The sequence below is a fragment of the Phyllobates terribilis genome, unplaced genomic scaffold (assembly GCF_046119375.1).
Source record: "Phyllobates terribilis strain yellow unplaced genomic scaffold, ASM4611937v1 Scaffold_11__3_contigs__length_659146591, whole genome shotgun sequence".
NCBI classification, from domain to species: Eukaryota; Metazoa; Chordata; class Amphibia; order Anura; family Dendrobatidae; genus Phyllobates; species Phyllobates terribilis.
Genome location: NW_027362771.1, coordinates 494,730,556 through 494,802,644, shown reverse-complemented (window position 1 = coordinate 494,802,644; position 72,089 = coordinate 494,730,556). Strand labels below are relative to the sequence as shown.

General features: G+C 46.2%; 1 long non-coding RNA gene across 1 annotated transcript; it reads left to right on the top strand.

The window, feature by feature from the left end:
• Nucleotides 1-30,640: 30,640 nt before the first annotated feature.
• On the top strand, nucleotides 30,641-58,931 carry LOC141165255 (uncharacterized). The gene is made up of 4 exons (XR_012251118.1): nucleotides 30,641-30,764; nucleotides 58,457-58,545; nucleotides 58,651-58,723; nucleotides 58,799-58,931. It is a non-coding gene; the product is annotated as an uncharacterized lncRNA (long non-coding RNA).
• Nucleotides 58,932-72,089: the final 13,158 nt, after the last annotated feature.

Here is a 72,089-nt window from a genome sequence, read left to right as displayed (position 1 = left end):
CGACACCATGATGGAACAAAAAAAAAAAAAATCTTTCCTTAGAGAATTTGCAGGCTGGACTTACTGTTATGTTCTGCTACCAAAGCTAAGGAAAGAGAGGAGATCTGTCCCTACTATAAGACTCAGCTGAATCCCTACGATGTAACAGGGAACCTGATCCTGCGATCAGACCTGCTAAAGTCCTAATCTAGTCTGTACGGAGACCTATAGATGTGAGGAGGGAATCCCTACAAGTACTAAGGACTGGGAGGAATATGGGACACCTCCTAACAGAAATAGTAGCAGACAGACGAACAAACAAAATAGATAGAACATAGAGGTCCGTAGACCAAGCAAACTAACAGAGTTAGATAGAGAGCACAGGCTAGCTAGAAAGTAGATATACAATGAAGTCCAGCAAAGCCAGAAGGGCGGAGCAGGATTAAATAGGCCAACAAGGTCATGTGACCAGCAAAGGAAAAAAAACCTAACAGCAAGGTTCTAACACCCTCATCCCCAATCCTGGCATGCATGGCACCCCTGATCCCCATCCTGATATGCATGGCACCCCTCATCCCTATCCCGGTATGCATGGTACCCCTCATCCCTATCCTTGTATGCATGGTACACCATCAGTCATTCCTTCTATGCATGGCACCCCTCATCCCTATACTGGTATGCATGGTACCCCCTCATCCCTATCCTGGTATGCATGGTACCCCTCATCCCTATTATGTTATGGATGGTACCCCTCATACCTATCCTAGTATGCATGGTACACCCTCATCCCTATCCTGGTATGTATGGCTGCCTCACTCCTATCCTGGTATGCATGGTACCCCTCATCCCTCTTCCCTGGTATGCATGGCACCCCTCACCCCAATCCTGGTATGCATGGCACCCCTGATCCCCATCCTGGTATGCATGGCACCCCTGATCCCCATCCTGGTATGCATGGCACACTTGATCAACATCCTGATATGCATGGCACCCCTCATCACTATCATCGTATGCATGGCACTCCTCATCTCAATCCTGGTATGCATGCCACCCCTCATCCCAATCCTGGTATGCATTGCACCATTCATCCCAATCCTGGTATGCATGGCACCCTTCATCCCATTCCTGGTATGCATGGCACCCATCATCCTGATATGCAAGACACCCCTCACCCCCAAACTTGGTATGTATGGAACCCTCATCCCTATCCTGGCATGCATGGCAACCCTCATTCCCCAATCCTGGTATGCATGGCACACCATCCCTCATCCTGGTTTGTATGGCACCCCTCATCCCTATCCTGGTATGCATGGCACCCCCGCATCCCTATCCTGGTATGCATGGTACCCTTCAACCCTATCCTGGAATGTATGGCCCCCACATTCCTATCCTGGTATGAATGGTACCCCTCATCCCTATCTTGGTATGCATGGCACCCCTCATCCCTATCCTGGTATGGATGGTACCGCCTCATCCCTATCCTGGTATGCATGATACCCCCTCATCCCTATCCTGGTATGCATGGTACCCTTCATCCCTATCCTGGTATGTATGGCCACCTTATCCCCAATCCTGGTATGCATGGCTCCCTCATCCCCAATCCTGATATGCATGGCACTCCTGTTCCCTAATGTTGGTATGCATGACACCCCTGATCCCCATCCTGGTACGCATGGTGCACCTAATCCACATCCTGGTACGCATGGCGCCCTTGATCCCCATCCTGGTATGCATGGTGCCCCTAATCCCCTTCCTGGTATGCATGGTGCCCCTAATCCCCATCCTGGAATGCATGACGCCCCTGATCCCCATCCTGGCATGCATGGCACCCCTTATCCCCATCCTGGTATGCATGGCACCACTGATCCCCAATCCTGGTATGCATAGCACCCCTCATCCCCAATCCTGGCATGCATGGCACCCCTGATCCCCATCCTGGTATGCATGGCACCCCTCATCCCTATCCCGGTATGCATGGTACCCCTCATCCCTATCCTTGTATGCATGGTACACCATCAGTCATTCCTTGTATGCATGGCACCCCTCATCCCTATACTGGTATGCATGGTACCCCCTCATCCCTATCCTGGTATGCATGGTACCCCTCATCCCTATTATGTTATGGATGGTACCCCTCATACCTATCCTAGTATGCATGGTACACCCTCATCCCTATCCTGGTATGCATGGTACCCTTCATCCCTATCCTGGTATGTATGGCTGCCTCACTCCTATCCTGGTATGCATGGTACCCCTCATCCCTCTTCCCTGGTATGCATGGCACCCCTAACCCCAATCCTGGTATGCATGGCACCCCTGATCCCCATCCTGGTATGCATGGCACCCCTGATCCCCATCCTGGTATGCATGGCACACTTGATCAACATCCTGATATGCATGGCACCCCTCATCACTATCATCGTATGCATGGCACTCCTCATCTCAATCCTGGTATGCATGCCACCCCTCATCCCAATCCTGGTATGCATTGCACCATTCATCCCAATCCTGGTATGCATGGCACCCTTCATCCCATTCCTGGTATGCATGGCACCCATCATCCTGATATGCAAGACACCCCTCACCCCCAAACTTGGTATGTATGGAACCCTCATCCCTATCCTGGCATGCATGGCAACCCTCATTCCCCAATCCTGGTATGCATGGCACCCCATCCCTCATCCTGGTTTGTATGGCACCCCTCATCCCTATCCTGGTATGCATGGCACCCCCGCATCCCTATCCTGGTATGCATGGTACCCTTCATCCCTATCCTGGTATGTATGGCCCCCACATTCCTATCCTGGTATGAATGGTACCCCTCATCCCTATCTTGGTATGCATGGCACCCCTCATCCCTATCCTGGTATGGATGGTACAGCCTCATCCCTATCCTGGTATGCATGATACCCCCTCATCCCTATCCTGGTATGCATGGTACCCTTCATCCCTATCCTGGTATGTATGGCCACCTCTTTCCTATCCTGGTATGCATGGTACCCCTCATCCCTCATCCTTGGTATGCATGGCACCCCTCATCTCTATCCTTGTATGCATGGTGCCCAATCCCTCATCCCTTGTATACAAGGCACCACTTATCCCTATCCTGGTATGCATGGTACCCCTCATCCTATCCTGGTTTGCGTGGTACCACTCATCCCTGTCCTGGTATGGATGGTACCCCCTCATCCCTATCCTGGTAAGCATAGAACCCCCTCATCCCCATCCTGGTATGCATGGCACCCCTGATCCCCATCCTAGTATGCATAGCACCACTGATCCCCAATTCTGTTATGCATGGCACCCCTGATCCACATCCTGGTATACATGACACCCCTGATCCCCATCCTGGTACGAATGATACCCCTGATCCGCATCCTGGTAGGCATGGTGCCCCTGATCACCATCCTGGTATGCATGACGCCCCATCCCTCATCCTAGTATGTATGGCACCCCTTCATCCCTATCCTGGTTTGCATGGTACCCCTTCATCCCTATCCTGGTATGCATGGTATCCTTCATCCCTATCCTTGTATGCATGGCCCCCTCATTCCTATCCTGGTATGTATGGTAGCCCTCATCCCTATCCTGGTATGCATGGCACCCCTCATTCTTATCCCGGTATGCATGGTACCCCTCATCCCAATCCTTGTATGCATGGTACACCAACCGTCATCCCTTGTATGCATGGCACCCCTCATCCCTATCCTGGTATGCATGGTACCCCCTCATCCCTATACTGGTATGCATGGTACCCCTCATCCCTATCCTGTTATGGATGGTACCCCTCATACCTATCCTAGTATGCATGGTACACCCTCATCCCTATCCTGGTATGCATGGTACCCTTCATCCCTATCCTGGTATGTATGGCCGCCTCAATCCTATCCTCGTATGCATGGTACCCTTCATCCCTCATCCCTTGTAAGCATGGCACCCCTCATCCCTATCTTGGTATGGATGGTACCCCTCATCCCTATCCTGGTATGCATGGTACCCCTCATCTCTATCCTGGTTTGCATGGTACCTCTCATCCCTATCCTGGTATGGATGGTACCCTCTCATCCCTATCCTGATATGCATTGTACCCCATCCCTCATCCCTTGTATGCATGGCACCCCTCATTCCTATTCTGGTATGCATGGCACACCCTCCTCCCTATCCTGGTATGCTTGGTACCCCTTGTCCCTATCCTGGTATCCCTCATCCCTATCCTGGTATGGATGGTATGCATGGTACCCCTTTTCCCTAATGCTGGTATGCATGACACCCCTGATCCCCATCCTGGTACGCATGGTGCCCCTGATCCACATCCTGGTACACATGGCGCCCCTGATCCCCATCCTGGTATGCATGGCACCCCTGATCCCCAATCCTGGTATGCATGGCACCCCTGATCCCCATCGTGGTATGCATGGCGCCCCTGATCCCCATCCTGGTATGCATGGCACGCTTGATTCCCATCCTGATATGCATGGCACCCCTCATCCCTATCATCATATGCATGGCACCCCTCATCCCAATCCTGGTATGAATGCCACCCCTCATCCCAATCCTGGTATGCATGGTACTCCTCATCCCATTTCTAGTATGCATGGCACCCCTCAACCTGGTATGCAAGTCACCCCTCACCCCCAATCCTGGTATGTATGGCACCCCTCATCCCTATCTTGGTATGCATAGCACCCCTCATCCCTAACCCGGTATGCATGGTACCCCATCCTTCTTCCCTTTTATGCTTGGCACCCCTCATCCCTATTCTGGTGTGCATGGTACCCCCTCATCCCTAACCCGGTATGCATGGTACCCCTCATCCCCTATCCTGATATGCATGGTACCCCCTCAACCCTATACTGGTATGCATGGTATCCCTCATTCCTATCCTGGTATGTATGGTACCACCTCATTCCTATCCTGGTATGCATGGCACCCCTTATCCCTATCCTGGTATGCATGGTACGCTCTCATCCTTATCCTGTTACGCATGGTACCTCTCATCCCTATCCTGGTATGCATGGTACACCTCATCCCTATCCTGGTATGTATGGTACCCCATCCCTCATCCCTGGTATGCATGGTACCACTCATCCCTATTATGGTATGCATGGTACCCCCCTCATCCCTCTTCTGGTATGCATTGCACACTTCATCCCTATCATCGTATGCATGGCACTCCTCATCCCAATTCTGGTATACATTGAACCATTCATCCCAATCCTGGTATGCATGCCACCACTCACCCCAATTCTGGTATACATTGAACCATTCATCCCAATCCTGGTATGCATGGCACCCCTCATCCCCAATCCTGGTATGCATGACTCCCTCATCCCCAAATCTTGGAATACATGGCTCCCTTATCCCCAATCCTGATATGCATGGCACCCCTGTTCCCTAACGCTGGTATGCATGACACCTCTGATACCCATCCTGGTACGCATGGTGCCCCTTATCCACATCCTGGTATGCATGGCGCCCCTGATCCCCATCCTAGTACGCATGGCGCCCCCGATCCCCATCCTGGAATGCATGGCGCCCCTGATCCCCATCCTGGAATGCATGGCGCCCCTGATCCTCAACCTGGTATGCATGGCACCCCTGATCCCCATCCTGGTATGCATGGCACCACTGATCCCCAATCCTGGTATGCATGGCACCACTCATCCCCAATTCTGGTATGCATGGCACCCCTGATCCCCATCCTGGTATGCATGACGCCCCTGATCCCCATCCTGATATGCATGGCACCCTTGATCCCCTTCCTTATTTGCATGGCACCCCTCATCCCTATCATCGTATGCATGGCACCCCTCATCCCAATCCTGGTATGTATGCCACCCCTCAATCCCAATCCTGGTATGCATTGCACCATTCATCCCAATCCTGGTATGCATGGCACCCCTCATCCCATTCCTGGTATGCATGGCACCCATCATCCTGATATGCAAGACACCCCTCAGCCCCAATCCTGGTATGTATGGCCCCCTCATCCCTATCTTGGCATGCATGGCACCCCTCAATCCCCAATCCTGGTATGTATGGCACCACATCCCTCATTCTGGTATGTATAGCACTCGCTCATCCCTATCCTGGTATGCATGGTACCATTCATCCCTATACTGGTATGTATGGCCCCCTCATTCCTATCCTGGTACATATGCTACCCCTCATCCCTATCCTGGTATGCATGGTACCCCTCATCCCTATCCTTGTATGCATGGTACCCCATCCCTTATGCCTTGTATACATGGCACCCCTCATCCCTATCCTGGTATGCATGGTACTCCTCATCCCTATCCTGGTATGCATGGTACCCCTCATCCCTATTATGGTATGGGTATTACCCCCTCATCCCTATCCTGGTATGCTATGGTACCCCCTCATTCCTATCCTGGTATGCATGGTACCATTCATCCCTATCCTGGTATGTATGGCCACCTCATTCCTATCCTGGTATGCATGGTACCCCTCATCCCTCATCACTGGTATGCATGGCACCCCTCATCTCAATTCTTGTATGCATGTTACCCCATCCCTCATCCCTTGTATGCATGGCACCAATTATCCCTATCCTGGTATGCATGGTACCTCTCATCCCTATCCTGGTTTGCATGGTACCCCTCATCCCTATCCTGGTATGCATGGTACCCCATCCCTCATCCCTTGAATGCATGGCACCCCTTATCCCTATTCTGGTATGCATGGTACCCCCTCATCCCTATCCTGGTATGCATGGTACCCCTTGTCCCTTTTGTGCTATCCCTCATCCCTATCCAGGTATGCGTGGTATGCATGGTACCCCTTTTCCCTAATGCTGGTATGCATGACACCCCTGATCCCCATCCTGGTACGCTTGGTGCCCCTGATCCATATCCTGGTACGCATGGCGCACCTGATCACCATCCTCGTATGCATGGCGCTTCTGATCCCATCCTGGTATGCATGGCACGCCTGATCCCCATCCTGGTATGCATGGCACCACTGATTCCCAATCCTGTTATGCATGGCACCCCTGATCCACATCCTGGTATGCATCGCACCACTAATCCCCAATCCTGGTATGCATGGCACCCCTTATCCCCAATCCTGGTATGCTTGGCACCCCTGATCCCCAACCTGGTATGCATGGCACCCTTGATCCACATCCTGATATGCATGGCACCCCTCATCCCTATCATCATATTCATGGCACCCCTCATCCCAATCCTGGTATGCATGCTACCCCTCATCCAAATCCTGGTATGCATTGCACCATTCATCCCCATCCTGGTATGCATGGCACCCCTCATCCCATTCCTGGCATGCATGGCACCCATCATTCTGATATGCAAGACACCCCTCATTCCCCAATCCTGGTATGCATGGCACCCCATCCCTCATGCTAGTATGTATGGCACCCCTCATCCCTATCCTGGTATGCATGGTACCCCTCATCCCTATCCTGGTATGCATGGTACCCTTCATCCCTATCCTGGTATGCATGGTACCCCTCATCCCTATCCTGGTATGTATGGTACCCCTCATCTCTATCATATTATGCATGGCATCCCTCATCACTATCCTGGTATGCATGGTATCCCTCATTCCTATCCTGATATGCATGATACCCCTCATCCCTATCCTGGTATGCATGGCCGCCTCATTCATATCCTGGTATGCATGGTACCACTCATCCCTCATACCTGTTATGCATGGCACCCCTCACCTCTATCCTTATATGCATGGTACGCCATCCCTCATCCCTTGTATGCATGGCACCACTTATCCCTATCCTGGTATGCATGGTACCCCCTCCTCCCTATCCTGGTATGCATGGTACCCCTTGGCCCTATCCTGGTATCCCTCATCCCTATCCTGGTATGCATGGTAGGCATGGTACCCCTTATCCCTAATGCTGGTATGCATGACACCCCTTATCCCCATCCTGGTACGCATGTTGCCCCTGATCCACATCCTGGTATGCCTGGCGCCCCTGATCCCCATCCTGGTATGCATGGCACCACTGATCCCCAATCCGGGTATGCATGGCAACCCTGATTCCCAATCCTGGTATGCATGGCACCCCTGATCCCCATCCTGGTATGCATGGCGCCCCTGATCCCCATCCTGGTATGCATGGCACCCTTGATCCCCATCCTGATATGCATGGCACCCTTGATCCCATCCTGATATGCATAGCACCCCTCATCCCTATCATCATATGCATGGCACCCCTCATCCCAATCTTGGTATGCATGCCACCCCCTATTCCAATCCTGGTATGCATTGCACCATTCATCCCAATCCTGGTATACATGGCACCCCTCATCCCATTTCTGGTATGCATGGCACCCCTCAACCTGGTATGCAAGGCACCCCTCACCCCCAATCCTGGTATGTATGACACCCCTCATCCCTATTCTGGTATGCATGGTACCCCTCATCCCTATTCTGATGTGCATGGTACGCCTCATCTCTATCCTGATATGCATGGTACCCCCTCATCCCTATCCTGGTATGCATGGTATCCCTCATCCCAGTACTGGTATGCATGGTACTCCCTCATCCCTATTCTGGTATGCATGGTATCCCTCATTCCTATCCTGGTATGCATGGTACCCCTCATCCCTATCCTGGTATGTATGGTACTCCATCCCTCATCTCTGGTATGCATGGTAACGCTCATCCCTATTCTGGTATGCATGGTACCTACTCATCCCTATTCTGGTATGCATGGTACCCCTCATCCCTATCCTGGTATGTATGGTACCCCATCCCTCATCCCTTGTATGCATGGCACCCCTCTTCCCTATCCTGGTATGCATGGTACCCCTCATCCCTATCCTGGTATTTATGGTACCCCCTCATCCCTATCTTGAAATGCATGGTACCCCGTCATCCCTATCCTGGTATGCATGGTACCCTTCATCCCTATCCTGGTGTGTATGGCCGCCTCATTCCTATCCTGGTATGCATGGTACTCCTCATCCCTATCCTGGAATGCATGGTACCCCTCATCCCTATTATGGTATGGATATTACCCCCTCATCCTTATCCTGGTATGCTATGGTACCCCCTCATTCCTATCCTGGTATGCATGGTACCATTCATCCCTATACTGGGATGTATGGCCACCTCATTCCTATCCTGGTATGCATGGTACCCCTCATCCCTGGTATGCATGGCACCCCTCATCTCAATTCTTGTATGCATGTTACCCCATCCCTCATCCCTTGTATGCATGGCACCACTTATTCCTATCCTGGTATGCATGGTACCTCTCATCCCTATCCTGGTTTGCATGGTACCCCTCATCCCTATCCTGGTATGCATGGTACCCCATCCCTCATCCCTTGAATGCATGGCACCCCTTATCCCTATTCTGGTATGCATGGTACCCCCTCATCCCTATCCTGGTATGCATGGTACCCCTTGTCCCTTTTGTGCTATCCCTCATCCCTATCCAGGTATGCGTGGTATGCATGGTACCCCTTTTCCCTAATGCTAGTATGCATGACACCCCTGATCCCCATCCTGGTACGCATGGTGCCCCTGATCCATATCCTGGTACGCATGGCGCACCTGATCACCATCCTCGTATGCATGGCGCCTCTGATCCCATCCTGGTATGCATGGCACGCCTGATCCCCATCCTGGTATGCATGGCACCACTGATTCCCAATCCTGTTATGCATGGCACCCCTGGTCCACATCCTGGTATGCATGACACCACTAATCCCCAATCCTGGTATGCATGGCACCTCTTATCCCCAATCCTGGTATGCTTGGCACCCCTGATCCCCATCTTGGTATGCATGGCGCCCCTGATCCCCAACCTGGTATGCATGGCACCCTTGATCCACATCCTGATATGCATGGCACCCCTCATCCCTATCATCATATTTATGGCACCCCTCATCCCAATCCTGGTATGCATGCCATCCCTCATCCAAATCCTGGTATGCATTGCACCATTCATCCCCATCCTGGTATGCATGGCACCCCTCATCCCATTCCTGGCATGCATGGCACCCATCATTCTGATATGCAACACACCCCTCATTCCCCAATCCTGGTATGCATGGCACCCCATCCCTCATGCTAGTATGTATGGCACCCCTCATCCCTATCCTGGTATGCATGGTACCCCTCATCCCCATCCTGGTATGCATGGTATGCATGGTACCCCTTATCCCCATCCTGGTATGCATGGCGCCCCTGATCCCCATCCTGGTATGCATGACACCCTTGATCCCCATCCTGATATGCATGGCACCCTTGATCCCATCCTGATATGAATAGCACCCCTCATCCCTATCATCATATGCATGGCACCCCTCATCCCAATCCTGGTATGCATGCCACCCCCTATTCCAATCCTGGTATGCATTGCACCATTCATCCCAATCCTGGTATGCATGGCACCCCTCATCCCATTTCTGGTATACATGGCACCCCTCAACCTGGTATGCAAGGCACCCCTCACCCCCAATCCTGGTATGTATGACACCCCTCATCCCTATCTTGGTATGCATGGTAACCCTCATCCCTATCCTGGTTTGCATGGGACCCCTCATCCCTATACTGGTATGGATGGTACCCCTTCGCTCTTCCCTTGTATGTATGGCACCACTCATCCCTATTCTGGTATGCATGGTACCCCTCATCCCTAGCCCGGTAGGCATGGTACCCCTCATCCCTATCCTGGTATTTATGGTACCCCTCATCCCTATTCTGATGTGCATGGTACGCCTCATCTCTATCCTGATATGCATGGTACCCCCTCATCCCTATCCTGGTATGCATGGTATCCCTCATGCCAGTACTGGTATGCATGGTACTCCCTCATCCCTATTTTGGTATGCATGGTACCCCATCCCTCATCTCTGGTATGCATGGTACCGCTCATCCCTATTCTGGTATGCATGGTACCTACTCATCCCTATTCTGGTATGCATGGTACCCCTCATCCCTATCCTGGTATGTATGGTACCCCATCCCTCATCCCTTGTATGCATGGCACCCCTCTTCCCTATCCTGGTATGCATGGTACCCCTCATCCCTATCCTGGTATTTATGGTACCCCCTCATCCCTATCCTGGAATGCATGGTACCCCCTCATCCCTATCCTGGTATGCATGGTACCCTTCATCCCTATCCTGGTATGTATGGGCGCCTCATTCCTATCCTGGTATGCATGGTACTCCTCATCCCTATCCTGGTATGCATGGTACCCCTCATCCCTATTATGGTATGGATATTACCCCCTCATCCCTATCCTGGTATGCTATGGTACCACCTCATTCCTATCCTGGTATGCATGGTACCATTCATCCCTATACTGGTATGTATGGCCACCTCATTCCTATCCTGGTATGCATGGTACCCCTCATCCCTCACCACTGGTATGCATGGCTCCCCTCATCTCAATTCTTGTATGCATGTTGCCCCATCCCTCATCCCTTGTATGCATGCCACCACTTATCCCTATCCTGGTATGCATGGTACCTCTCATCCCTATCCTGGTTTGCATGTTACCCCTCATCCGTATCATGGTATGCATGGTACCCCATCCCTCATCCCTTGAATGCATGGCACCCCTCATCCCTATTATGGTATGCATGGTACCCCCTCATCCCTATCCTGGTATGCATGGTACCCCTTGTCCCTATTGTGCTATCCCTCATCCCTATCCTGGTATGTATGGTATGCATGGTACCCCTTTTCCCTAATGCTGGTATGCATGACACCCCTGATCCCCATCCTGCTACGCATGGTGCCCCTGATCCATATCCTGGTACGCATGGCGCACCTGATCACCATCCTCGTATGCATAGCGCCCCTGATCCCATCCTGGTATGCATGGCACGCCTGATCCCCATCCTGGTATGCATGGCACCACTAATCCCCAATCCTGGTATGCTTGGCACCCCTTATCCCCAATCCTGGTATGCTTGGCACCCCTGATCCCCATCTTGGTATGTATGGCGCCCCTGATCCCCATCCTGGTATGCATGGCACCCTTGATCCACATCCTGATATGCATGGCACCCCTCATCCCTATCATCATATTCATGGCACCCCTTATCCCAATTCTGGTATGCATGCCACCCCTCATCCAAATCCTGGTAGGCATTGCACCATTCATCCCCATCCTGGTATGCATGGCACCTCTCATCCCATTCCTGGTATGCATGGCACCCATCATTCTGATATGCAAGACACCCCTCATTCACCAAATCTTGGTATGCATGGCACCCCATCCCTCATGCTAGTATGTATGGCACCCCTCATCCCTATCCTGGTATGCATGGTACCCCTCATCCCTATCCTGGTATGCATGGTACCCTTCATCCCTATCCTGGTATGTATGGCCCCCTCATTCCTATCCTGGTATGTATGGTACCCCTCATATCTATCCTGGTATGCATGGCATCCCTCATCACTATCCTGGTATGCATGGTATCCCTCATTCTTATCCTGATATGCATGATACCCCTCATCCCTATCCTAGTATGTATGGCCGACTCATTCCTATCCTGGTATGCATGGTACCACTCATCCCTCATCCCTTGTATGCATGGCACCCCTCACCTCTATCCTTGTATGCATGGTAGGCCATCCCTTATCCCTTGTATGCATGGCACCACTTATCCCTATCCTGGTATGCATGGTACCCCTCATCTCTATCCTGGTTTGAATGGTACCCCTCATCTCTATCCTGGTATGCATGGTACCCCCTCCTCCCTATCCTGGTATGCATGGTACCCTTGGCCCTATCCTGGTATCCCTCATCCCTATCCTGGTATGCATGTTATGCATGGTACCCCTTATCCATAATGCTGGTATGCATGACACCCTTTATCCCCATCCTGGTACGCATGTTGCCCCTGATCCACATCCTGGTATGCCTGGCGCCCCTGATCCCCATCCTGGTATGCATGGCGCCCCTGATCCTCATCCTGGTATACATGGCACCACTGATCCCCAATCCTGGTATGCATGGCAACCCTGATTCCCAATCCTGGTATGCATGGCACCCCTAATCCCAATCCGGGTATGCATGGCGCCCCTGATCCCCATCCTGGTATGCATGGCACCCTTGATCCCCATCCTGATATGCATGGCACCATTGATCCTATCCTGATATGCATAGCACCCCTCATCCCTATCATCATATGTGTAGCATCGGCGTCTCTGCCCCGTTCTAGGCAGAGACGCCGTCCCTCTCACCTCCCCGCTCCTGGCGCGGCTTCCTCCAGCGCTGCTCTCCCCGCTGCTTCCGGCACGCGCTCCTTCCCCCGCAGTGTGCTTAGGGCGCGCGCGCGCGCGCTCCCCCTCTCTTAAAGGGACCGCGCGCGCCGTCCTAAGGAGTCCCCGGCCAATTGCCAGAGGACCTCCCATATAAAAGGCACCTCCTCCAAAATGGAGGTGCCCAAGCAATGTTGTAGCACTGTTCACTACTCTGCTTCAGCCCTCAGGTTCCGTTGCCAGTTACCTGCCAGATACCTGCCAGATTCCTGCCAGTCTGCTGTCTAATTCCTGCCTGATATCCTGCTACCTGCCTGCTAGCCTGAGGTCCGACGGTCTGCCTTACTACTCCTGTCAGTCTGTCTATGGACCAGCTTGCCCGCTCACCTGGGAGCGCACTCCTGCTACCTGCCTGCTAGCCTACCTGGAGGCTCTGCCGTCACGTGCTGTGACCACCTGCCTGTCCTGTGACTCCTGCCCGCTCACCTGGGAGCGCTCATCTGCTGCCTGTCTGCTAGCCTACCTGGAGTCTCTGCCGTCACGTGCTGTGACCACCCGCCTGTCCAGAGACTTCTGCCCGCTCACCTGGGAGCGCTCATCTGCCGCCTGTCTGTTGGTCTTCCTGGAGGCTCCGCCGTCACATGCTGTGACCACCCGTTTATCCAGAGACTCTCGCCTGCTCACCTGGGAGCTCACGTCTACCATCAGCCGCCACAGGTCGTACCAACCCTTTACCCAGAGACTGCCCCGGTCACTTGCCGTGACCATCTGCCCGTTCACCCAGAGACTGCCCCGGTCACTTGCCGTGACCATCTGCCCGTTCTTCTAGAGACTGTCCCGGTCACCTGCTGTGACTGCCTGCCTGGTCGCCACCCGCTCCCTTACAAGGATCGCCCCCTTGTATAGTAGCTCAGAGGTTCCGCCTCCCAGACCCGTTACAATATGCATGGCACCCCTCATCCCAATCTTGGTATGCATGCCACCCCCTATTCCAATCCTGGTATGCATTGCACCATTCATCCCAATCCTGGTATGCATGGCACCCCTCATCCCATTTCTGGTATGCATGGCACCCCTCAACCTGGTATGCAAGACACCCCTCACCCCCAATCCTGGTATGACACCCCTCATCCCTATCTTGGTATGAATGGTAACCCTCATCCCTATCCTGGTTTCCATGGTACCCCTCATCCCTATCCTGGTATGGATGGTACTCCATCCCTCATCCCTTGTATGTATGGCACCCCTCATGCCTATTCTGGTATGCATGGTACCCCTCATCCCTAGCCCGGTAGGCATGGTACCCCTCATCCCTATCCTGGTATTTATGGTACCCCTCATCCCTATTCTGATATGCATGGTACGCCTCATCTCTATCCTGATATGCATAGTACCCCCTCATCCCTATCCTGATATGCATGGTATCCCTCATCCCAGTACTGGTATGCATGGTACTCCCTCATCCCTATTCTGGTATGCATGGTATCCCTCATTCCTATCCTGCTATGCATGGTACCCCTCATCCCTATCCTGGTATGTTTGGTACCCCATCCCTCATCTCTGGTATGCATGGTACCACTCATCCCTATTCTGGTATGCATGGTACCTCCTCATCCCTATTCTGGTATGCATGGTACCCCTCATCCCTATCCTGGTATGTATGGTACCCCATCCCTCATTCCTTGAATGTATGGCACCCCTCATCCCTATTCTGGTATGCATGGTACCCCCTTATCCCTAACCTGGTATGCATGGTACTCCTTGTCCCTATCCTGGTATCCCTCATACCTATCCTGGTATGCATGGTATGCATGGTACCCCTTTTCCCTAATGCTGGTATGCATGACACCCCTGATCCACATCCTGGTACACATGGCGCCCCTGATCACCATCCTGGTATTTATGGTACCCCTCATCCCTATTCTGATAAGCATGGTACGCCTCATCTCTATCCTGATATGCATGGTACCCCTTCATCCCTATCTTGGTATGCATGGTGTCCCTCATCCCAGTACTGGTATGCATGGTACTCCCTCATCCCTATTCTGGTAAGCATGGTATCCCTCATTCCTATCCTGGTATGCATGGTACCCCTCATCCCTATCCTGGTATGTATGGTACCCCATCCCTCATCTCTGGTATGCATGGTACCACTCATCCCTATTCTGGTATGCATTGTACCTCCTCATCCCTATTCTGGTATGCATGGTACCCCTCATCCCTATCCTGGCATGCATGGTACCCCTCATCCCTATCCTGGTATTTATGGTACCCCCTCATCCCTATCCTGGTATGCATAGTACCCCCTCATCCCTATCCTGGTATGCATGGTACCCTTCATCCCTATCCTGGTATGTATGGCCGCCTCATTCCTATCCTGGTATGTATGGTACCCCTCATCTCTATCCTTGTATGCATGGTACCCCATCCCTCATCCCTTGTATGCATGGCACCACTTATCCCTATCATAGTATGCATGGTACCCCTCATCCCTATCCTGTTTTGCATTGCACCACCTATACATGTCCTGGTATGGATGGTACCCCCTCATCCTTATCCTGGTATGCATGGTACCCCATCCCTCATCCCTTGAATGTATGGCACCCCTCATCCCTATTCTGGTATGCATGGTACCCCCTTATCCCTAACCTGGTATGCATGGTACCCCTTGTCCCTATCCTGGTATCCCTCATACCTATCCTGGTATGCATGGTATGTATGGTACCCCTTTTCCCTAATGCTGGTATGCATGACACCCCTGATCCCCATCCTGGTACGCATGGTGCCCCTGATCCACATCCTGGTACACATGGCGCCCCTGATCACCATCCTGGTATGCATGGCGCCCCTGGTACCCATCCTGGTATGCATGGCATGCCTGATCCCCATCCTGGTATGCATGGCACCACTGATCCTCAATCCTGTTATGCATGGCATCCCTGATCCACATCCTGGTATGCATGGCACCACTAATCCCCTATCCTGGTATGCATGGCACCCCTGATCCCCAATCCTGGTATGCATGGCACCCCTGATCCCCATCCTGGTATGCATGGCGCCCCTGATCCCCATCCTGGTATGCATGGCACCCTTGATCCCCATCCTGATATGCATGCCACCCCTCATACCTATCATTGTATTCATGGCACCACTCATCCCAATCCTGGTATGCATGCCACCCCTCATCCAAATCCTGGTATGCATTGCACCCCTCATCCCATTCCTGGTATGCATGGCACCCATCACCATCATTCTGATATGCAAGCCACCCCTCAGCCCCAATCCTGGTATGTATGGCCCCCTCATCCCTGTCCTGGCATGCATGGCACCCCTCATTCTCCAATCCTGGTATGCATGGCACCCCATCTCTCATCCTAGTATGTATGGCACCCCTCATCCCTATCCTGGTATGCATGGTACCCCCTCATCCCTATCCTGGTATGTATGGCCCCCTCATTCCTATCCTGGTATGTATAGTACCCCTCATTACCATCCTGGTATGCATGATACCCTTCATTCCTATTATGGTATGTATGGCCGCCTCATTCCTATCCTGGTATGCATGGTACCCCTCATCCCTCATCCCTGGTATGCATGGCACCCCTCATCTCTATACTTGTATGCATGGTAACCCATCCCTCATCCCTTGTATGTATGGCACCACTTATCCCTATCCTGGTATCCATGGTACCCCTCATCTCTATCCTGGTTTGCAGTGTACCCCCTCATCCCTATTCTGTTATGCATGGTACCCCCTCCTCCCTATCCTGGTATGCATGGTACCCCTTGTTCCTATCCTGGTATCCCTCATCCCTATCCTGGTATGCATGGTATGCATGGTACCCCTTTTCCCTAATGCTGTTATGCATGTCGCCCCTGATCCCCATCCTGGTATGCATGGCACCCCGGATCCCATCCTGGTATGCATGGCACCACTGATCCCCAATCCTGGTATGCATGGCACCACTGATCCCCAATCCTGGTATGCATGGCACCCCTGATCCCCAATCCTGGTATGCATGCCACCCCTCATCCCAATCCTGGAATGCATTGCACCATTCATCCCAATCCTGGTATGCATGGCACCCCTCATCTCATTTCTGGTATGCATGGCACCCCTCAACCTGGTATACAAGGCACCCCTCACCCCCAATCCTGGTATGTATGGCACCCCTCATCCCTATCTTGGTATGCATGGTACCCCTCATCCCTATTCTGGTTTGCATGGTACCCCTCATCCCTATCCTGATATGGATGGTTCCCCATCCCTCATCCCTTGTATGCATGGCACCCCTCATCCCCCTTCTGGTATGCATGGTACCCCCTCATCCCTATCCTGTTATGCATGGTACCCCTCATCCTTATCCTGGTATGCATGGTACTCCTCATCCCTATTCTGGTATTCATGGTACCCCCCATCCCTATTCTGGTATGCATGGTACCCCTCATCCCTAACCTGATATGCATAGTACCCTCTCATCCCTATCCTGGTATGCATGGTATCCCTCATTCCTATCCTGGTATGCATGGTACCCCCTCATTCCTATCCTGGGATGCATGGTACCCCTCATCCCTATCCTGGTATGCATAGTACCCCCTCATCCTTATCTTGGTATGCATGATACCTCTCATACCTATCCTGGTATGCATGGTACCCCTCATCTCTATCCTGATATGCATGATACCCCCTCATCCCTATCCTGGTATGCATGGTATCCCTCATTCCTATCCTGGTATGCATGGTATCCCTCATTCCTATCCTGATATGCATGGTACCCCTCATCCTTATCCTGCTATGCATAGTACCCCCGCATCCTTATCCTGGTATGCATGGTACCTCTCATCCCTATCCTGGCATTTATGGTACCCCCTCATCCCTATCCTAGTATGCATGGTACCCCTCATCCCTATCCTGGTATGCATGGTATCCCTCATTCCTATCCTGATATGCATGGTACCCCTCATCCCTATCCTGCTATGCATAGTACCCTCGCATCCTTATCCTGGTATGCATGGTACCTCTCATCCCTATCCTGGCATTTATGGTACCCCCTCATCCCTATCCTAGTATGCATGGTACCCCTCATCCCTATCCTGGTATGCATGGTACCCCTCATCCCTATCCTGGTATGCATGGTACCCCCTCATCCTTATCCTGGTATGCATGGTACCCCTCATCCCTATCCTGGTATGCATGGTACCCCTCATCCCTATCCTGGTATGTATGGTACCCCATCCCTCATCTCTGGTATGCATGGTACCACTCATCCCTATTCTGGTATGCTTGGTACCTCCTCATCCCTATTCTGGTATGCATGGTACCCCCTCATCCCTAGCCTGGTATGAATGGTACCCCCTTATCCCTAGCCTGGTATGCATGGTACCCCTCATCCCTATCTTTGTATGTATGGTACCCCTCATCGCTATCACGCTGCACACACACACAAAAATAAACACTTATACTCACCTTTCTTCCCTGTGCTCCAGCGCTGAGTCCCGTTCTGCCAGAGGCCGGGGGAGGAGTGTGGCCCCGCAGTATGCACATGCCCATACCGCGCTGTCTGGCGCCATTTTGTTGAAGACACACTGCAAATGTGTCTTCAGTAAAATGGCGTCAAACAGCACGCTATACGTATGTGCTGATTCCGATGCCGCACTCCTGCCCTGGCCTCCGGCCAGAACAGGGGCGCCGCGGCAATGCTCCTCCCGGTCAGGTAAGTATGCCCTTATGGTGCCAGAGATCGCAGTATGCGTTCAGTGACTACGCATACCACCATCTCCGGCACCATACACTCCTCTTACCTGTAACGACTGGATGCAGTCTTCTGTCTGGAGCCAAACAGCGCAGGCGTGTCGCGCTTGCGCAGTCTATAGAGGCTTCGGACAGAGGGACACATCTAGCGTTATATTATAGATAACTCCCGGCATGAGTATAGATTAATCTTCAGCTGGATCTTTTAAGCCTAAAGGGTGACCTGCGCACACACTCCCCTGTGATGACCTCACGTGGGCTCGGCTCCACCCTTCATGTTTTTATTAAGATTCATGTTTTTATTAAAATCTCTAACTTCTGTGATAACTTCTCGCTCTTTGATCGCAAAAGCTCGCAAGTGATTTTAATACGAATTTATCTTTCTTTAGAGACTAGACATGACATAGCTGCCGTTGGTTATTTCTGCCCTATGGTGTTACAGCTTACCTGTAGGGCTCTCAGATAAGGAAAAATATGCGTATTGTTCCTTAGCTGATGTCCAGCATATGAAAAGAAATAGTGAGGCACCAGTCATACTATGCAGCCTTCAATTGTCAAGCACTAATCGCTGCACTCTGCATATGAAAGAGTGTTAGCCTGAAAACGAAGTAGACAGGGCACTAGCCGAGTGCATGCGAGCCAGGTGGTGCAAATTCCATATATAGTGAAACCTGAGCCGTCAAAGCTATAGAAATGGTACAGATAATGCACTCACCAACAGTGTTGCTTGATAATAGTCCTGTTTATTCGGGATTACACATGCAGAGTGGTGGTGCAGGTTCTGGGGTGCGGGGGTAAGAGCACAACAGCCGTTTCGCGCGAGTCCTGCACTTCAACTGTTCTTTAGCTGATCCTGCCTCTAAAAATGTGTGCCCCATCATTATCGGAATTATAGAACTTTCGATATTCCATATTTCGTGTCGGTGCATACGAGACTGGTGAGCAAAAGGAGTTTACAAATGAGGATGACCCTGCTATTGTACGGAGCGGGATAGAATCTCTTTGAAGCTTAAACGAGCCGTTTCATCTTTACCCAGGTGCCTATTTATCACAGGTCTATGCTTCTACAAGCTCCATTTGTATGGTAATTAGCCTGGAGACTTGAGTTTGCCACCTCTTCTATACACTGCTAATTTGCATAGAAGCAGCTGGCTAGAGTGTTAGCTCTTGCTAAGTTGACAAATAGTATAGAGAAGGGCGGAAGAGTGGCTTGGAGGGAGAGAGATTCTTAATATTTTCTATGACAAGACAAAAATTCAAAAGGCTACAAACCCTTCCTGATGGCATTGATATTGAGCTCAAGATACTCCTGCACCATCGTCTCAAATCATTCACTACGTGTAAGACTTGTACTGTGTTGTGCTGGTGCACAGGCTTGTTTGAAAATTGTGTGATATGACTCACAGAAATTGCTTCTGCCACTTGCACTGCTGCGGCTAATGTTTTTGCACTGACGAATTGACGTTTCCGGGGTAGGAAGTCTACAACTGCGATGCACACTGTGTGCCTCACTGCCGTCTTGGGGAAAACCACTCTTAAGGTTGTCTACAAGCGTGTTTCGATACTCCAGCATGCTCGCACCCCTTTTCAGGGCTGGAAGCATCTGGCAAAACACAGTAGTCAGCACTATTTCGAATTCTAACAATACAGGACTTACGTTGCAGATAGTGCAGCAAGAAGGCGCTCATGTGTTGGGCTTTCCATGAGGTAGAAGCGCATGGTGTGTTGGTGGCGGGATTACACAGAAGCTTGCTTCCTCCGTCCCCTCCCGCCAACCATGGACAACAGAGAGGGGATCATTATCCTCTTCATCTCCCGACTTTGCGCGCTCATCACCTCTTCCTCCTCGTCCTCTTCCATTTGTTACCGGCTCCTGCACCTTCACTAACAGTTTTTTGGGTACCATGAGCCCCCCTCAAGCGCTGTAATCCACCCTCCCTTGGCACCTGCAAGGTCGAAGACAGTCCAGACCTTAGAGATAATGTTATCCCTTCTGCATCCTCCTCTGCTTCCTCCTCTTCCTCTCGGACCACTACCTCCTGTTGCAGACTATTCAAAGTGTGCTACAGCATGTAAATGACTGGAATAGTGATGCTGATGACGGCATCGTTACAATTAACCATCTTAGTAGCCATTTCGAAACTGTGCAGAAGGGTGCAGAGGTCCTTCATCTGAGCCCACTCCGCAAATGTGATTTGCACTACGTTCGTACTGCGTTGGCCAGGCTATGCAAAATGAGATACCATGTCAGGGCTCATCGCTGCTTCCACAGTTACTGCAACATGTGCAGAGTGAAATTCCCACGTGTCGGCACATCGCATCGGTTAATGGGTATCACCAAAGACCTCTGTAGCGATGCAAGTCGATGACCCACAGGGTGTGAATGGTGGAAGTGAGCACACAGCGACTGTTCTTTCTGCAGCAGCTCATCCAGGCCGGGATAGTGGCGGAGAAATTGCTGTACCACCAGGTTGAGGATGTGAGCCATGCAAGGCATATATGAGAGGTTGCCCTGGCATTGGGCCACGACCAGGTTCGCACTATTATCGTACACGGCCTTTCCTGGCTCCAGGTTCAGTGGAGACAGCCATTGCTCAAACTTGGCCTGGATAGCTGTTCACAACTCTTGAGATATATGACTGCGATCTCCAAGACATATTAATTTAAACACTGCATGATTGCGGTGAGCCCTAGCTGTGCAGTACGGAGATGGGGGGATTCTCTCTGCACTATTGGAACGCGTGTCTCATTAAGGCACAGGTTGAGGGCGCAAGTGGAAGCCCTAAAGGAAGAGGAGGAGGCAGAAGCAGTGGAGGAAGTGTGAAATACAGAGGTTTGTCCTGCAAGCCTTGGGGATTGCAAAACTTGTGGAGCAGCCCCTTCTCCGCCTGCCCCCACAGCCACCTGAGTCATCAGTGCCCAGTCAGCGACATGCAATGCCCCTGGCCATGCTTGCTCGTCCAGGTGTCTGTGGTGAAATGCACCCTGGCAGACACAGATTTTTTCAAGGAACAGGTGATGTTGTCTGCTACATGCTGGTGTAGTGCAGGCACAGCTTTCTTAGAGTAATGGCTACTGGACAACTGGTACTGGGGGACGGCCATCAGCTTTCGGAAACCGTCTATATCCACCAGATGTAAAGGCTGCATTTCCGTGGCCAACAGATTGGAGATGGTGGAGTTCAACTTTTTAGATTTGGCAGGTGTAGGATGAAACAACCTTTTACGTGACCACAACTGTGGGACCGAGGGCTGGCTGCTGTGCTGAGAGAGAGTGGAGTAGGGTGAACACGACAAACTGCTGGACTGTGAGTGAGGTGCAGGTAGAGATGTTACTGTGGATTGAGAAAGATATGGTGTGCTCGGTGAAATAAAAACAGCAGGCATGTCCACTTCCGTAACAGCTGACGGGCTCTCACTCACTCCAACTGGAGCGAGTAAACAAGTGGAGGTTCTGCAGCTGGAGACCTGTGTGAGAACACTTGCCCCGGTGATGGAGGAGGAGGAAGAAGCAGCAGATGCGGTTGATAGGGCGGCCGGTGGATGGTGAAGCCGGCTAGTCCGCATTTTATCGTAGTGAGATTCCCAGACTAATGCATTTTGATTGCACATGTGTCTGTTCATGCATGTAGTAGTCAAATTATTAAAATTTTTGCCTCTACTGAGTTGTTTTTCACAAAGTTGGCAGATAACGTAAGTTGGGTCATCCTTTGCAGTCTCAAAAAAGGCCCAGGTCAGGCATCCCTTGTCACCCCTGCAAACTGCAGACCCACGACCACTTTTGGCCATAGTTGTGCCTGAGGATGCAGTGCTTATCATGGTTGCAACACTCTGTGTCTCTGCGGGAGGCCGCAATGTAACCTCCTCATCTTCCTCCTTCACCTCCTCTACTGAGCTAATCAGCTGCATGCCTCTGGGCTCACACCAAGTGGGATTTACCACCTCATTGTCATCCTCTCTTTTCACCCTCCTCCTCGTTCTGCCCTGACAGCACAGTACAGTCCACGTGCACCTCAGGTATCTGAGTCTCATCAGGATCACTTCCCCCCTGGGGGTTAACGTCTGGTGACCAGGTTCAGGTTCTACTTTGTCCTGCCCCGGATACAACAGAAAAAAAATTTTGGGCATCAGTGCAGATGCTTTCCTCCTCTTTAGTCTGTGAATCTTTGGAGCAGACCTCTGATGCCCATGGCACAGAATGTGTGGATAACTCTACAGACTCACCCATCTGTGGTCCCCTACAGTCAGTTAGGTGGTTAGAGAGTTGTGACTTGGGGTATGGAGCAGAAGATCAGCACAAAAGCAATAGAAGGTCAAATGTGGCCTAGTTTCTGTAGCATGGTAGTAGGACAAAAATGGAGATTTTACAATGTAAACTCTTGAATGGAGCATAAGGTCAGCACAAAACAATTAAAAGCTCAGATGTGGCCTGGTTTATGTAGCACAGTAGTACCAGACACAAATTTAGATTTTCTGATATGAACTCCTAGATGGAGCAGAAGATCAACACAAAGGAAATAAAAGCTCAAATGTGGCCTGGTTTCTGTAGCACTGTAGTAGCAGAAAAAAATGAGATTTTATAATGTGAACTCCTGCCTGGCCCAAAAAATTATCAGCACCAAATTTTTCTATGTACAAATGTGGCCTTGTTTCAGGACCACGGTATTAGCAGAAAGAATTTAGAGTTCCAAAGGTATACTCCTTCATGAATATCACCAAAAAGTTAATTTATTTAAGTTCTTCAACACAAAAAGTGAAACCGTATATTATATAGAGTCATTACAAGCAGAGTGATCTATTTCAAGTGTTTATTTCTGTTAATGTTGATGATTATGGCTTACTGCCAATGAAAACACAAAAGTCATTATCTTAGTAAATTAAAACAATTAACAAAAAACACCTGCAAAGGCTTCCAAAGTTTTAAAAAGGTTCCTTAGTCTGTTTCAGTAGGCTCCAAAATCATGGGGAGGACTGCTGACTTGACAGATGTCCAGAAAGTAGTCAATGACATTCTCCACAAGGTCCCAGAGTTCCAATTTTCATTTGGAAATCAAGGTACCAGAGTCTGGGGGAAAGTGGAGAGGCCACAATCCAAGCTGCTTGAGGTCTAGTGTGAAGTTTCCACAATCAGTGATGGTTTGGGGAGCCATGTCATCTGCTGGTGTAGGTCCACTGTGTTTTATCAAGACCAAAGTCAGCGCAGCCATCTACCAGGAAATTTTAGAGGACTTAATGCTTCCCTCTGCCAACAAGCTTTTTGGAGATGGCAATTTCATTCTCCAGCAGGACTTGGCACCTGTCCACACTGCCAAAAGTACTAACACCTGGTTTAAAAACAACAGTATCACTGTGCTTGATTGGCCAGCAAACTCGCCTGACCTTAACCCCATAGAGAGTCTATGGGGTATTGTCAAGAGGAAGATGAGAGACACCAGACACAACAATGCAGACGAGATGAAGGCTGCTATCAAAGCAACCTGGGCTTCCATAACACCTCAGCAGTGCCACAGGCTGATCACCTCCATGCCACGCCGCATTGATGCAGTATTGATGCAAAAGGAGCCCCGGCCAAGTATTGAGTGCATTTACTGAACATACATTTCAGTAGGCCAACATTTCGGATTTTAAAAACCTTTTTCAATCTGTTGTTATAAAGTATTCTAATTTACTGACATAATGACTTTTGTGTTTTCATTGGCTGTAAGTCATAATCATCAACATTGACAGAAATAAACACTTGAAATAGATCACTCTGTTTGTAATGACTCTATAATATATGACTAGTGTTGAGCCACCCCCGTAGTGTTCGGGATCGGTTGGTCGAACACCGTCATGTTCGCCGAACGGTTTGTCGAACGGTTTGTCGAACACCGTCAAACACCGTTAAAACCAATGGCAGGCAAACAAAAACACATAGAAACACATAGAAAACACATAGAAAACACCTTCAAAGGTGTCCAAAAGCTGATAAACTGCTCAGAAGACACAACTAACACACGGAAAAGTGACAAGTACATATAGTCATGCGAAGAAAAGAGAGGGGGAGGAGTAAAAGGAGGAGGAGACACAGATATAGGCATGTCATGCCCTTCTAAAATCAAGAAAGGCTGGAGTAAAATTCTAAAATCAGCCTACCAACACCCAGACGTCGTGACAAGAAAATTAAAAAAATATATCTTTAGGTAGAATGGCGGTTCCATTTAGAACACTTTCCTTACAAGACGTAGTGGTATCCCCGTTGGGAGTCGTGCCAAAAATGGAACCCAATACATTCGGACTAATCCACCATTTGTCATATCCAAGGGGCAGGTCAGCAAACGACAACATCGACGCGGAACCAAGTACAGTAGTATATACTGTACCTCCTTTGACAAGGCAATCAGGCGGGTCAAGAAGTTGGGAAGGGGCACCCTAAAGGTCAAAACAGACATTGAGGGGGTGTTCCGGTTACTTATTACTAGAGATGAGCGGTGTTCGACTCGAACTGTTCGCCAATCTCAAATTCGAGCTGTTTTGGGCAGTCACATATATAATAAGTACAGTGACAGTGTTGGTTACTATACTTGTGATTTAGTGTTAAAATAAAGGATTTATTAAAAAAAAATTGTCTTGGGGTTCCCCGTAATTTTAGTCTCTAGCGGAGGTTATGCAGACGGCTGGAGCAGATGTTTGAAGCCTGGGAAGGGGGTAATACCCACGGAGCTTCCCAGGCTACTAATATCAGCCCCCAGCTTAATACCTAGCCTTTACTAGCTATTAAAATGGGGGACCCCCAAATAAATGACGTGGGGTCCCCCCTATTTTAATAGCTAGCAAAGGCTAGGCAGACAGCTGGGGGCTGATATTAATAGCCCAGGAAGGGTGCCATGAATATTGGCCCCCTCCCATGCTAGAAACACAAGTCGTCAGCTGCCCCAGAAATGGCGCATCCATAGGATGTGCCAATTCTGGCACTTAGCCTCGCTCTTCCCACTGCCCTGTAGCGGTGGCAGTGGGGTAATAGGGTTGGGGTTGATGTCAGCTTATAATGCCAGCTGACATCAAGCCTAGGTTAGTAATGGAGAGGCGTCTATAAGACACCCCCATTACTAACCCCATAGTCAAAGTTAAAAAAAACACAAACACCCAGAATAAAGTCCTTTAATTGAAATAAAGACACATTCCTTTAATGTCAAATTAAACCCTACTTACCGTATCGCCCATTAGAGCTGAAGCCAACAATCTCCTGCAATAAAAGTAAAATAATAAACCAACCTCATCCTTACCTTTCCATGGTTCCCAGGACAGCTTCAGCTCTGCTACTTTGACATGACAGGCTGGAACGCAGCAGAACGCTGCTATCCAGCTTGCCATGCCGCAGACACTGAGAAGCTCCTCAGTGAAGCTCCTCAGTGTCTGGCTGTGACGGCATCCAGATGAGCCGAGTTCATGTCCAATGAACTCAGCTCACCTCATGCACGTCACTGACAGCGTGGGAGAATTCTCCTGCGCATGAGGTGCTGGCAAATGACGTCACCACTTGAGCAGGAGAATTCTCCCACGCTGGGATGACATTGAGATGACAGGCTGGATCACAGCAGAGAGCTACCATCCAGCTTGTCATCCTTCAGAGACACTGCAGAGCGCAAGCTTGGAAGGGGCAGTAATAGACGATAAATCAGCAAGTGCTCTGCAGGGTCTCTGAAGGATGACAAGCTGGATGGTAGCGCTCTGCTGCGATCCAGCGCTTCAGAAACATTGCAGGTAGCGCTTCAGAGAAACTGCAGTGTCTCTGAAGGATGACAGGCTGGATGGTAGCGCCCTGCTGCGATCCAGCCTGTCATCTCAATGCCATCCCAGCGTGGGAGAATTCTCCTGCTCAAGCAGTGACGTCATTTGCACAGGAGAATTCTCCCACGCTGTCAGTGACGTGCATGAGGTGAGCTGAGTTCATTGGACATGAACTTGGCTCATCTGGATGCCGTCACAGCCAGACACTGAGGAGCTTCACTGAGGAGCTTCTCAGTGACTGTGGCATGGCAAGATGGATGGCAGCATTCTGCTGCGCTCTAGCCTGTCATGTCAATGTAGCAGAGCTGAATCTGTCCTGGGAACCATGGAAAGGTAAGGATGAGGTTGATTTATTATTTTACTTTTATTGCAGAAGACATTGGCTTCAGCTGGAATGGGCGATACGGTAAGTAGGATTTAATTTAGAACATTAAAGGAATGTGTCTTTATTTCAATTTATTTATTTCACTTTATTCTGGGTGCTTGTGTTTTTTTTAACTTTGACTATGGGGTTAGTAATGGGGGTGTCTTATAGACGCCTCTCCATTACTAACCTGGGCTTGATGTCAGCTGGCATTATAAGCTGACATCAACCCCAACCCTATTACCCCACTGCCACCACTACAGGGCAGTAGGAAGAGTGAGGCTAAGTGCCAGAATGGGCACATTCTAAGGATGCGCCATTTCTGGGGAGCTGACAGCTCGTGTTTCTAGCCTGGGAGGGGGCCAATATTCATGGCACCCTTCCTGGGCTATTAATATCAGCCCCCAGCTGTCTGCCTAGCCTTTGCTAGCTATTAAAATAGGGGGGACCCCACATAATTTTTTTGGGGGTCCCCCATTTTAATAGCTAGTAAAGGCTAGGTATTCAGCTGGGGGCTGATATTAGTAGCCTGGGAAGCTCTGTGGGTATTACCCCCTTCCCAGGCTTCAAACATCTGCCCCAGCCGTCTGCTTAACCTCTGCTAGAGACTAAAATTACGGGGAACCACACGCAAATTTTTTTTTTAATAAATCCTTTATTTTAACACTAAATCACAAGTACAGTAACCAACACTGTCACTGTACTTATTATATATGTGACTGACATGTTTCTATCTATCTAATCTATGTGTGATGCTCTAGTCTTTCTGTTCTTAGTTGTCGGTACCGGTGTATGCCGCTGCTGAATTGCCGGCTTTTCATGTTTCACTGTGAGCACTGTTCCCATCGATTTGGGCAACCACTGTAATGCCACAACCACCATGGCTGTGGCATTACAGTGAGTGGCAGACAATCCCTCCATGATTGGTGCTCTAAATAGCGCCAGATATGCAGGACGGGGACCCGAGCATCTCGAAAGTACTCGGCGAGCTCCGAGCATCTCGAGTACTGAGATGCTCGGGCGAGTACCGAGCAGTGGCGAGCATGATCGCTCATCACTAATTAACAGTATTACTGTGAAGAAATCCAGTTACGCTTTTGGTGCACGAACAGTTATCGAACATAACCTCGAACAGCCGAATTTTATGCAAATCGATCGAGTTCGTCGAAAGACTCGAACACCGCCCAAAACAGCTCAAATTTGAGATTGGCGAACAGTTCGAGTCGAACACCACTCATCTCTATATATGAGTTTCACTTTTGGTATTGAAGAACTGAAATAAATTAACTTTTTGATGATTTTCTAATTTAGTGAAAAGCACCTGTATATGCTGAAATGTGGCATGATGTCTGTTTGGACCATACTATTAACAAAAATGATTGGTCTGCTGGAAGGTGGATTTCACAGCCACACAGGATCCTATCTATTTAAACTAGATGACTGACAAGCAAGTAGCAGCAGCAGGAGCAGCCTCTCTACGCTGTTCCACTGATAAGCGGAGCCAAAACAACATGTCCACTCTTTATATGGAGAGGGAATTGTGACTTTGGCAGCCAATGGCACAAGCCCTTGTTTCTGGACGTTGTGGATGGTTCCTGTGCCCTGATTGGCTGCTGGAATTTCCATACATTAATTTAAGAAAAACAAAATTAAGAATAACAGTCCGCCGCTCCTCTGACCTCTCCCCAGCACCTCCCCTCATCAAACACGCCCCCCCCCCGCTCATCATACAGCACAACTATCCTCGCCACAGTCCTAAAAAAGCACTAGTGGAAACATGATCATTTACCACACTTTGGCCGAATTTTGCCAATTTTAAGTAAAAACACTCGGGGGTCCGATCAAGAATCCGAATGTCCAATGTTCATGCAAAATTTGAAATTGGTGAACGTTTTCCGAACATGTTCGCTCATCTCTAGGTATCAATGCTCTATAACTCCTGCAGAGGGATTTCACTACATTACATACAATATATCCCATTTCTTATGAGAGCAATATCAACAGTAATAAGGGTACCACTATGACGATCTCCATTATATAGTAGGCGCTTGCGGGGGGGCTCCGGTTCTTCCCGCTAGGCTGCAAGTCTTTTTGACAAAGTCATTCAATGCTCTCTGTGCCTTTCGCACTCAGACGGTCCCCATCCCATCTGCTATACCACCCCTGACTGACCCCGTACCATACATCAGTGTCAGAAGTAATGGCCTGGCTCACTCACACCTCTAAATTACTGCAGTGGACATCCACTTCCAGATTGGAGTCCGCACTCAGTTTTCACTGCTTGCCCTCCGATGGTTGTCTGTTGGGCCAGATGAAGGCAGGTCTTGACAGGCGTAGTCTCGGTCATAGATCTTGACCGGCGCAGAACTAGACAGGTGTAGTCTGGCTCTCGAGTTTTAACCTTCGTCGACTGGGGCCTTTACTAGTGACTTAGCCGTGGTGTCCCTCTCTGCACACGTCCTGCTGGTCTCATTCTTTGGCGCAAAACTTCTTCCCGCTTTGTCACTCCGGTCTTTTATATCAGAGAGCTGCATCAAAGAAGTCACCTGATCGGGTGCTCTCTTTGGACCCTTCCTCCCTGCAACACTTCCTTATTCTTCTTGTTCTGCAGGGTTCTATCTGAGTAGTAGATGGCAGTCTCTAATCACAAATAGTACACACAGCTGGGGAATCTCATCTTTCATTGTACACTCTCTTACAATCATTCCCAGCTTCATACGTCATCCACACAGTGTCCCCCCATCATGCTCCGGCCGAGGGCAGAGAAAAGTACTGTAGTGCGCATGGCTCGGCTTTACCCATGGCTCATCGGCCCTCTTTAACCTTTCCCAGCGCTTGCGCACTGCAGTACTTTGCTCTCCACTCAGCAGGGTAGAGAGAAGTGCGCCTGTGCAGCAGCATGATGGGGGACACTATGTGGATGACAAGGATTGGGGACTAACAGAAAGAGGGCTTAAAGGTAGTGGCTGTATTTTATATGGGGAAAACCTGCTGCAAATCTGTTTAAATACTGATGTGTTGGCAGGAAAAACACAGCATAAAATACATGCATTTTTCACACGTTTTTGAGTGCCTTTTTATGTGTTTTTACCATTAATTAGTTGGTGGGAAAACTTCAACAAAAACTGAAAAAATTGACATGCTGCAGATTTAAATCTGCTGCAAATCTGCAAGCAAAAAATAAGCAACGTGTGCATGAGACTTCAGGAATTTTTAACTTTGCTGGCATCAGGAAAGCCTTCAAGTTTTGTGACAAATCTGCGTACAAAAAAATGTGAGAAATAGCAACATGTGCACAGACCCTAGGAGTGAACACATTTTTAACTGCAGAATAATGTAGTTGATGCCATACAGCGCCATCACCAGGATCAAGGAGGAATTTTGCCTATATCATTATTATTGTCCTTATTTCTCCTACCATCATCACGTTATCATCCATATGTTTTAGATTTAGTAACAAATGTGAAATAAAAACTGGGATATAGTCAGCTTCCACATGTCGTCACTTGCATGTGCACATCATCATTGCCGTTCTAATATCCTATTAAAATCTACAAGCAGTATGCTTGGGAAGCTGGAAAGGTCAGTGTGGGTTTTATTTGGTGCCCCCCTTTCTTCTCCAAAGCACTAAATCCCAAGACGAAGATGGGGGAGACGGAAAGCGGAGCGAGTGAGATTTACATTTTCGCTTTGGTAACATATAGTGGGGATTAAGGGAGAGGCGGAAAGCGCTGTGTAATATTTCTCTGCTGACTTGTTTTATTAGCTTGCTTTAAACATGTTACATTACTGCATTTACTTGAATTGGCAGCCTGATAAATACCTCTCCTGGTCGTGATTGCGATTGCTCAGGGCATTAATATTATTACATTCTGTCAGTGGGAAACGTCTGAGAGATGACTTACTGTAAAGATTACACGCTGAAATAAATCACGTTTCGTTCATTGTTACCGTTTATGGCCTCTTGGAATGGAGTCAATCTCCTTTTAAGTTGCATTTCTATTTTTTTTTCCCCCGCACTCTCAGCCTGTTACATTATGTATCGCTGTCAGATTGGAACAGATGAGGTGTCAAACATGAGCCTTTTTGAATAATTTCCACCCTCGGGTTGTTTTTATGAAGGACAAGTACAAAACCGCAGAAAGCATTACAGAAGAGGGGGATGGGGCTACTGAGCTGATATGGCTGGAAATGGGTCAGAGGTGGACAGGGAACTGTTTCTGTTCTCTACTTTATATTGCTGAATGCTGTAATGGCTTCTATAACATTGAGACTGGCAAGCTAGAAGGGAAACGAAGGTGTTATTTCAAAGTGCACATAGCCACAAGCATAGGAGATAGCACAGATCAGAGCAAGCATCAGTAAAAGAGGTTTTGGTAGCGATTTACACTTGGTATATGATTAACCCTAATGTTCTATGTATTCTGTTGACTGAAACCACCCCATTGCACCCAGCAAATGAAAGAACTTAAAGGTGTTGCCCTCAACATTTCATTCATCAGTTTCAAAATGGGGCCAATCGTGGTCCTAAAATGAAATAAATAAAAACCTCACCTAATGGCTCCCCTCTGCTTCTCTGAACTGCTGCCGGCAGGCTCGGACTGGCCCACAGGAGAACAGGGGAATCCTCCGTTAGGCCCCTGTGAAGGATTGCTAATGAGCAGTGCTATTGCACTTGATTCACAATTTGCAGAAAAAGGTATAATCTAACCTTTCATTAAGCAAGAATGCCAAATTAATATTACATAGAAGCAAAAATTAATTTGTGTACTAGGGTGAGGTTATTTTTGCATGTAGCTGAACAGTGGGCCCCAAGAATCAATGTTACAGATGGGCCTTTGCCAACCCAGTCTGGCACTGGCTGCCGGTATCACCCTCCGGTCTCTGAGCTTTCTTCTTCTGGGGTAGTAGGGCATAATGTGGCAGCTGATTGGCAGCAGCAGTCATTTTCCTGTTATGCATCTACCTCATCTTGACAGGGCTTCATCACCTTCTCCTATGGCCGTTTCCCCCTGCTGTGCTCCTTGCCAGGTTTTACAAGTGGTCCCATGTGATCATCTGCCTAGGCCTATATAAGGCCCACCAAATCACATATCTGTGTTTTGGTATTAAGACTTTTATTTCTGTTTGTTTGACTGTGCACCGCTACCTGCTTCCCTCTGTCCTTTCTGCCTGCAGCCTCCAGAGCTTCAGTTCCTTGCTCCATACGTGCCTTTCGACTGCTGCATAAAAGCCTGGGACTTGCGTGCCCTCCCAGACCTAGGCTTAGAGGATCCATGACAATTCTATTGCAGAGCTGGAAGAAACAGTCTCCTCCATTATTCTTCTGGCTTGGATGGAATATAACTACTTCATTGAATCAGTGGTCCCTGCAAGTGGAAGCCAGGAGACTGGTGGGGGACTCCAGCAGCAGCACTGAGGAGCAGTGGGGGTTTCGAAAATACCATATGTTCTTTTTTATTTTATGACTATTATAAGATCACTTTAAACTAATAAAATAGAGTGGACAACTAATTTCAGGCCATTTTACACAGGCTAATAATTGGCAGAATAGTTGTTCCTGCTCTTGTTCCTGGTCGTTGATCCATGTAAACAAGGCAGCTAGCAGGTCACAAACAAGCAAACGCTCATTGATCTCAGCTTTACTGCAACCTAAAAATTATTTCTCCATATACAAAATGTCATAGAATCATAGAATCATAGAATCATAGAATGGTAGAGTTGGAGGGGACCTCCTGGGTCATCTGGTCCAACCCCCTGCTCAAAGCAGGATTCACTAAATCATCTCAGACAGATGTCTGTCCAGCCTCTGTTTGAAAACGTCCATTGAAGGGGAACTCACCACCTCTCGTGGCAGCCTGTTCCACTCATTAATCACCCTAACTGTCAAAAAGTTTTTTCTAATATCTAATCTGTGTCTCCTCCCATTTAGTTTCATCCCATTGCTTCTAGTCTTTCCTTGTGCAAATGAGAATAAAGATGATCCTTCTACAATGTGACAGCCCTTGACATATTTGTAGACAGCTATTAAGTCTCCTCTCAGTCTTCTTTTTTGCAAGCTAAACATTCCCAAATCCTGTAACCGTTCCTCATAGGACATGGTTTGCAGACCAGTCACCATTCTGGTCGCTCTTCTCTGAACTTGCTCCAGTTTGTCTATGTCTTTTTTAAAATGTGGTGCCCAAAACTGTACACAGTATTCCAGATGAGGTCTGACCAAAGAGGAGTAAAGACCGATAATGACTTCACGTGATCTAGACTGTATGCTTCTGTTAATACATCCCAGAATTGTATTTGCCTTTTTTGCTGCTGCATCACACTGTTGACTCATGTTCAGTCTATGATCTATTAGTATACCTAAGTCTTTTTCACATGTACTGTTGCTTAGCTCTATTCCTCCCATTCTGTATATGCTTTTTTCATTTTTATTGCCCAGATGTAGTACTTTGCATTTTTCCCTGTTAAAAACCATTCTGTTGGTTGCTGCCCACTGCTCCAGTTTATTTAGGTCTTTTTGAATCCTCTCTCTCTCTTCTCTAGTATTAGCTATCCCTCCTAGCTTTGTGTCATCAGCAAATTTAATCAGTTTACCCTCAATTCCTTCATCTAAATCATTGATAAAGATGTTGAACAATACAGGTCCCAGGACGGAGCCCTGTGGTACCCCACTTGAAACATTCATCCAGCTGGATGTGAAGCCATTTACAACCACCCTTTGAGTCCGATCACTAAGCCAGTTATGAATCCACCTAACAGTTGCCTGGTCCATTGCATACTTGGTCATTTTTTCAATAAGGATGGTGTGAGATACTTTGTCAAATGCTTTGCTGAAGTCAAGATATACTATATCTACAGCATTTCCCTGATCCACCCAGTCAGTGATTCTGTCATAGAAGGAAATTAAGTTAGTCTGACATGACTTGTTAGTTACAAACCCATGCTGACTCTGGTTAATCACTTCATTCTTATCCATGTACTTACATACATGTTGTTTAATAATTTGTTCAAAGATCTTTCCTGGTATAGAAGTCAGACTCACCGGCCTATAGTTCCCTGGGTCCACCTTCTTCCCCTTTTTGAAGATAGGAACAACATTTGCTCTTCTCCAGTCTTCTGGGACTTCTCCTGTTCTCCAAGAATTTTCAAAGATTATGGAGAGTGGTTCTAAAATTTCTTCTACGATCTCCTTCAGTACTCTGGGGTGTAATTCATCTGGACCTGGAGACTTGAACTCATTTATGTTAGCTAAATATTCCCTCACAATCTTTCTGTTTACAGATAACTTGGATTCCTCTATTCCTTTAAAAGGACAGTGAAGATCAGTTGATGTTACATTTTCTTTCTGAGAGAAAACAGATGCAAAATAGGAATTAAAACGTTCGGCCTTCTCAACATCCTCTCTTACCATTTCTCCATTTTCATCCTGTAAAAATCCTATAGCATCTTTGACTTTGCTTTTACTTTTGACATACCCCCAAAATCCTTTTTTATTGCTTTTGACATCTCTTGCAAGCCTTAATTCATTGTCAGCTTTAGCTAACCTGATACGTGCCCTGCAGGATCTGCAGACTGCGTTATAATCTTCTTTAGATATGCCTCCCTCTTTTCATTTAATAAACATTTCTTTCTTTCTTTTTAGCATGTGTTTAAGTTCTGTGTTCATCCATCCTAGTTTCCTTAAATGCTTCCCATTCTTCCTACTTTTCGGGATTGTTAACGATTGTGCTTTGAGAATCTCATTTTTAAAAATTTCCCATCCTTCCTGGACATTTTTGTCCTTAAGGACATCCAGCCATTGGATGCCTCCTATTCTCTTTCTGAGTCTCTTAAAATCTGCCTTTCTAAAATCTAACCTTGAAGTTTGAGTCTTCACATGTCTTCCTCCTCTAGTTATCCAAAATTCTATAATAGCATGATCGCTGCCTCCTAGGGTCCCAGCCACCTTTACCTCCTCAACCATTTCCTCCCTGTTTATAAGGATTAGATCCAAAGTAGCAGATCCCCTTGTTTTCTCCCCTACCTTTTGGAAGATAAAGTTGTCAGCAAGAGAGGATAAGAATTTGCTTGACCTGTTAGTTTTACTTGAGAGAGATTCCCAACAAATGTCTGGATAGTTGAAATCTCCCATGACCACTACGTCATATTTTTTGGAGAACTTGGTCATTTGATACATAAAGAGTTCATCCATATCTTCAGCTTGCCCAGGTGGCCTGTAGTAAATGCCTACAATGGTGTCCTTTCCGTTGTTCTCTCCTTGTATTCTTACCCAAACAGTTTCCACAGAACTCCCAGTCTCTGAAGCTTCAATCTCTGTGCAGATATACGCTTTTCTAACATACAATGCAACACCTCCTCCTCGTTTATCAAGTCTGTTTCTTGCAAATAAGTTGTATCCTTTTAGCCTTTTATTCCAATCATGTGTATCGTCCCACCAAGTTTCAGTGATTCCAATGACATCATATTCCTTTTCCTGCATTAGTAGTTCCAATTCTCCTTGTTTGTTGCCCATGCTTTGTGCATTTGTATAAAAACATTTTAGTTTGTGATTGGTTTGGGGACTGGATGATCGTATTAGCTATCGTTCTTCCCCACAGAGTTTTCCTTAGCCTATATGATAGGGCTTTTAAGTATGTGTGGATCTGCAATCATTATGACCATAACTTTTTCCATCTAAATGTCCCTTTATTTTTGTAACCCCTTTAACCCCGAGGGTGGTTTGCACGTTAATGACCAGGCCAATTTTAACAATTCTGACCACTGTCATTTTATGAGGTAATAACTCTGAAACGCTTCAACGGATCCCGCTGATTCTGAGACTGTTTTTTCGTGACATATTGTACTTCATGATAGTGGTAAAATTTCTTCGATATCACTTGCGTTTATTTGTGAAAAAATTGGAAATTTGGTGAAAATTTTTAAAATTTCACAATTTTTAAAATTTGAATTTTTATTCCGTTAAATAAGAGAAATATGTTACACAAAATAGTTAATAAATAACATTTCCCACATGTCTACTTTACATCAGCACAATTTTGGAACAAACATTTTTTTTATTAGTGCGCTATAAGGGTTAAAAGTTGATCAGCGATTTCTCATTTTTCCAACAAAATTTACAAAACAATTTTTTTAGGGACCACATCACATTTGAAGTGACTTTGAGGGGCCTTTATGACAGAAAATACCCAAAAGTGACACCATTCTAAAAACTGTACCCCTCAAGGTGTTCAAAACCACATTCAAGAAGTTTATTAACCCTTCATATGCTACACAGGAATTTTTGGAATGGGAAAGAAAAAAATGAACATTTAACTTTTTTCACAAAAATGTTACTTTAGACCCCAATTTTTTTACTTTTTCAGGGGTAACAGGAAAAAATGGACCCCAAAATTTATTGTGCAATTTCCCCTGAGTACGCAGATACCCCATACATGGGGAAAAAACACTGTTTGGGCGCACAGCAGGGCTCAGAAGGGAAGGAGCGCCATTTGACTTTTTGAATGTAAAATTGGCTTCAATAATTAGCGGACGCCATGTTGCGTTTGGAGAGCCCCTGATGTACCTAAACAGTGTAAACCCCCCACAAGTGACACCAATTTGGAAACTAGACCCCTCAGTGAACTTATCTAGATGTGTGGTGAGTATCTTGAACCCCAAGGTGCTTCACAGAAGTTTATAACATGGAGCTGAGAAAATAAAATTTTCACATTTTTCCCACAAAAATGTTTTTCAGCCCCCAGTTTTGCATTTTCATAAGAGTAACAGGAGAAATTGCACCATGCAACTTGTTGTGGAATCTCTCCTGAGTAAGCTGATACCCCATATGTGGGGGAAAACCACTGTTTGGGCGCACGGCAGGGTTTGGAAGGGAAGGAGTGCCATTTCACTTTTTGAATGTAAAATTTGCTTGAATAATTAGCGGGTGCCATGCATTTGGAGAGCCCCTCATGTGCCTAAACAGTGGAAAACCCCCACAAGTGACACCATTTTGGAAACTAGACCCCTCAGGGAACTTATCTAGATGTGTGGTGAGCATCTTGAACCCCAAGGTGCTTCACAGAAGTTTATAACATAGAGCCGTGAAAATAAAATTTTCACATTTTTCCCACAAAAATGTTTTTCAGGCCCCAGTTTTGCATTTTCATAAGGGTAACAGGAGAAATTGCACCATGCAACTTGTTGTGCAATCTCTCCTTATTAAGCCGATACCCCATATGTGGGGGAAAATTACTGTTTGGGTGCACGGCAGGGTTCGGAAGGGAAGGAGCGCCATTTGACTTTTTGAATGTAAAATTTGCTTGAATAATTAGCGGACGCCATGTTGTGTTTGGAGTGCCCCTGATGTGCCTAAACAGTGGAAACCCCCCACAAGTGACACCATTTTGGAAACTAGACCCCTCAGGGAACTTATCTAGATGTGTGGTGAGAATCTTGAACCCCCAGGTGCTTCACAGAAGTTTATAACATGGAGCCATGAAAATAAAATTTTCACATTTTTCCCACAAAAATGTTTTTCAGCCCCCAGTTTTGCATTTTCACAAGGGTAACAGGAGAAATTGCACCATGCAACTTGTTGTGCAATCTCTCCTGAGTAAGCTGATACCCCATATGAGGGGGAAAACTACTGTTTGGGCGCACGGCAGGGTTCGGATGGGAAGGAGCGCCATTTGACTTTTTGAATGTAAAATTTGCTTGAATAATTAGAGGACGCCATGTTGCGTTTGGAGAGCCCCTGATGTGCCTAAACAGTGGAAAACACCCACAAGTGACACCATTTTGGAAACTAGACCCCTCAGGAAACTTATCTAGATGTGTGGTGAGCATCTTGAACCCCCAGGTGCTTTACAGAAGTTTATAACATGGAGCCGTGAAAATAAAATTTTGACATTTTTCCCACAAAAATGTTTTTCAGCCCCCAGTTTTGCATTTTCATAAGAGCAACAAGAGAAATTGCACCATGCAACTTGTTGTGCAATCTCTCCTGAGTAAGCCAATACCCCATATGTGGGGGAAAACTACTGTTTGGGCGCACGGCAGGGTTCGGAAGGGAAGGAGCGCCATTTGACTTTTTGAATGTAAAATTTGCTTGAATAATTAGCGGATGTGCCCATGATGTGCCTAAACAGTGGAAAACCCCCACAAGTGACACCATTTTGGAAACTAGACCCCTGAGGGAACTTATCTAGATGTGTGGTGAGCACCCTTAACCCCCAGGTGCTTCACAGAAGTTTAGAACATGAATCCGTGAAAATAAAAAAAATCTAACTTTTTCCACAAAATGATCTTTTTGCCCCAATTTTTTTAGTTTCACAAGGGTAAGAGAAGAAAATGGAACCTAAAAACTGTTGTTCAATTTCTCCTGAGTACGCCAATACCCCATATGTGGGGAAAATACACTGTTTGGGCCCACGTCAGGGTTCAGAAGGGAAGGAGCACTGTGTGACTTTTTGAACGCAAAATTGCCTGGAATCAAGAGCGGGCGCCATGTCACATTTCGGGAGCCCCTGATGTGCCAAAATAGTGGAAACCTCCCACAAGTGACCCCATTTTGGAAACTAGACCCCTCAAGAATTTTATCAAGGGGTACAGTGTACATTTTGAACCCAAAGGTACGACAGAATTTGATAACATTGGGTCATTATATTGAATAAGTTGTCATTAGTCTTGAGTGCAAGTACTCGCTACTTGAGTTTGCATCGGGTAGTCGGGTATGCACCAAGTATCGCGGGTGCTCGAATGACATGCTCGAGTCCCCGCCCTGCATGTTTCACGGTTGTTAGACACCCAAAAAAAAACATGCGGGGATCTCTCGTGCATGGCATGCGATCCCAGCAACGTTTTTTTTGGCCGCGAAGCATATGGGGCAGAGACTCGAGCATGTCACTCGAGTACCCGCGATACGTAGTGCATACCCGAGTAGCCGATGCAAACTCAAGTAGCTCAACACTGGTTGCCATATTGTCGTCATTTTTTTTTTCTTTACTTTTGAAAAAACCCCAACCCTAATACAACCTCAACCCTAACCCTAGCCCAACCGTAACCCTAGCACAACCGTAACCCTAGAGTTTATTTTTTTACGCCGTTCCTCGTGCGGTATAAGTGATTAGACTACTTTATTCTTCGGGTCGGTGTGATTACAGCAATACCAGATACATATTGGGTTTTTATGACTGACAGCTGTCACACACTAAAAAACACTTTTTTTGCAAAGACTAGTGTTTGCATCACCATATTTTGAGAGCTATAATTTTTCCATATTTTGGCCGACATGTGGCAGCTTGTTTTTTGCGGGACAAGTTGATGCTTTTATTGGTACCATTTTCGGGCACGTGACATTTTGTGATCGCTTTCTATTCTGATTTTTGGGAGGCAGAATAAACAAAAACCAACAATTCAGGAATCGTTTTTTTGCATTTTTTTTTATGCCGTTCCGCGTGTGGTAAAATTGATAATGCAGCGTTATTCTTCGGGTCAGTGCATTTACAGCGGTACTGCATTTATATAGTTTTTTTTATGTTTTGCCGCTTTTACACAATAAAAACGATTTTCTAGAAAAAATAATTTTTTTGTATCGCTTTATTCTGAGAGCCATAACTTTTTTTTTTTCGGACAATGGAGCTGTGTGGTGGCTTGTTTTTTGCGGGACAAGATGACGTTTTTAGCGCTACCATTTTTATTTACATTCGTCTTTTTGATCGCGTGTTATTCCATTTTTTGTTTGGCGGTATGATAATAAAGCATTGTTTTTTGCTTCGGTTTTTTTTTTACCATGTTTACTAAAAGGGTTAACTAGTGGGACAGTTTTATAGGTCAGGTCGTTCCGGACATGGCAATACCAAATATGTGTACTTTTATTGGTTTATTTCTTTTTTTCATAATAAATAAATATTATGGGTTCAATATATTTTTATTTTTTGCGGATTATTTTTTTCTTTTTTCTTTTTTATATTTTTACAATTTTTTTTTTCATTTTTTTTTCACTTTTCTACTTTTTTTTTTACTTTTACACATTGTCCCACTATGGGACTTTCACTTTTTGCAGCCTGATCGGCTGCATGGCATAGAGAGCAGCAGCTCCCTTTGTCATGCTGCCTGTCAGCGCTCCACACAGGGGAGACATTACTTTGGTCGCGCACTGCGCATGACCAAACTAACGTCCTGCCTCCTGGTGACCCGGATGTTGTCATGACGACATCGGGTCATCATGGCAACATCCGGAAGCCGCCGCAGATATCGCTGGACACCGGCAGGAGAGGTGAGTATACCGATCACCTCCCCCCTTGCCACCGCAATGCTGCGATCGACTTCGATCACAGCATTGCGGGGGTTAATGTGCCGGGAGCGGTGTGACAATCAGCTGACACCCGGCGGCGATCGCCCCGCACCCCTTGTGTGCAGGCGCGATCGCTGCACGCGTAATAGTACGTAGCTGGTCCATAAGTCCCAGGACACAGCTATGTACTATTACTGACATGGTCGGAAAGGGGTTAAAGTAAATGTCCGCTCTAAAACACCATTTCCTTTTCTTTCTTTTTTTTGTATCTCAACAAACCCCAGAATTTATATGAATTAATAAACGTTTGAATCTGTTTTTGTATTACAGAGTCTACTCTATATCATTAACGATTCATTTCTGCCACCACTAGGGAGCATTTATGCATTTACTACATGCTATTTATATATATAGCTCAATATTAAAATAATATTCAGTATGTTCCTGTGCTCCCTCTAGTGGTGGCAGCAGGCAGCCTGAATTTTATCTTTTAATTTCTATGCAGTAAATGTTACTCTCAGTATCTAAAACTGGAGCTCCAAAAACTATAAAATTATTTACATTAGTAGATCAATTAGTCTTTTTAGCTATAACAAGAATATAATAATAATAACAGTTTTTTTATTTCTGAGGTACCAACATAGTTCGCAGCACTTGACAAACCAGAGGGGATATGTATAAACTATATAAAATATTAAATATAAATAATTATTCAACAAGTCAAACAAGAGGAGTGAGGGCCCTGCTCGCAAGCTTACAATCTATGAGTATGCTGCAGAAAGTGATGAAATGTTCTAACATTCAGTTGTACCCGATCCCTTAGTTCAAAAGTGATATAACATTAAATTTCAGTCATGTTTTCATACATTATTGTGATGTGACATTATTTATGACACATTATGAACTTCTTTTTTTTTTGGCTAAAACGTTGCTAATTTTCCTGTGTGTACACTGGTGTCAATAAAAATTATTTTTGTGAAAGGAAGATACCCGGTACTTTTGATTTTTGGAGTACGTGCAATTTTTACAACCAATTGGAGAGGTTGCACCAAGTCTGCACGAGGCATGGAGTGGTGCATGGGATACATCTTGTATTGATACTATGAGGTTGCAGCAGGTGGAGACATAAGAAACTTGTTATGGGCAAGAATTCAGTGTGGTTGGCTGTGCCCCAAGTGGCTGAGACAGAAGTCCTCTGCTAAGATCAAGACAAATGCTTGTGGTGCAATTGAACATGAGATAGTCTACAGGAGTGACGATAAAGGGCCCAGAAGTTGCCTCTGGAGAGAGAGGTGGGGATCTGCACCTCAGTAGTTTGGGTCCACAACTGCTTATGGACACCCAGCAGAGTCAATTCTGCTTTGCTCAAAAGTGATCCACTCAATCTTATCATCTATCCAGATGATACAATTGAGTGGATCACTTTTGAGCAAACCAGAGATGGCTCTGCTGGGTGTCCATAAGCAGTTGTGGACCCAAACTACTGAAGTGAAGATGTTCTGGGTGACTGCAGCCAAGAAACTCAGGAGCTATTAAGAGTTTTTAAGAGACTGTGAACTGTATGGTGATTAAAAGGACATTATATTGTAATGTACTGTACAGCGTAAGTGATAGAGAGACAAAAGTAGTGAGCGCAAGTGATTGACTGTTGAGTTGAGCTGTTTATGATGAACTTCTGCTGCACTAGGAAAGTACTGCTTCATGCTAACTGAGTGGGACTTGTTTCCTGATGGAGGATGCGTACCCCTGTGTGGTGAAAGACCAACACACCACCATTATGACTCATTTTAGGTTATCAATTATGATTTGGTTCACCTGTTTCTGAAAAGATGATTCATGGCTGCCACATTTGAATAGAAATATGCCAAAGCATTTGGGGATTTCCATATTTCCTAAACAGAAGGGCTTGGCTTAAGCTCAATAGCTTTACCCAATTTTTTACATTACATTATACAGAGGACCCCAGAGGGGTTGTCATTCAGTAAGTTTGTTTTCCATTGTGCTCATTTCTAGCTAGCACAACTTTGGCTCAAATTGAGCTCACTCATTCCCCATTAAATATCTGATTTGAACTTGAGAGATTTCCAATTAGCCAAACTCAGTCTTGATCCAGAATCCTTCTCAAGATGTTCTTCAAGAAGCAAAATTTAGACACAAATCCTTTTATACTGGCTGCTATGGTATACCGGTGTCTCTACACACAAATAGTTGATATTACTTACACTTTACCCAGTAAGAAAATGCTCAAACATGCGTGATATGTGTGAATGTACTTCACAAATCCAGATATCTTGCATGTAAATGGATATTTTCCAACCCTTTAGGAAAACATTTTGCTTGAGGAAGAAAATTGTCAAGAATACAAAATTGTCAAGTAGAAATCTATTTCATTCTACAGATTCTGTATGAAAGAGTAGTGAATTGTGTGATCCTAGTGTAGATCCTCGGTACTGCAAAGCGATTGTGGCACCCTGCTGTTCACAGGTACAACAGGACCAAGGGTGCATGGATGGACTTCTCCAAAAGAGACCCTCATTACATACAAACACCTCGACCCTTCCACCTCACACCACCAGAGGGAGCCTGTTAGGGATATATATATGGAGGGTGGAGCCAGGCAAGTCATTTCAGACAGAGCCAGAGAGTCTGAGAGCGTGCTGATGCTGAGAGCAGCGAAGACGCAGCACGTCTGCTGCTGAGTTCTGAGGGCCCTGAGTGTGTCCGAAGGCAAGAGGAGAAAGGAGAGAGGAGTTGAGGGGGCAGAGGAGCACCATAGGCTCACCCCGATATACAAACCGGACACCGGGTCTGCGCCTACAGGGTCCCTTTATACCCAGTAGGAATCATGTGCATACCAGGAGGACTACAAGTCCCTGGCCGACCTGAAGCTAGACCCACACAGTACCAGGAACCACGAAGGCCCCGGCGTCCAGGGATAGTGATTGCCAGCAGAAGGTCCTACTACCGAGCGACAGGTGAAGGAACAGCACGACACATAAGCTAGGCCCAGTTGCAGGCTGGCCAGGAGCATACAGAAAGGCAGACATGGACCAGGTGGCCTTATACCCGCTCACTGGGGAGAAGTCCTGAAGTGCACCCATCCTACTGAGTACCCTGGACCATACCTGACATCCGCACCAGTAAAGGTATTGAAGCGAATCCCCTGTCTCTGTCAGTTACTCCGGCTGCGCCATCGCGCCTGCACTACAAGCCCCAGCATCACCACCCACCATCAAATTCCACACTGCCCCGGGGGCCCGCTCCACCTGTGGGGAGCAGAAACATCCCAGCTGCCATCCCATCATCCCCCGGAGGTCTGCAGCAGCACTGGTAATCCTTACCAGGTACCACAGGTGGCGTCACAAACTATTTACTTTATTTTTATCTCTATCCAAGTTCCAATCCCCTTTTTCAAGAGTGACCCCAGGGTACGGGCACGGGAGCCGACCACCGCAACATCCCCAAAACCAGGCAAAGGCCCGGATACTGAGTCATCCCCATCCCCTGGGCGCGTCATACTCTTCCTGGCGTCACGAACAGGATATCGTACCCGCTGCCACTGGGTACTGTGCGCCCTAAAGAACTGTGTCGCATACCGTGGTGAAGTTTTCCCACCAATTGCCGCTGTTTCCCGCCATTGTCCGCCATTTTCGAGTCGCCGCGCGGGAAGAAGAGGGGCGTAACCACGGTAATCGGAGAGGCGTGACTGCTGGAAGCACGCGGAGCTCAAGCCCCGCCTCGCGCTCTGACGCAGCACAAGGAAGCGTCAGGTCCAGGAAGGAGACCGTCATCTGTGGAGCTGCGTTCTACCCGATTAAAGAAGCAGGAGGTAGGCTACGGTTCACTAGGGGGGCACAACCATGACCGATGACCAGCCAGCCACCGGAGCACCAGTTAACGCTCCTGATGCTCAACTTGGGCCCGCCGCTGCACAGGCCGCAGCGGCCGCCCCACCAGCAGGGGTCGTGACTCCGTTGATATCCATGGCAATGCCGTACATCCCTGTAGCGAAATGGCTTCCCTAGTATGATGGCAAGCCAGACACCCTGTCAGGGTTCAAGAGAAAAATATGCGGTGTACTGGACATGTATTCTATGACTGGTAAGCAGAGAGCCACTGTTGTGCTGTGACAATTGACTGGTGCCGCAGAACGGGAAGTTGAAACCTGGCCAGCCGCAGACCAGGAATCAGTATCCATTATCTTTAAGAGACTGCAAACTGTCTTTGAAAACTGCACTGAGACAGATCTCCAGATGAGGTTCTACCACTGTGCCCAGAAACCTGAGGACAGTATCCGGGACTATGCCTGGCGCTTACAGGAAGCCCTGTGGGCCCTGAACCAGGTTAGTCCAGCCAGCATACAAGATGAGAATAAAATGCTGACAGAACAGTTCACCCGGGGGTTGAGGTCCCAGGAGGAGAGCAGAACTGTACGGTGGTGGGCTTTAGATCATCCAGACGCCACCTTTGACACCCTGAAGGACATGGGACTGCTATCCAGCGTTACCAGAGTAGAGCCACCCCAGTGCCCGCAGCACCCACTGCTCCTTCATTAACGGCTGAAACAAAAATGCAAACAATGCCCCCTAGCGAGCTGGACAGCCTGCGCTCTGAAGTGTGTCAGCTAAGTAAAACCCTGGCCACTGTCCTGAGCACCCTGCAGGTACAGACGGAGCCCGAGCCGGAAGGAAGGATGCTACTCGCCGACAGCCCCGAGGATGTCCCCTGGATGAGGAGAAGAAGGAGGACAATGCCACCCCGTATGAGGACAACGCCACCCCGGAGGAGGGCAACGCCACCCCGTGGGAGGACCAACGACCAACGTCGCCCTCCAGGAGACTTCATCTGCTACCGTTGCCACAAGGCAGGCCACACAGCGCGGAACTGTCCTTTAAATGGGCAAACCCATCAATCTGGTATCATCGGTTTGTAGGAGGAAGGACTTTCCTGTCCATCGTGCTGGACGGTATAGCAACACCTGCATTACTGGACACCGGCTCACAGGTAACCATCATACCTGATGTCCTCTACAAAAAGTACTGGTCCATAGATGAACTCCATCCGCCAGCCCCGAACCTCTCTGTGTATGCCTCAAACGGCCTTAACCTAGTAGGGGTTAAGGACGTGACAGTGAAGGTGGGGAGAGCGGAACTAAAGGATCAAGGACTGATTGTAGTGGAATCTAACCCTTGTGATACAGACTTGTTTTTTGATACTTGGTACAAATATTGTTGGTAACTGTTTGGGAGAAGTGTTGTTTTTACTGCAACAGATTGCTGACACTGCCAAACCAGGGCAGAGGAAGGTGCTCCAGAGAGAGATTCGAGCACTCCTGTACCAGCAACAGGTAAAGCTAACAGGTGGTGAGATTGGTAATGTACGGGTGACAGACCCGATATCCATTGTGATTCCCCCAATGAGTGAGATTCTCATTTGGTGTAGGGCAGCAATAGGTCTCAAGGGACAGAACTACCAGGCGGTACTGGAGCCCATTAGCTCGGAGCACAGACCTACACTCTTAACTGCTAGAGGGGTAGTTGATGTACACAATGGGAGGGTACCCATACGTCTCCTAAATTGTGGGGAGGAGGAAATCAAATTGCCAAGGTACGCCACTGTTGCCAGATTGTACACTGTGAATGATGATGCCATACACACAGTGGAATCCTTGACCCCACCAGATACAGTGGAGGACAATGACTCCGAAGCTCAGCTGGAGGATTGGTGTCAACAGCTCCATGTTGGAACAGACGCCACTCCTGTCCATCAGAAACACAGTGTTTACAGAGTGGTTCAGGAATATGAACAAGTGTTTAGTAAACACCCACTTGACTTTGGAAGGGTTTTAATGGGGTACAACACCACATACCCACCATTAACCATCCACCCTTCAAGGAGCGTTAACGACCCATACCACCAGCACATTATCAGAAAGCCAAGGAAATGTTACACGACATGAAAAAGGCAGGGGTAGATATCTGTAGCCCCTGGGCAGCTCCCCTGGTCCTGATCAGGAAAAGGGACGGTAGCATGAGGATGTGTGTAGATTATAGGCAGATTAATCGCATAACACATAAAGATGCATACCCTTTGCCCCGTATAGAGGAATCCCTGGCTGCACTAAAATCTGCCAATCACTTCTCTACCCTGGATCTCACTAGCGGGTACTGGCAAGTCTCTGTTGCTGAGGAAGACCGGGAGAAGACAGCCTTCACCACCCCGATGGGACTGTGCGAGTTCAACAGTTCAACAGCCGTTTGGACTCTGCAATGCACCCGTAACGTTCCAGAGGCTGATGGAGTGTTGCTTGGGACACCGGAACTTCGAGACAGTGCTGCTGTACTTGGATGACGTTATCGTGTACTCGAGGACATATGAGGAACATCTGAAGCACCTGGCAGAGGTATTTGAAGCATTGTCCCGGTATGGGATGAAACTAAAGCCTTCTAAATGCCACTTGCTCAAGCAGAAGGTTCAGTACCTGGGGCACGTAGTCAGCTCGGAGGGAGTAGCACCAGACCTGGAGAAGGTCACTGCCATCCAGAAGTGGCCTAAAACGAAAAGCATCAAAGAAGTACGGAAATTCCTGGGACTGGTCGGGTACTACAGGAGGTTCATAAAGGACTATACCAAAAAGGTAGCACCTCTACAAGACCTCCTAGTAGGACAATCCAAAAGAGGAAAGAGTCCCCCATTCCAGTGGGGCAAAGAACAGGCCGAATCCTTTGCAGTAATGAAGGAAATCCTGACTGGTGAAGAAATCCTGGCTTACCCTGACTACAGCCAGCCTTTCCTGCTGAACACTGATGCCAGCAATGAGGGACTGGGAGCTTTGTTGTCCCAGAAGCAAAATGGAAGAGAGAAGGTAATTGCATATGCCAGCAGGAAGCTACGCTCTACTGAGAGGAACCCGGAGAACTACAGTTCCTTCAAGCTGGAGTTCCTGGTCTTGGTCTGGGCTATCACTGAAAGGTTCAAGCATTACCTAGCCTCAACTAAGTTTACAGCTTTTACTGACAACAATCCCTTGACACACCTGGAGACAGCCTGGTTGGGAGCCATGGAACAGCGTTGGGTGGCCAGACTGTCAAATTATCAGTTCACCATCAAGAACCGGGCAGGTCACAAGAACACCAATGCTGATGCCCTGTCAAGGATGCCCCACCAGTCAGACACCGAGGATGAAGTGGATGATTTAGAGGAAGTTGAATTACCTGCTTTCCACCGAAACGGAGTGGTCCATGAGCAACACGTCACCAGAAGACGTCAGGGAAGGACGCTGAATCCTCTACCCCATCACAGTTGGAAGGAGACTCAAGACAGTGACCCGGTTGTCAGCCTCATCAAAAGACTGATCACCCAGGAAGATTCTCACCTGGAGAAGGATGCTCCTCCACAAGCCAAGCAACTGTGGAATGAGAGAAGCCGGCTGTTCATCTATAGAGAGAAGCTGTGCAGAAGATATGTCAACAACAAGACCCATGCAATGGTGTGGCAGATTGTTGTACCTAGGACAGATATCCAGATGGTGTTGGAGGCCTACCACGACCAAGCAGGTCACTTTGGCTGGAAGAAGCTGGAAACCCTGCTGAAGGACTGGTTCTATTGGGTTGAAATGCGGAGTTCCATAGAAAGTTGGTGCCAGAATTGTGGGCCCTGTAGCCTCAGAAGGAAAGACTACGGCAGCCAGAAAGCACCCTTGCAGTCCATCAAAACAACCCAGCCCCTGGAGATTGTCGCTCTGGATCACGTCAATCTGTCACCCAGCAGGTCAGGCTATTCCTATGCACTGACCATGGTGGATCATTATTCCGGTTCCTGGTGGTAGCCCCTGTCAAGGATCTGACAGCAGAAACTGCAGCAAGAACGTTCCAAGCATACTTCTGCAGGCCCCATGGATACCCGGACAAAGTGCTGACGGATCAAGGCCCTGCCTTTGAAGCCAAGCTGTTTAAAGAATTCTGTCATCTGTATGGATGCAAGAAGATCCGGACTACCCCGTATCACCCTCAGACCAATGGTTTGTGTGAGAAAATGAACAACATCGTCATAGACCTGCTGAAAACCTTACCCTTGGAAGAAAGAAACCAGTGGCCAGACAAACTACCTGACCTGGTAGATCTGTACAATCACATACCTGTGAGTTCTACAAATTGTACCCCAGCGTACTTCATGAGAGCAAGACCGGGAAAGTTGCCCATGGACCTGGAACTCGGATTGGTAGAACCTGCAGCAGATATGTCCACTGAAGACTGGCATGCAAATCGGCAAGAGCAGTACAGAAGAATACAGGCCTGTGTCGAAGACAGTCTGAACAGAGTATGGGAGAGGCAGGAAGAACAGTACAATAAACATGCACCAGCAGAACCCTTGGCACCTGGAGAGATAGTGCTAAAGCGGAAGAGAGGAAGTCACAAGCTCGATGACCAGTGGGAAAGAGAGCCCTACACAGTGCTGAACTCCAGATTTGAGAACAGTAAAACTTGCCTGATTAGCAAAGATGGAAGAAAAACAACCGCAAGAGTCTCAAGAGACCACTTGAAAGTGTGCCCAGGTCTACTGAAGACAACGGAGGAAGAAGTACCTCCTATAGCACGGGAAGAACCTAAAGAAGATGTGCTTCACACAGTTCTAGGAGATTTCCCTGCGGAATGGCCTCAACTTGATGGAGCAGTGATTATACCCGTGATACACTTCTATCAACAACCAGAAGAGCCTGTAAGCGCCCTGGAAGAGCCTGCTCAGGAACAGGAAGAGTCCCCAGTAAGAGGAGAAGCACCAGTTGAAGCAGAGCCTGAAGGCCCAGTGGACAGTGCACTTGCCAGTCCCATAGAGAGATTAAGGCAGTTTTACAATCTACCAGCACGTACACCTGCTAGATTAACCGAGAGTGCATGCACAGACACTAGTAACACCCCAGTGCTACGAAGGTCCAGACTCAGCACACAAGGACAAATCCCTGCCAGGTTTAGGGAATAAGCACAAAGTGCCTACATTATAAATAGTTACCCAGTAGGGTATTGCATATTGTTTATTTTGTAAACTGAAATTAAATGTGTGCCTGTAGTTACCCGTCAGGGTACAAAGACTTGTAGGCTGAGGACTGTGAGCAGCCAAGAACTGCTCACAGTTCTTATAAGACCACAGAACAAAAACCCGTTTGGCGTGGCCGAAGACGTGGTCCAGCACCTGGATCACTTATGCCCTGTAGCCATGCCCAGGGCGTACGTTGAGTGTTTTCAGGCGGTCCCTCGTGTTCTTTCTTCGATGAAATGTACGCCTGGTTACGGGACTTACTGTAACTTAATTATTGTTATTATTATAATTGTTATTATTGTTGTAACCTGTTACAAAATGCTTCAGTCCAGGAGTACTGAATTGTACTAGGGGGGAATGTGGCACCCTGCTGTTCAAAGGTACCACAGGACCAAGGGTGCATGGACGGACTTCTCCACAAGAGGCCCTCATTACATACAAACACCTCCACCCTTCCACCTCACACCACCAGAGGGAGCCCGTTAGGGATATATATATGGAGGGTGGAGCCAGGCAAGTCAGTTCAGACAGAGCCAGAGAGTCTGAGAGCGTGCTGAAGCTGAGAGCAGCAAAGACGCAGCACGTCTGCTGCTGAGTTCTGAGGGCCCTGAGTGTGGCTGAAGGCAAGAGGAGAAAGGAGAGAGGAGTTGAGGTGGCAGAGAAGCATCATAGGCTCACCGCGATATACAAACCGGACACCGGGTCCGCGCCTACAGGGTCCCTTTATACCCAGTAGGTATCCCCGGCATACCAGGAGGACTACAAGTCCCTGGCCGACCTGAAGCTAGACCCACACAGGACCAGGAACCACGAAGGCCTCGGTGCCCAGGGATAGTGGTTGCCAGCAGAAGGTCCTTCTACCGAGCGACAGGTGAAGGAACAGCAAGACACATAAGCTAGGCCCAGTTGCAGGCTGGCCAGGAGCATACAGAAAGGCAGACATGGACCAGGAAGCCTTATACCCGCTCACTAGGGAGAAGTCCTGAAGTGCACCCATCCTACTGAGTACCCTGGACCGTACCTGACATCCGCACCAGTAAAGGTATTGAAGCGAATCCCCTGTCTCTGTCAGTTACTCCTGCTGCGCCATCCCGCCTGCACTACAAGCCCCAGCATCACCACCCAACATCAAACTCCACACTGCCCCGGGGGCCCGCTCCGCCTGTGGGGAGCAGAAACATCCCAGCTGCCATCCCATCACCCCCTGGAGGTCTCCAGCAGCGCTGGTAATCCTTACCAGGTACCAGGTGGCGTCACAAACTATTTACTTTATTTTTATCTCTATCCAAGTTCCAATCCCCTTTTTCAAGAGTGACCTCAGGGTACGGGCCCGGGAGCCGACCACCGCGACATCGCCAAAACCAGGCAAAGGCCCGGATACCGACTCATCCCCATCCCCTGGGCGCGTCACGATCACTGCAGTGGATTTGGATTTGCGAGATGCAAATCAAAAACATGAACATATCCTAAAATAGAAGAGGGTGCCAGAGGGTGCCAGCACATGGCCTCTCCAGCCCATCACCGGGTGCAACAATGATCTCAGTTTCTATGGCACAGTATGCGCTAGAGCATCAGGCCATAAAAACTAGAGTATGAGCTTTTTTTCTACAGATAATGCCAATAAATGCAAGTAATAGTACAATTTTACTACTACTGGGTAACCCATTTAAGTCATATAATTTTTGCCAAAACAATATAGTACCAGTACCACCCTCAACCACTGACACAAGGACCTACGAGTCCTTACCATAAACTCACACTTCACCATCTTTTCTTTTTAATGTATGTTGAACCTTTATCCATCGTAGACTTAATTTCCTGTTCTTAGTTGCCAGGCGTGGACCCTGGTTTGGTATTCTGATCTATCCCACCATACTTGCCAAGAGTCCCAATTTTGTCAGGACAGTCCCACAAATTGGACCACACAATTGGAGGGACTTAACAAAATCACATTGATAATTGGTCAATTTGCAGGTGTTCCAACTCAGTTTTGGACATGTTCTCAGGTGACCCTGGTGTTGGCGGTTAAATGTGCTAAATCTTGATTTGGGAAATGTGTCCCAGTCCCACCCATCAGAAACATCAAATTTAAAATGTATTTTCTAAACACCATCTGAGAATAGTTGTACACTAGATAACAACAAAAATAGCCACTGCGTTATCTAAAGCTGGCTAAAGACAGATCACTAAAGTCTATTGATAATTGTTAATTCCAGCAGATATATTGTAGTAGTGCATCTAAAATATATATATACGGTATATATATATATATATATATATATATATATATATACCAAAGCTTTAGGCAGGCATGGAAAACATGCTGCAAAGGAAGAATGCTTTCAAAAATAGCAGTGTTAATAGTTCATTTTATCAATTGGCAAAGTGAATGGACAAAAGTTCAATCTAAATTAAATTAATATTTGGTAGATCACTCATTGCCCTCAATACAATGTTATTCTTGATACATTTGCGCACATTTTTGAAGGAACTCGGCAGGGAAGTGGCTCCAAACATCTTGGAGAGCTGACCACAGATCTTCTGTGGATGTAGGCTTGTGCAAATCCTTCTTTCTCTTCACGTAACCGCACAAAGACTCGATAATGTTGAGACCATGGCTCTGTGGGGACCATATCATCATATTGCATACATATTTTACTATTGTCAGTTAATATATATTTTTTAGAATTTATTGACGGAGCACACATTTAAAACCGTTACTAGGAGAAACAATTGCTTATAAATGATCCAACAAAATCAGATCAGTAGAATGTCTAACATTGCACATATCGCATATATAGTACCATATGTAATACACAGAATTTTGAGCACGGTACACTTGTATGCATCGCTTCATACTCATGACATTAAGATCCAACCATGTTCTTGTTTAAAGTTGTGGAAAAGGTTGAGGCCGCCATGTGGTTTCCATTTCCCACCCTGACAAACAGAAAATCCGTCTTTGCACATGCAATGTCAAACATGATACTCATCGCAGCTGGGGCCAGATCTGTTATTCCAACCAAATCTGATTTAATCTTCGTTTGTCAGAGTGAACGGAGGGTGATTGGGTTTGAGCTGTTTTCTCACAGTAAGTATTGTAGGCATTTTCTGTGATTCTACACAGCCTTTGATAGATTTTCAACCAAATGAGAAATATCGTACAGCTTCTGGTATAGGGAAGTTCACATCAAATAATCATTTATGGAAAGGAGGTACAGTAATAAATGCTCATCGTAATGTATATTAACTCAGACTCGGCATCACATCCTATGTGTTTTACTATTGCTAAGCATCTGCCCATTTAATGTTATAATATTAATGAAAAGAAAAACCAGTCTGCAATGTGGTTCATCAAGAACTTAATTTTGTTAATTGCAACGTCCACCATGTTTTATGAGATCATGGGAAATCTTGGTAATGATCATAAGCTGTGCATCTTTACGAGCAAAAGGTTCCAATGCATATTCAATAAAAAATTAAGCAAATAGTTTTAATTAAAAAATCTTCTATTGTTGTGTGCACACAGTTCCTGTGCAGACGTTTATATCTCTGACTATAACTCTAAATGTCTGAGAAAAGACAACAAACAAGCTTTGTATAGTCTGATTCCGCAGTTAAGCTGGCCACACACATTTGGTGCCTGTCGATCGAAACGAGCTTCAGCCAATAGCCATCCCAGCCAGCTCTCCCAGCAACACAGGAGCAGTGGGTCGAATGAGTGTTCTTGTGTTCCCTATAAGAAAGTCATCACCAGACGCCTATGGTGGCGGCTTTTCTCCAGTAAAACACAATATAGAAACCATGTGCAGTCTAAGTGTAATTCACACGCCCGGGCTGAGTGGCGTGTACGTGTAAATGTAGTGATTCCACTGGACCGTGCCGGAGAGTGAATGCCTGGAGGGGCGTAACTAAGTATTCACCCGATCCGACCAGGGTCGCACGACGGCATACGACGCCAGTGCACCAAGGAGGAACCGAGCAGAGGAACCAGGTGCTACTCCAGGACAGAACCCGGACACGGCTGTTGACCCACACAGGGGAATACAGGAACAGGCAGGTTAGGCTGGCACACAGACTGCTGGGTATAGGCAGACATGGCTGGTATGCAGACTGGCGGATGCTGGTAAGCACGACTGGTATGCAGGCAGGGTGTTACTGGCCGGTACGACAGGTTGGAGCACCGAGTGGATAGGACCCAATACAGACTGGGACTCAGGAACAGAACCGCAGATGCGGTGGACAAACACAGCAGAATGAGGCCGCCCAGAGCGGCGAGCAAGAGCAGAACAAGACGAGACTGCCTGGAGCGGTGGGCGAGAGAAGAGCAGGACAAGGCCGCCTGGAGCGGTGAGCGAGAGAGGAGCAGGACGAGACTGCCGAAGCAGCGAGCAAAGCGTCAGAGCAGAGCGAGACTGCCGGAGCAGCGAGCAAAGGATCTGAGCAGAGCGAGACTGCTGGAGCAGTGAGCAAAGGGTCAGAGCAGAGCGAGACTGCCGGAGCAGCGAGCAAAGGGTCAGAGCAGAGCGAGACTGCCGGAGCAGCGAGCAAAGGGACAGGGCTCTGTTCACACGGAACAGACTGGAAGGGAAAGGCAGAACCAGGTACACACAGGATACTTGCAATGAAGTAGCAAGTGGACTCTAAACTCACAAACGGGAGTACAGGGACAATGAGTAGGAGTTAGGTACGGGATAGAGAAAAACGGGCAACAGGCTAGGAGAGTATTCAGACAAGAACAGACACAGCAGCAAGATACAGGAGCGGGTCTAGGTATGCGGCCCCTAGAAGGCGGAACGAAAAGGCTAGGAGCGTGTTCAGACAGGAACAGGCAAGATGCAGGAATGGGTCTAGGTATGCGGCCCCTAGAAGGCGGAAAGAACAGGCTAGGATCGTGTTCACACTGGCCTGGAAAAACAGCCTCCAGGATAGGCAGAAGACAACAGACTAGAAGATAGTTCAGACAGGACACAGTTCAGACATGGGAACTGATACCGCAAGGCAGGAAACATAGACAGGACCTGGCACATCAATGACCGAAGCCAACTGACAGAACACAATGCTCAGGCCTGGATTCCAGGGAGGAGCTGGGTTAAATACCAGGTGACAGACAGCAATAGGCTGAGGACGCACAAGGGGTGTGCCTGCAGCAGCTACAAGAAGCAGGAAGAGATCGGGCGCCGCCCTTAAGCAGCAGAAACAGAGTCAAGCAGACAGCATGGAGGGAAGCCAGGCTAGCAGACTGGACTGGAGATCAAGTGCGCGCTCTTGCACAGTGGGAGATGGACCACTATGCAAGGATGCCGCCAGGTATGTTACACTAAGGCTGTAGCCACACGTTGCGCTTTTACCAGCAAAATCTATGAGATTTCTGAAATCCTTTTTTCCTGACTGAATTGGAAAACTGTTGCATTTCATTTCTTTTAGAGTTTTTGCAGGGTTTTTTCACCCATAGAAAGCAATGAGTGCAAAAATGAAAATACAGAAATATCTTTAAATGAGAAGGTGTGTCCAAACTTTTGGTCTGTACTGTATGTCTTGCATTGGTGGCCTAACACTTTGTATTGCTCATGCTTGCCAGGTGGAAGCAAAGCTGAACTTTGGGATCCTGAAAAACACATCAAGAAAATGCAGCAAAAATGCAGTAGGAAAATAAGCTAATAAGGTAGCAAAACCTGCATTTTGGTTGCAGCTCTTTTACTGCCACGAGATCAGGTTTTGCATGCAAAAAATGCAACAAAAATGCATCATGCGAACATAGCCTAATTCTACAATTACACTTCATTCCATCTGTCACTGCCTCTTAGATATTATCTCATGCTCTGTGGCCACCATGCTAAACCATGCCCTGGCTAACATGCATTTTATAGTTTAGAAAAATATTAGCAGACAGAGAAAAGGCAATATGTTACTATGGAAACATATCTCCCATAATGTCTGTAAATTGTCTGATTTGTTAAGCGCTGCGGAATATGTTGGCGCTATATAAATAAAAGGACTATTATTATTATTATTACATGTACAAAACCGATTTAAAACTACTTGCAAAGATTCTGCATTTAATATGCAGGCAGTAGCAATAAACAAATTAATAAACCATTATAATTATTACTACTATAGGAGTTTTTTATTATTGTAACTATTCATCTTCGGTACAAGAATACTTTAAAATGAATGCAGTGGATTTCTAAATAACCATCGTCAACCCCAGACAATCTGTCAGCAATTTGATCCAGTATATTTGGGGCATGGCTCGGGAATCTTGATCGTAAGCATATACCAAAGTTCTTTAGATGGAGAAGATGTTCATTGGGTTCTATAAAGTTCTTTCTTTTTAAAATTTTTAAATTCAAAACATTAACAATACCATAAACACACATAATAATGGTTGTTTTCCTTTTGTTCATCTCACTTCTCATTCCCATCCCATATCCCATTCAGTTACCTTGACCCATAGGTGGAAGACAAAAAAAATGAATTCCACAGTTTTAGCTTATGAAATTTGCATCACATTCTCTTAGATCTCTCTGAACCCTCAGGTCTTTTAAAGCAGGGGTGCACAACATTTTTTGGACCAAGGGCCACAATGCCATACTGAATCCATCCAAAGGGCCACAATAAATTTAAAGGGGCACTTACATGAATATACCACCAGAACTAACATCAGTACATAAATACATTACCAGAACCAAGTTTTGAGTATTTGAGGAGGATTTGGAGAGATGCTGCTCAGTTTCTGCGGAGGATTTGGAGAGATGCTGCTCAGTTTCTGCTCCAAAATATATTTTGAGGATATTTTGAGGATTTTTACGTTTTAACATAGCCAGGAAGCATGTTTTTGATTACTACATGCGTACAAGATCAGAACTACTGTAAGCAAATGAATGTAGGATCAGAACCACAGTCAACATATGAATGCAGTGCCAGAACCACCGTCAGTACATGAATGCAGCGCCAAAACCACTGTAAATACATGAATGCAGCACCGGAACCACTGTCAATACATAAATGCCGCACCAGAACCACTGTCAGTACATGAATGCAGTGCCAGAACCACTGTCAGTACATTAATGCAACATCAGAACCACCATCAGTACATGAATATAGTGCCAGAATCACCATCATTACATGAATAAGTCACCAAGCTTAGTAAAGTGATCAAGTGAAATGTCAGGTCAGCCCATGTACAATTGTATTGCATGAACCTACAACTCCCAGGATGTCTTTAACAATGGTAAGGAGAAACTGGACGTTGTTGTTAACAGCCATCATCAGGCTGTGGACCATGCAGGAACAACAGTATTGATGAGATGCAGGAAGGATCACAAATAAACAATTACATCCAGACAGCTTATAGTCGACATCTTCTCTGTTTCTCTTTTTCTTTCCATGTAGCCATGTAGCATTATGTGCTTTCATACCCAAAGCTCGTATCTGCAGGCTTCCTTCTTCTCCATCTTCAGCAACACTTCCAGATACGGTGCGCTTAAAAATAAATTATCATTATATTATCCAATAAATAAAAATATCTCCTATGTGATGCCCCTAAATAAATAATTGTCCCTCCCTATGATTTCTGCTCAAAGTATCCCCCTACAATGCCCCTCTCTAAAATATCCCCCCACACTTTCCCTCTCCAAATATCCCCCACAGTGCCCCTCTCCAAAATATCTCCCACACACTGCCCCTCTCCAACATTTTCCCCACACACTACCCCTCTGCAAAATATTTCCACCACACTGCTCTCTGCAAAATATCTCCTCCACACTAAAATAACCCCCGCACACTGCCACTCTCCAAAATACCCTGCCCCCACTCTGCCCCTCTTCCAACTATCCTCCCACTCTGCCCCTCTCCAAAATATCCCCCCTTAACAATTGTCCCCTCATTATGTGCCCTCATAGCAACATTAATCCTTCTGCTACATCCACAATGATTTGCATTTAGTTTTAGGATCCTTCATGGAGCGCTCACTGTTATGCATGCCGTCTCTGCGAGGCACTTCGGTGCTGAGGTGCCGCCAGCAGTGTGATGATATTATCAGCGTGCTGACCTCATCACGCTGCTGCATGTTGAGGCTGAGACTGACGAGCGCTCCTTGGCCCCAGTCCCGGAGACAGTGTTCAAATGTATTCCGATATGAAAGACGCGAATATATTTATTTATATGAAGAAGGGAGTGGCTTCTCTTGGACAGCCCCATGGGCCGCACAACATCCTTTGGCAGGCGGCAGGCGGACCGCAGGCCATGTGCAGGCTTGCTCTAAAGTTATCATTGTCCCTGAGTATTTTAACCATTCATTTAAAGATGAACTTGGAAGTTGGTTAGTTATCCAGTAGCTATGGAATTGGCTCTCTCAGCGCTCCGTAGCCTGTGAAATCACATGACCATCACGTGAGTGTGACGTCACGTCAGGTCCTACTCGCCTCGCCCGCCTCATCGCAGCTTGCGCGCCAACGAGTCTGTACCGTTGGAAGCTAAGAGTCACCGGCCGGGACTCTGCTTCACTCTCATCCTGTTGCTCAGAATCGCCCAGCAATCCAGAGGAGACAACGAGGTAACGACAAAAGGTTCACTCAACGAAGAGGTAACAACAGTGCCCTCAGTGTGCACCTCCGTCTTTCTCCCTGCTGCTGCTCTCCACATTATATTTATACCGCCATATCCCGCAGGAGGTAAGACTATCTAACAAACACTTATCTCGGCGGGGGGTCTATGCTGATGTTTTTCTGAAGGTGTTTAATTTAATGTACGTATTATTGGGAACCTACCCTACAATTTACTCATTGGGCACATATCATCTCCATGTAAAAAGGTCCAGTTTGTCTGCTATCTTTGATGAACGATTAGCACATTAGGTCCTTCCACCTATCTACTAATAGGAACGACCTCATAACTGAGACCACTTGGGGAACTAGCCCATAATTGAATCAACCCAGGGAAGACTAATCCCACGGAAGTGTGTAATAATCATCAGGTAAAGCAGGTGCTTCAACTGATTAACATATTCACCTCTATCTCGACTGAAAAGTTTATTATTCCTTACTTCTCTGCAGGAGAATTAATTGTTCTGCGCTACTCTCAAAAAGATCCCTCTATATCTTCAAGCACCACCCCAGGATCAAATACAGAACTTCCACATCAGGTATATTGTTGGACTAAAATCTATATAAAAAATATTCATAATTTGTATAATACTAAAAATCTTTCTCTCTGTTTCTCACACCCAACGGAACATTTTGTATATTAGGTGCTTGCATACCTTAGTTACCTACACACCATATCCGGTGAAAATAATCAGAGAACGTACCTACACCAAAAAGGTAATACTCCTTTTCATTAGCCTCTACTATGGAGCGTTGATACACCCTACTTACATATTTCTTTTCTCCCTCTAGGGGTCATTACAAACCTATGATCTCTTTGATATACTGACCACCTACTATCAAATCGGATTTCATCCTGTCTCCCGCATTTTAATCCACCTTTCTGGATACAACCCTAATGACTTTTATATATTAATTATTGCCATTTACGTATTTTAATTCCTACCTTAATAAACTCATTTTATTGATTTTAAACAATTCTACTTCTTCTCTTATATCCAGCAGTTCAGCGCGAATTATTATATTTATTTAACTATGGAAAAATGTTTAATAGCTCTTAGCCAAAACTATTCAATACTTTGCATAATATGAGCATTTCATTAATAGGAGTAGATGTCTTCTATCAGTAGTAACTGCTGGAACCCTCTCCAATCACAAAAGCAAGGGTGCCAAAATCTGAAGAGTATACAGAATTATATTGAGCATGTGCGACCACATTCACAGTCTATAGGAGTGGCGGACTCACATGCTCACTCTCACTTTACTCACACAGGTGAACCTGAGCCCCCTGTTCCCGGGATCGGGGAAGGTCTCAGCAGTCAGCAACCCTCAGCCTTCATAGTGGATGGTTGATAAATGTTGATGTAGAATGTAGACTGCTACATTCATCAGTAAACGCCTTCATCAGCAGTGGCGTAACTTGTAGCTCATTTGCCCCAGTACAGAAGCTCCAATAGAGCCCCCAACTATTGGAAGTTTTTTATTAGTAATGGTCTTTTCATATGGGCCAAAGGCAACTTATGGACCCCTGAGTTCAAGGGTCTGTGTGCAATTACAACCTCTGCCTTGCTCATCAGAATTTTCCAAATAGTATGTTGCATATACTAAAAGTAAAGCCTTTCCTATATAGACATGATTGGCACTGTTTCTGGAAAACTGTAGAAAAGAAAGCCGTAGTTATGCTAGAGCATCATAATTGACATAAATGACCACCTTGTCTCCTGGGAACATTCACATTTGATAGTTACCTTTCTATATATGAGTTACCTATTAGGTTCTCAAAAAATGACAAAATAAATTGAATTGATTTGGGCATCATTGCATTAGACCAGTCCCAAGTTCAAATTGGGCAATCAGATGGAAACATCAAGAAATGCCATCAGCTATGGAAAATGGTTAAATAGCAATCAGCCAAAACTACACAATACTCCGCACAATATGAACGTAGTATTATTAGGAGCAGATGCCTGCTGGCAGTAGGAAAGTAAAAATGAGGAGGGGTCTCATGAATTCATGCAAATTATGAAGGGTCAGAGAAGGATTCATCTTCTGACAGCTCAGGATTGTGAGCATTCTGCCACATCCCCTCCTTTCTGCCTTCATCTCAGAGCAAAGCCTGTTTCCAGAAATTATTTATTACTCTCCAATGAAGAGTCTTGTAGCCTAGTATGCTTCATATGCGCACCAGATGGGGGAAACGCAGCATTCGTCAAAGTCCAAGAGCCAGAGGTCCATCCATTTCCAGTTTGGCAATGTCATCAGGTGAATGCCTATGAAATGAAGTGTGTCTGCTGCAACCTTCTATGTTGACGCAATGAGCTGTACAGGTGTTTCCTCCATAGCATTATCTGTTTCCCATAACATTCAGCCAGAGTTATGTGGGTCTGACAGCAAGATCTTGCATCATGTTTTTTATTACGGAAGAAAAACGTGCACTGACTGATTTGCACAGCCATATATACATCAAGAGACAGAGTGGATTTATTGTCTCCCTCACTCTGCATGTGCATTCCAGGGTATCTGCCATTTATCAAGTCAGCAAATCATGGCTACACGTGCAGGACATATGCCACCAGCTATATAGCATCCAGATGGCCAGGTAATGCGAGCGGGGAGTGATGGAGAACAGTGCACTGTGCAAGGCTATTTGTTACTGATTTGTATTGGAGTCAATTGTAGGTTGCCATGTTCCAACTCACATCAAGGATTAATCTGACTTCTGGTGAACTTGGTAATGGATCATTTGCAGTAGATACAGTGAAAGCCGATATATCACCAGATTTAACAATACAAACTAGATCTCGTACACCTGACTAAGCAGGTGTACTTACTTTGAAAATCCATGTTAGGGCTGTTGAGTCATCAAATTTAAATAAGCAATTCTGCTAATTTTACATTTAGGCAAGGAAACGTTCACAACGGAGTATACAGCCATTCTGATAGGGATTTTGAAAGTAAGCATACTAAACCCATCAGGTCTAATAAATCTGTTTAATAATGTATACAGTTGTGTTGTAAAATCTGACAGATCTGCTTGAAATTCATCATCAGTCCAGATATTCCACTAATGCTAACGAAGCATTCCCATCAAAGTATTTATATATTACAGTCATCATATTACATAGCACTGTGTACTTATCATTGCTCATTTTCCTTTCTACCCAGCTAATTCTTTTCTTTTCCATTCGGTCTATTAATCACATGATTAAACTGATCAACTGAATCCTTCTAAGCTCTATGTATAATTAGGAGGACTCTTTTCCCTACATGAGTCATCATTTGAACTACAAGTTTACAACACTGAAAAGTCCCTGGCAGCCCAGTTCCACCTCTTCTTCCACGCCTGACCCTGCCACTCCACTCCTCCCCCTGCCTGGGACTTTTGCAGTGACTCATGACTCATGCAGAGAAAAGAGATTTCCTGTTTTTACCTAGAGCTTAGAAGGATTCAGCGAGTCGTTTTTAATCACATGTTCTCATAGACCTAATGGAAAACAAATTAATTAGCTGGACAAAAGGCCAAAATTAGCAATTGTAAGTACACAGTGCTATAAAATATGATGACTGCAATTTATTAAGAGGATAAAAACTTTGGTAGGAGTACTTCTTTAATGCCAGTGACAATCTTGTCTACTCCAACACTATCGCCAAAAATGGCAAAAATTGAAGGCTATGTACACATGCAGTATAGTTAAAGTGTAACCATTGTTTGAATTTTTATTTTACATGCAAATTGCCTCTTCAGAGAAAAAGAGGACTTGAACTCTATAGCACCACCTATTGGAAGCAGCAATCCTACAAGTCACAATCAACCCTTTAACGAGTCGTGCAATATGACTTAGGATAAAAGTCAAATCAGAATCTCAGTTTGCAGACACGGTGTTTCAGGCTGTTGGCCCTCGTCAGTGCAAACTATGAGAACTGATTTGGCAAAATGAGAGGCTCTGGACTGAGGTCTAAGGGGTAACGTTTCTCCTTGTGGAGAGTGACATACTCTCCACATTTATTTCATAAATCAAAAGTACACATAAAAATAAACAACTTTGTAATGTACCTTATCAGAGAACTATGCTTCTTTCTCTTACAAAATTCATCAAGCATTATCAAAATTCTCAATTCTGAGGTAAAATCTTTATTCAGTGAAGATGAATTGTTATTCAGGAAAACCACTGTTTGGGCGCACGGCAGGGCTCAGAGGGAAAGGAGCGCCATTTGACTTTATGAATGCAAAATTTGCTGGATTCCTTAGCGGACACCATGTTGCATTTGGAGAGCCCCTGATGTGCCTAAACAGTGTAAATCCCCAACAAATGACCCTTTTTGGAAATCCGACCCCTCAAGGACCTTATCTAGATGTGTGGTGAGCACCTTGAACCCCCATATGCTTCACAGAAGTTTATAACGTTGAGCAATGAAAATAAAAAAAAAACAAATTTTTCCCACAATAATATTTGTTTAGCCCCAATATTTTTATTTTTACAAGGATAACAGGAGAAAATTGATCCAAAAATTAGTTGTGAAATTTCTCCTGAGTATGCAGGTACCCGATATGTGGGGGAAAACTACTGTTTGGGCGTACGTCAGGGCTCTGAAATTAAGGAGTGACTTTTTGTAATGCAGATTTTGATGGAATGGTCTGCAGGTGTCATGTTGTGTTTGGAGAGCCCCTGATGTGCCTAAACAGTGGAAACCCCCACAGGTGCTTCACTGAATTTTTGCAATGTTAATCTGTGAAAATGAAAAAAAATATTTTTCCCACAAAAATGTTGTAGCCCCATTTTTTTGTATTTTCACAAGGGTAACTGGAGAAAATGGACCCCAAAAATTGTTGTGCAATTTTTCCTGAGTACGCAGATTTCCTGAGTTCAGATTTTGGTGGACTGGTTTAAGGGTGCAATGTCACATTGGTAGAGCCCCTGAGGTGCCAGATTAGTTGAACCCCCATAAGTGACCCCATTTTACAAGCTAAACCTCTCAGTGAATTCATCTAGGGGTGCAGTGATTATATTGACACCACAGATGTGTCACAGAATTTTAAACCATTGGCAGTGAAAAAAAAAATACAATTTTACAACCAAAATTTTGTTTTAGCCCCAGATTTTACATTTTCACACAGAGTAAAAAAGGGACCAAAATTTGTCCCACAATTATCGCTGAATGTAGAAATACCCCATATGTGTCATGGGTGTGTCAGATGTGACAGTCGCTCAGCATCTGGCTGCAGAAGGTCTTCTTAAATCCTTCTCACTTTTGGACCCAGCATCAACCTGCTCTGACTGACATTCCCTGGGCTGGGTGTTTATAAACTCTCAGTCTGCTGCAGGGAGTCACCGGTGACATGCACATTTTCCCTTGGAAAATGAAGCTATAGCAGTCGACTCACTACCTCTCTGGTGCCCTTGGAAGTCGTTTGGCGTTATCTCTCTGGTGTCTGCTCAGGCTAAGTTTTCCCACTTTGTCTCCCTTGTTGTCTTTAGTTTAGTGGGGACTGACCAGTGCTCACCCCCTCCCTATCAAGGGCCTAGCTATAGGGATATACAGGGCTTGGGTTTCCTGCTCAGCGATTGGTGTGGAACCAATATAGGGACGGTAGGGTAGGCAGGATGTTTTGGATCTGCCTAGGGGTCTCCACTTCCCCTTTCCCTAGTGTCTGGGCTTCCTTCCCCTCATCCCTTCGTGTTGCACTTAGTCTTTCCCACACTGTGCATGACAATATTTGGCTATACAGTAGTGCTTAGCTATACAGCGAGACTCGGGAGGAATGGAGCGCTATTTGCCTCGTGGAGTGCAGATTTTCCTAGAATAGTTTGCAGACTCCATATACAGAGCCCCTAAGTGAAAGAAGAGCAGAATCCCCCCTCAAGTGACCTCATTTTGGAAAATTATACCCCTTTGGGAATTTCTGTACAGGTGTAGTGATGATTTTGACTCCATGTGTGTTTTTCAGAAACAAGCAGTCGTGGATGTTGTTGAGTGAAAATCGCAAACTGCCATCGTAGTGACCAGTACGTTGTAGTGACCAGTACATTGTAGTGATTAGTACGGTGTGCCCAGCTCATGCTTCTGGAGACATGCACCCATAAATTAAGTGGGCTCTCATCGCTACAGAAATGCCAAATATATGGATGCTAAATGTGATTTATACACACTGGGGCTCAGAAAGGAGGGGGCATTTGGATTTGGGAGCTCAGAATTTGCTGAATTCCTTTTGGGGGGGCCAGGAGCCCTAGTGCTATTCCAGAGCCCTTGTACTATTAGTAATGTGGAAGTCCTCTATATTTTTGTCGATGGATGATGAACCTGAGTGGGGACTTGCTATTTTTGTGGATTGAGTTGAAGCTTTTATTGCAAACATTTTGGATCAAATTTATCCTGAGCTCTACTCTGAGCACTTACTTTGGGGTTTCATCTAAATCTCCGAGTGACGTGACAGATGAAACCCCATCACTCTGGACTCTGTCTGGCCTTTGTTCAGTGTTTTTTTTTCTTTTCAGAAGTGCACAAAACTGTGGCAGACTGTGCTTTTATGCACGCCTAATAAAAAGACAGACACCATTGGATTACAGGTCAGACGGCATCCATGGTGCCTCCATCTGTCTCATTTTAGGGAATTTTCCTTTGGGGGTTTGGTCTGAATCACTTATTTCAAAGATTTACGTGGAAATCCGCGCAGGATAAATATGCACCGAGCCTTACTGCGTTCTTTGGGAGGTAGAATGAACAAATCAACAGCGGGTGAAGAATTGGTTTTCTTATTTTTTATGCTATTCCTCATGAGGTATAAGTGATTAGATGACTTTATTATTCGGGTCGGTTCGATTACAGCGATACCAGATTTATATCGGAATTTTATGTTTGTCTGCTGTCACACACTAAAAGACGATATTTATAGCTTAACCCCATATTTAGACAGCTATAATTTTTCAATATTTTGGCCAACAGAGTCATGTGACAGCTTATTTTTTGCGGGACAAGTTGACGTTTTTATTGGTACCATTTTCGAACACATAACATTTTTTGATCGCTTTCTATTACATCTTTTGGGAGGCCGAATGAACAAAAAACAGAAATTCAGGAAATTTATAAGGAAGCTTTATTCTTTTGGTCAGTACGATTACAGGGATACCACATTTATATTGTTTTTTTTATGTTTTGTCGCTTTTACACAATAAAAACTATTTAATATGAAAAATAATTATTTTTGCATCGCTTTATTTTGACAGCTATAACTTTTTTATTTTTCTGCTGACTGAGCTGTATGGCGGGTTTTGACTGTGGGAAAAGATGAAGTTTTTTGCCTCATTTTTTATTTATTTTTTTATGGTGTTCACTGAAGGGGTTAACTAGTCGGACAGTTTTATAGGTCGGGTTGTTCCGGATGTGGCGATACCAAATATGTGTACTTTTTTTGTTTATTTTTTTACATAAATAAATGTATTTATTTGACTAATACTTTTTCTTTTTTTTTATTCTTTATTTTGGGATTTGTTTTTATGGGGCTGATCCCAGTGAAGGTGAAAAGAAGCCACATGTTTAGTGAGGAGTTGGTGGAATGATGTCGAAGCAGTAGGATCTAATCTGAGGACCTGGACCATGAATGGATCGATAGCAAATGGAGTCTTGGAGATCAGTACCAACTGGGCTGGATGGATGTCCTACAGTTGTGGGATATGTCATTGGGATTTAAACTTTCTTAAAGGACTGTTGCTACTGGATACCCATGCTTCCATTGGTGGATCATGGACTGTGGCTACATACTATACTGGCTGGAGATACAAAATCTGTGGGCCAACCAAAAGTTGGGAGCGGGTGAGTATCGCCTGTTACAAAGTGAGTGGAACTACTGATCCCAGGTTGGGAACTTAAGGACTGAGAGAACTGTATTTTGGCCATTTACCCGGAATTTTTGTATTACCATGAATGTGAGGAATTAAATATTGTTGTATCGTTAACCTGCCTAGGTGATTATATACAACCCACAACCTCAGATCTTCACAGAGTCCAAACTAATGTCATCCATATAAAGTCACTGTAAATAATGTTGAATTTGTTCATAACTTTCTGTTATAAGTCCGTGTTTCTAGTTTTTACTAATCTGTTGACTAATTTTTCATGTGTTCAATGAGTCATGTTGAGTAGAGACGAGCGAACCCGAACTTAAAAGTTAGGTGTTCGTACCGTACAGTTGGTGTACGGTGCTAAACACAGAACATAGACTCTTCCTTGATGTCCATTGCAGTGTTCAGAGTTCCGTGGGAATGAGAGAGAGATTTTTTCCAGATGAAAAGTTCGGGTTCTCATTTTTTTTAATGGGGTTTGTGTTCTGGTTCAAGTTCAGGTACAGTTCTGGTACCCAAACCGAACCTAGGAATAAAGTTTGGATCGAGTACCAGAACCCGAACGTCCACGGCACATTCCAGATTGAATTGAATGGACATGTTCACTGAAATGCCTATAAAGAGAATGTACTGTGAAATCTATTTCAATCACAAATGATAGGAGATCTGCAAAAAAAGTGATTGACATTTTTGCTCCTAACTACTGAAATTCATATATTTACAATAATTGAAACTCTACATTTCTAATGACCTTTCATACTGCCTCTTTGAGCCAGTTTCTATCATGTGATTCCTTTGCCATGTTGGAAAATAAAATCATGAATACAGCTCAGTGGTGGGCGCCACTCCTTTTCTCTATTTTTTGACCCAAATTACAAAATGTGTTTTCTGCTCCCTATGAGTCAAACATCTCAATTTAATCCGCCCGTCTATGACACTTTATTGTATATTGTCCAGCACTTAATATAAACTGCAAATTTTTGCCTCGCTGAAAGGATTCTGTAGTATATGTTTGGTTGAAACTACAAAATCAATGGTAAATCAATATTAGGAGAGGGCTTTATTCTGAGGTCATGTTATAGTTGAGCCATGGCATGAAGGAGCATCTGTGTCAGGCAAAATCATCCATCATTGTAAAACTGCATTGTGGGCCCCATCTATTTAGATTTATCTGTTGAAACCTGCTTTGAGCAAGAGATGAGAAGTAGATGATTGCATTACTAGAAATAAAATGTCATGTCTGCCATTTTGCCTTATATACAACACAAGTAGACAGGAGGATGACAGCCATCCAGTTCGGGATTCAGCTGGAATGTTCCATTAGTACAAAGCAGCTTAGAAAGCATTAGGCTGCAGTCACACAGTCAGGTTTTGGTGCATAGGAATTAAAAAAGGATGGGAAATAAAAAGCTTAAGGGCAGAAGTACAACCACTAAAGATATGCCCCTGTTCTTGCCGTCTCAGGCAATTTTTGATTCTACGTTTGCATTTTTCCCGCCTCTTCTTCCAAGAGTCATTCTTTAACATTGCCATATGAGGACTTATTTTTTGTGGGTAGTTTTGAATGATACTAATCATTATATCGTACAATATAAATAGTAAAAAAAAATTGAAGTGGATGAAAAGGTGAAAAAAATGCAATTCTGCCATGTTTTTACAGCCTTCATTCTGTGGTTAACATGACCTAGAAACATGATTCTAAAGGTCACTACAATTACTATGATACTAGATATTGTTTTTGATTTTAGTGGTGAAAAAAATGCAGAAGTATCATAAAAAAAAGGAACGCTTTTATTTTTTTGTAGATTGACCTGTGTATGGCTTGTTTTTTTGCATTGCGGCTTAGGTACATACAATGTTTTGATCTCTTTATTCTGAAATTTGTAAGGGAGGTGTGTTGACCAAAAAAACACAAGTCTGACATTTTGATTTATATTTTCTTGCTACATGGTTCACCACATTGGTTTATTATTTTTATATTTATTATATTTTTTCATTTCTTTATTTTTAATGTCAGAAAGAGGGTGATTTTAGTTCTTATCCTTTTTAAATTTTTTTCGTATGTTTAAACTTTTTTTTGCTTTACTTTATTTTTTATCTCCTTAGGTGATTAGAAATATTATATACTATAATACCATAGTGTTACAAACTGTAGTGAAAATTACGGTCTCCTACAAAGTTCAACCTGTGGCTGATCTTCACAGGAGTACTAAGATAGCAGCAACTGGGGATTTGAACAAGCCACCAGCTAACATGGTAACTCTTTTGGCACCCTCCATACAATAATAATACCCCTTTTGTGCCACTTCACAATAATAATGCCCCTTTTGTACCCTCATACAATAATAGTACCCCTCCCTCCCCCATATAATAATATTCCTTTTGCATCCCACTTCAATAATAATGCCCCTTTTGTACCCCCATACAATAATAATATCCCTTACACCCTCATATCATAATATCCCTTTTGCACCCCTATTCAATAATAATAATGTCCCATTTGTACCCCCATGCAATAATAATGCCTGTTGCACCCCTATATAATAATAATACTCTTTTTGCACCCCTAAACAAAGGTAACACCCCCTTTCTGCCTCCATTAATGATTTTCCTCATGCTTCTATTTTAGATAAAATGAAAGATCCCATGACATGTGGCCATATCCTCTTTCTTCTCCCTGCAGACTGCTTAAAACATTATTGCTCAATTGCACTAAATTGAGCAAGGCCGAGCAAGTTTCTTTGGAATGTGGCCGTAAGTATGCAAATTGCATGCTTTCAGTCACATGGCCGCCCACTCTCATAAACGCCGGAGAATCCTGACAGCATACGGTGTGCATGCTGTAAGGATTAAAGAAAGTCTGCAATCAGATATACTGACCTTAGACCTTAACCGGAAGACCGGACAACTTATTTAACAAAGCACTATCTCCTGTCTGCATAACACAGTCCCATCCGATGCATAAACCTGCAGCTGTTGTGTACTAAAACAAAACAAACTACTTTGGCACATAAAGACAGGGCATCTATACAGTTTTCATAACATGGCCGTTCTTTTACTTTGTATCGGAGTGGCTGTGTTGTTCAACTTTTGTGTGAAGGTTCTTTTGTGCCATATGAACATTTGTGTTGCAATATGCATTTGCTTGGAGATCACTGCATCTGTGTGTAAGAAGATGGAAGTTGTGCCCACATTCCCCTTTATTGATATGTGCTGTGATGCATTATAATGTTTTACCTTGTTATGTAGGTATGGATAAAGGTAAGAATTTGGACTAACCCAGAGAGGGAGGGGCTATGTAGCAAAATCAGAGAGGATTTTCTGGTACTGAGTCAGACAGGAGACTTTTGATCTGAGTATTTAGCAGAGCCATATCAGTTGGGTGTCTCCAAAGTAAGTGGAGACCGAGGCAGTGGATAGCGTGATCTTGAGCAGAGAAAGAAAAAGCAAAAGAAGGGCAGAGTGATTTACTGGAGACGGGTCCTCGAACGCCTAGCAGTACCCCACCCCTGAATTTGCAAGATAGAGAGGTAACGGGTCAGGATGGAACAGGGAACTTGAGATGAAGAGAGTGCCCTGAGTGGTAGTTCCAATGCATCAGCAAACAAAGAAATTAAGTAATGGCCATAGTGGCAAACTAGTTCTCCTAAGGGAAAAGACAACGCAGAGCCGCGGGTTGAGGACAGGACTCTTAGTTACTGGACTGTAGTATTGTGCTGGGTTGTGATGAAAGCAGAGGAAGTTGGGGGCAGAAACAAGTAAGCCTGGAAGAAGTAGAGAGACCATGTGTGAAGATGCTCCATGTTGGAAAGGAAACATTCATCAAGTTATGCACCCGCTATCTATTCTTCATAATCCCCACCAAGTTGATGTTCAGTTAAAGACTGTTTATGTTTGGTTGGTGGTCTCTCTCATTGAACTTTACACTATTTGGTCCTGGCTAGTGTTGAGCATTCCGATACTGAAATATCGGGTATCGGCCGATATTCGCGGTATCGGAATTCCGATACTTAATTCCGATACTATTGCAATATCGTATACCGGAATCGGAAGTTCCCATAATGCAATGAGACATTTTCATTTTATTCAGCCAATGAGGATCCTAAGAAGTGTGGGCACATCCTGTTAGGCATGTAGGCATCTTAACTAATGGCATGGCTGTGATTGGCTGCTGAAATGATGTCATGATGCACTATAAAAGCCACCGCCGCCATTTTGAGCTCACTCTGCTGTGAATTCAGTTAGGGATAGGACGCTGTTGTTCTGAGGGACAGTTTTAGCTACCTATTTGCTCTATACTGCTTTACCCAAGCTACTTTCTAAATCACTGTGCCTTGCAGTGCTAGTGCACAGTTCCCTGTGCTGTTCACCGCTATCTGCAAGGTCTGTGTGTGTGAGTGCAGCTCACCCTGTAGTGTGTGCTTCAGCCAAGTCTGGTTGTAGTGCACTCAGTGTGTGTCACTGCCTCATACATTGTCCTTTTTTGCCAATTCATAATTTTTCCTGATATCTCCTATTAGTGTGGTGGTTCCATCTGTATTCAGCTAAATTGGTTCCAAACACACTATATAGGAGTAGATAGAGAAATTTTTTTCCGTCTTGCAGCACTAGTGCACAGTGCTCTGCATCTGTACTGTTCACCGCTGTCTGCAAGGTCTGGTGTGTGAGTGCAGCTCACCCTGTAGTGTGTGCTTCAACCCCGTCTGGTTGTAGTGCACTCAGTGTGTGTCACTGCCTCATACATTGTCCTTTATTGCCAATTCATAATTTTTCCTGATATCTCCTATTAGTGTGGTGGTTCCATCTGTATTCAGCTAAATTGGTTCCAAACACACTATATAGGAGTAGATAGAGAATTTTTTTCCGTCTTGCAGCACTAGTGCACAGTGCTCTGCATCTGTACTGTTCACCGCTGTCTGCAAGGTCTGGTGTGTGAGTGCAGCTCACCCTGTAGTGTGTGCTTCAACCCCGTCTGGTTGTAGTGCACTCAGTGTGTGTCACTGCCTCATACATTGTCCTTTATTGCCAATTCATAATTTTTCCTGATATCTCCTATTAGTGTGGTGGTTCCATCCATATTCAGCTAAATTGATTCCAAACACACTATATAGGAGTAGATAGAGGAGCCTTTCTGCAGCATTGGGCCCTGCAGCCCCAGCCAGATTAGTATTAGCCTATTTTTTGCAGCCTCATCTATTGCATTGTAGGTTACCTTCCTACATTGTAATAGCTACAAAAAGTTTGTGATACTATCGTTATTACATCTTTAGGCACATCCAGTGTCTTTTTGTGACAAAAAAAACCTAAATAAAGTTCACCAAACACTCCACTTTACAGTTGTGTAGGCCACATTAGCTCATATTAAAGTCTAGTCCACACTTTATAAAATTAGTGTTTCTTATACCTGTTAGCAGCTGTTCAGGAATAAGCACACTAAGCCCTTAGTACTTTTCTGCCTATCTTTATCAGTCTACCAAGATGAAGAAGGCAGGGAGTAAGGCATGTGGTCGTGGTCGTGGGCGTGGGCGTGGAGTTTCTGCAGGGAGAGGACGTGAGGATTCTGTGCCTGCAGGGAGAGGACGTGGGGATTCTGTGCCTGCTGCGGGCACCAGTGACTCAGCATCCCCCAGTTTTACCAGGGAACAGTCCTTTATGCGCAGCTTTGTAGGAGCTAGCCGTACCCCACTGCTGCGCGAGGACCAAATTGAAGCCGTTGTCGGATGGATGGCAGCTAACGCATCGACTTCAATTAGTTCCAGATCCTCTCAGGTCCTGAGCACTGAAGAGCACCCATCTGTCTCTTCACCACCTGCCAAATTGCCCAGGCAGTCAGAGAGCCCTGGACAGGAGCCATCTCTACTTCTGTTCTATGAATCTCTTGGCTTGGAAAGAGGGGGCCAGCCAAGCAGAATTCGAGAATTTGAAGAAGAGGTAGTATGCAGTGATGCGCAACCGTTTTGTCTCTCTGAATCTGAAGAGGCGGGTGGGCCAGTGCCTATGGTCAGCAGCACACCTCAGTACGCATCTGATGATGAGACTCAGGTGCCACTTTCTGGTGCGTACTGTGCTGTCGAGACTACCCAGGAGAAGCAGTTGTTTGAAGAGGGTGGTGTAGATGATGAGGTCCTTGACCCATCATGGCGTGAGGGACAGGAAGGTGGTGGGAGCAGCTCTGAGGAAGAGATTCCCCGAACGGCCCAAAAAGGAGGGAGAGGGAGGGGGCAGACTTGGTTGCCTGTAGCCTC